Source organism: Durio zibethinus, chromosome 3 (assembly GCF_047325235.1).
Source record: "Durio zibethinus cultivar Kanyao isolate XHJ-2024 chromosome 3, ASM4732523v1, whole genome shotgun sequence".
NCBI classification, from domain to species: Eukaryota; Viridiplantae; Streptophyta; class Magnoliopsida; order Malvales; family Malvaceae; genus Durio; species Durio zibethinus.
Window position 1 is genome coordinate 31,616,549 of NC_143164.1, and position 72,089 is coordinate 31,688,637.

Consider the following 72,089-nt stretch of genomic DNA (forward strand, 5'->3'; position numbering starts at 1 on the left):
TAGTATTTGTTTGTATTTATTTGATTGCTATGTATTTAGGCTGGAAAATTTGAAGATGCTGAGATGAGGCGGACCTTTAACGTGGGCATTGGCATGGTTCTCATTGTGAGTCAGGAGGCATCTAATAAAATACTTGAAGATGCAAATGGTGCTAACACAGCTTACTGCATTGGTGAAGTTGTGAGCGGAGAAGGAGTGATCTATCACTAAAAGGGTAGCTTGTGGTTGTAACATTTTGTGATATATTTATTTCTCTCTTAATTGGGATGAGATGTGCAGTTGCGGCTTTTTGGTTGTCCCGAACAAATTTGTATAAGTGACAGTAAAAACATATAAGATCTAAATAAGTATTGCCTTGGTCATTATTCTTGTCACAACTAGCTTTGTCTTAAAAACTTTTAGATATATAAGAAGCATGACAAATGCCACCCAAAATCATATATTTTCTCCTAGGAACAAATTAATGAAGCGGAAAACGAATTAGGCGATTCAAAAATTAAGCATGACATAGCCAATTGTCCCTACTCACCAGTCACCATCTATTCTGTAAGTAGTCACATTGCTCTATTCTAAGTCTTTTAGCTTGATCTGTTTCTTCTCAAACTTCTTGCTTTCCTTCACAAACCACCCGTCTCCCTTGATCTTGCGATGAACTGTTTATCTTCCACTGCCTTGTTTTCGTTGACTTGAAAGGCTGTTCCATCCATGACCAAATCATCTTGTATGTTCCGAGGCTGCCTCGCATTAGCTGGCATCCTCTTATCTTGCATTTCACGGGGTCCAATATTTTGGTTTACCAGAGGCAAACCAAGCGAATTCCTGCCGTGAAACTTCTCGTTTCTTGTGACAGAATCTGCTTGTAGTTTGTTTCCATCAACTACAGATTCTCCCAAAATTGTGCCCTTTTGTTGTGCTTCCTTACCTTGAACTAACTCAGTTTTTGTTCATCTTCTGTTTCCACACGTTGCGGATTCGCTCTTCAAGTTGTTGAATTTTCTTCTTTCATGAAATCTGTTCTCTTTCTCGAGCTTAAAATGTTTATACACAATCTAAAGCATCCAGAGTGTTAGACACCACGGGCTTGTAGAGAAAGCCGGCAACATATTTTGGTGGATATCTTAATGGAGGAACAAACAATATAGGACTCCAAATCAGGGGAGTCAAAATAACCCGTGAAGACACTGGACTTCCCGTGAACCTCACTGGTTTTCACTTTTCAAAATAGTTGTTGTATTGGTGAGGGTTGCTTTGTTCTTCATGCCTCCAAAAATTAAAGTGTTCGACAAAATAGTAATTCAAAGGTGAAGTGTCCTAAAATCTATGACAAATCGCATCTGTTAAGGGATATGAAATAGCATACCGTGAATGAGAGCGTTGTTGTAAATGGAGATATAGTTTTGTTCAGTCAAATTCTTTCTCTTGGAGAACAACTTCTCTGGGCCTTGCAGAGCCGAAAGGATTTGGTTTCTGCTTTGGTTGCACCTAACCTAACCTTGAAAACACACAGCCCCACTTGCTTTCTCTTCCCGCCATTTCTCTCTCACTCCCTATTCCAAACGCCTATGTTGCCCTTTCGAAATTCAAAGGGTTAATATTTGACTTAGCCGAGAATTATACCATTTAAGATTAAATATTTAAATTTTGTTTTTATCAAATATTTTATCTCATACATTAATTTCATTAACATAATTTAAAGTTGTCAAAAAAAATTAATAATATCATGACACTAGATATATTTTTATTAATCAATATTTATCATATATTTTGACTAATGGATAATTTAAAATATTTGATGACGAAAAAATTAAGATACTTAATCATAACATTTTTTTTATGGATATCAAATTATTAAAAATTATATAATTCAAAAATCAAATTACGTCTTAAGCAAAATTCAAAAGTTGAGGTTTAAAAGTAAAATTATCCATTGATCAGTTTAATTAATTTTGAATAAAATTAAATAAAATCAATTTTTTCATTTTCATTAATCAAACCAAAATTATTATTTTTAAAAAGTAATCAACTGAATTTAATTTGATTAATTCAATTAATTAACCAAATTAACTGAATTTAATCAAAATGTTTTATACATACGATAATTGCTTAATGAAAACCTGAAAAACATGTATTCAAATGAAGCATAAAATTTTATAAACAAGGCCTATATACAAAGTTCCAAACTCCAAAATTGAACAATAAAACATCATCCAAGACTTAAAATGTCATCAAAAATTCCAAACTCAACATTTGAACTAACAAAAATCAAGAATGAAATGGTTTGAAAGTTGGGTTTTGTGATTTGTGAAGTAGAAACTAATGAAAAGAGATGAAATTCTCAAATAAAACCTTAGGTAAAATTAGGTTCTAGTGATGATGTGAGGTTTGAGAGCAACAAAAAGCCAAAAATTAGTTAAGGATTGATTGTTAATTGTTAGGGAGGTTGAAATTTGAAGCAAAAATGATGGCAACAAAAATAAAATCAATGTTTGATTTTGTAATTTGTGAAGCAACCAAACAGGAATGAAGGTTGAGAGATAATATGGATGTGTCAAGGGAGGCAAAAGGTGACACACAAAATTGAGGCAGAAACAAAATAGGATAGGGTTTTGTAAAGAGAAATATTTGAAACATAAAATGGTGCATTTTAGTCCCATGATTCGATTAATTATTCGATTATTTCAATTTTTGAATTGAATTAATCAAATGATACCTAAAATTATTTTTAAATTTAGTTGAAATTAATTCGATAATCGACCAATTAAACAAAATTATTTTGATTAGATCAATTAATTTGATTTAAAACAAAATTTGAACACCCTTACAAGAGGAACATAGTATATCGTATTTGAAAATTTGGCCACTAAATGAGTTTAGATTTAGGCTTGATCAAGCTAAATGTCATGAGCCAACCTTTTATGGGGTCATGATTGGGCATAGGATGTCATGAGCTATCCATGTATAGGGTCATGGTCAGGCATGGGATTATGTATAGGGTCATGACCAGGTGAAGGTGACAAGGGGGAGTGTAAATCTCATGTGCTAGAAAAAAAATGTCCCATTTTCAAATATTATAATAATTCTTGGTAGCATAACTATAACATCTCTTAAGCTCTTTAGAGGGGATGGGCAATTGGTATGTTATTAGGTTGCCTCACTAGTTAAGATTTATGCTAAACCACTCATCTAAGGCTGCCCCTTAGGCCTGGACGATGTTGGGAAGACTTGATATTACTTTTGTACTCGTTGTACTATTTTCGATATTAATAAAACATTTATTTCTTTTAGAGGTGCCAAAGGTCACTTTGGTGTGCACCTATTATGCCTTGATATACTGTTGTGCATTCTTGAGATTAACTTGTGGCTTGTTTGTTACTTATTCAGATATGGAGCTATCTTTTGCTTACTTATGTGGAAGCATCTATTTAAGTGTCATATGATCTATTGTTTCATTAGGAGAAAAGCTCAGCTCGTGACATATGGTATCAAAATACGATTGAAGTGTGCTCGAATTAAAGCAAAATGGTTACAATAGGTAGTGGATTAAAGGATTTACAAAGGATAGAATAGCTCGAGGCTGCAATGTCCACCTTGAAAGCTCACATGGCTACTCATGACCAATTGAAAGAGATCGAGATAGCCTAATGGGAGCTATTCAATACTTTGAATAGTGTGGCTGATGAAACAAGAGATGCCGTAAGCATACTTCAAAAGGAGTTTGAGAAGCTCAAGGCCCAAGTAAGTGTTATACAATTGGCAAAGGCCAGGTCCGGTTCTAATTTTTTAGAAAAAAAGAAAAAGGCCAAGGTGTCGAAACCTCGACATTATGAAAGGGTAAAGGATGCCAAAGAGTTTTAAAACTTCTTGTTTGATATAGGACAATATTTCTAAGTTTTGCACACAGACTTAGAGGAGGATAAAGTTGCCATGACCACAATGTATCATGCCGGGGATGCTAAGCTATGATGGCATTCAAAAATTGTAAATGATGAGTGCTCTATTAGAACTTGGGTGAACTTTAATCAAAAGCTAAAGAACCAATTCTTTCGTAAAAATGTAGAGTATATGGCCAGACGAAAACTTCGAAAATTAGTGCAAACATGAACGATGCATGAGTTTGTAATGAGCTTTTTACCCTAATGCTGGATATTAGGAATATGTCTAAAAAAAATAAGATGCTCTCTTTCCTTGAAGGCCTCAAGCTATGGGCTAGGATAGAGCTACAAAGATAAAAGGTGTAAGATGTAGCCATTGCTATAGTTGTCATCGAACATCTTAACGATTATAATGATGGCCCTTCAAAGTGAAAGGAACCTCTATCAGGTGGCATAACTCCAACTTTAGGAATAGAGGAAAAATGGCCAAAATGGACAAACCGTTGAGTAAGAGATCAGATAAAAGACCTTTTAGTTAAGATAACACCTAGCCCGAGATAAAAAATGCATCGAATTTCAAGTTAAGGCAACCACTAACTTGCTTTCTATGTCAATGGGAGCATCAGGTGGTCGAATGCCCACATAGATGTGCCCTTAATGCCTTGAAAACCTTTTTTTAAAAAATCTTTTAAAGTACCCAAAATTGTCAAAAAAGTTAAGAATGAGCTAGTAAGGATTCAATATAGATGTGCCCTTAATGCCTTGAAAGGCTCTTCTAAAAAATCTTCTAAAGCACTCAAAACTATAAAAAAAAATTAAGGACAAGCCAATAAAGATTCAATGTAGTTTTTTAATGCTCTCCGTACCTAATTGAACATGATAAAGAAAGAACCCAAGAAAAGCCTAATGTATAAGGAATTGGTGCTCAATGGTAAAATCATAAAGGTCATGGTAGATACGGGCATAACCGCTACCTTTATCACACTAGAAGAAGCTAAAAAGTATGGTCTCAAGGTTAATAAGGACTATGGGCAAATAAAAGTGGTTAATTTGTTGGCCTTTGCAATAAGTGGAAGCTCCAAAAATGTGATAACCAAGTTAAGGCCATGATAAGAAAATGTAGACTTCACGGTTTCCTCCATGAATGACTTTGATATTATCCTAGGGTTAAACTTTATAATGTTGGCTTAAACGATACCAATCCTTACAGCTAGTTATTTACTATTCTTAGAGGAACGCCTATGTATTATGCCAGCCATAATCCTTCTTAAAAGTGGGAAAAATTATTTCAATGTTATAATTTAAGAAAAAAGGTAAAGAAAGATGAGCATTTTTTTATAGCTATGTTAATTTTTAAAGATGGATTTGAGTTAAAACTAGTGCCCAAAGGGGTAGAAAAAGTATTGAAAAAAATTTAAAAATAAAATGCTAGAGCAATTGCCCAAGGTTCTACCCCCTAGAAGATTAATGGACCATGAAATTGAACCTCTCTTGAAAGTTAAGCTACTAACTAAAGGCCCATATCACATGACTCTACCAAAGCTAGCTGAATTGAGAAAGCAATTAGATAAGCTTTAACAAGTGGGATTATTAGACCATCAAAAGTACCATTTAGGCCACTAGTGTTATTTCAAAGAAAGCTTGATGAGAGTTTACGGTTATGTGTAGACTACAAGACCTTAAACAAAGTCACTATGAAAAATAAATATCTTATCTTTCTTATTACGAATATTTCTATTTGATCAACTAAGCTAGGCCAAGTACTTATCCAAATTAGACTTAAGATCTGGCCATCATTAGGTCAAATTTGCTAAAAGAGATGAGTAAAAAAATCACTTGTATAATGCTATGTTTTATGACTATCTTGACAAGTTTGTACTCATCTATTTATATGACATAGTAATCTATAGTTCTACCTTAGAAGAGCACCAAGAACACTTGCGTCTTGTGTTTTAAAGACTATAAGACAATTAGTTGTATGTTAAAAGGGAAAAATGTACATTTACTCAAACACAGATTCATTTTCTAAGCTATATTGTTAAACAAGGCCATATTCGAATAAACATAAAAAAAGTTAGGGCTATAAAAAAATAGGCAACACTAAAGAATGTCAGTGAACTGTGCTTATTTTTACGACTAGCTAACTATTATAGGAGATTTATGGAAAGGTACTCACATAAAATAATAACTTTTTATCGAACTATTAAAAAAAGAGCATAAATGGTGTTGGATAAGTAAATGTCAAGAGACTTTTGAGGGCTTGAAAAAAGCCATGATGAAAAACCCTATCTTGGCTCTTTCTGACATTGGAAAACCTTTTGAAGTTCAAACAGATGCATTTGATGTCGCTATTGAGGGAATGCTTTTGCAAGAATAGCACTCGATGGCATTTGAAAGTTAAAAGCTGAGCAAAGTTGAAAAAAGATATACGACCTATAAGAAAGAGCTTTTACTAGTAATTTATTACTTAAAGGCATGACGGCACTACTTGTTGGGTTCTCAATTCATGGTTAAGATAAATAATGTTGCAGTTAGTCATTTTTTCACCCAACCGAGGCTTACGGCTAAGCAACCTAGATGGCAAGAGTTTCTAGCCGAATTTGAATTTTGTGTTGAACACATAAATGGAAGAGCCAACCAAGTGGCAAATGCATTAAGTAAATAAGCGAAATTGGCTGCTCTTCGGAGAATTGCCCTGATGTTGGCTGGTAAAGTTATGATAGACAAGCTAGTTGAAGATAATTTAAAAAAAAGCCCACAGGCCAATGCCATCTTAAAGCTAGTAGAAAAAAAGAAGTCCAAGTATTTTTGACAGAAAAATGAGGTCTATTGACAAAAGGTCTTTGATTGTTTATGCCTAAAACAAAAGGTTTGAGATAAAAGCTAATGAGAGAATGCCACAACACACCATGGGCAGGTTACTTTGGTTGGGAATGTAATTTGGCTTTATTAAAATAAAGCTATTATTGGCCTCATATGTGATAAAATGTGATGCACTATACGAAGACTTGCCTTGTTTACCAACAGGCCAAAATTGAAAAGACAAAATTGGTAGGCATGCTTCAACCGCTACCTATACCCATAAGATCTTAGAAAATTATCTCTTTTAACTTTATATTAGGCTTTCCTAAGGTTAGTGATTTTGGGTCTATTTTGGTGGTAATTGACCATTTTTTGAAATATACCATGACTAGTCCAGCCCAAAAGTATTGCATCGCGGAAGATATGGCCCGTTTAATATTTAAGCATATGATCAAGTATTAGGGTCTTCTTTAAACCATTGTTAGTAATAGGGATCTAAGATTCACTAGTTCATTTTGAAGAGAACTTTTTAAGATCTTGGGATCTTAGCTCAATATTTCTTTAAGTAATCACTTAAAAACCAATAGTTAGACCAAATGATTTAATGGATTGTTAAAGGAGTACATAAAATACTTTATTCAAGCTAATCAAAAGAATTGGCTTTTATTATTACATATAGCTCAGTTTTATTTTAATTTCAATAAGTATTTTCCCATAAACAAGAGTCCTTTTGAAGTGGTTAGTGGACAACTACTAAGATTATTGCATATGTTCCTTGAGCCATTATGAGAGAAAAATCTGCGAGCTTTCAACCTTTGCAAAAAATGGAGATATAACACAGAAATTATGCAAGCATACTTAAAAGAAGGTATTAAAGCTCATGAAGAAATAGGCAAATAAGGGTCGAAGGGCACGACATTTGAAAGTTGGTGACTTTATGCTTGTCAGACTAGTGCCATAACAAATCAGGTTCCTAAGAAAGTAGGATCGTAGGTTAGTGCATAAGTATAAGGGTCTAATAAAAATCCTTTTCAAAGTGGAGAATGCTTCTTACAAAATTGACTTGTCAAAATGGATAAAGGTACATTTATTGTTTCATGTGAGCAATTTAAAGCCTTATCATGCAGACCCTACAGATGCAAGTTATAAAGAAATCAACCAAGGTTATCATTACAATGAAGTCAATATCAAAACATTGGATTGAAGAGATTATAGCTAACAAGATATCGATGTTCTTTTTATACTTGTTGTACTATTTTCGATATTAATAAAATCTTTTTTCTCTTTCGGGGGTATTATAGGTCGCCTTGGTGTGCATCCATTATGTCCTAATATATCGTTATGCATTCTTAAAATTAACTTGTGGCTTATTAGTTGCTTATTTAGATATCAAACTATCTTTGACTGACTTATGTGGAAGCGTCCATTCAAATACCGTACGGTCTATTGCTTTATCGAAGAAAGCTTAGTCTATGACATTAAACACGCCAATCCATAGATTGACATTTTTAATATTAAATAAATAACTATTTTTTAATAATAATGTAATATTTGACTTTTATTTAAAATTATCATTTATCATGATTTTTTAAAATTTTTCATACAAATAAATTTTAAAATTATGAGATATAAGATTCAATTAATTTGTTTAATGTAATATTTGATTATGGGATATAACTTAATTAAGTTATTTAATGTAATATTCGATTTTTTTTACATGAGGCCAATTAAAATATTATTTTAAAATTTTTATTTAATACATCAATTTCATTAAATTTAATTAAAAATACATTAATTATAATTTTTATAAATATCTCTTTAATCAATGTGACATAACACATTACTTTTTTTTTATTTTTATAATAAATCAATGATGTGGATAGATCTAAGCTTCCGCACTGACAAATAATAATAAGCCACATAGACTTTTAGTGCATGCTTTGATTTTTTTAAGCGAAAAAAAAAAAGTGAAGTCACATTGTTTTCATTTTCTTGGAACCTTGACACTAAGTATGAAACGTCGGAACCGTTAAACAAAGTTATTTGTCACACCAACAAAAAAAAGACAGCCATTTCCTTTTCCAAAAAGATCCTTTGATTTTGGGCAAAGACAAAGCTGAATTCTAAATTTAAGGTAGAGATTAAAAACCTTTATCTGATAGGTCACTTCCTTTACCTTTTTTTTTTCCCCTTTATATTGCTCACGTTTCTTGTCATATTTTGCCTTTATTCTTTATTCTTTACTCTTTACATCATCTTTCTTATGTCAACATTAGTGGAAACTAAAATCGCATTATATTGGTATGATATGAGTATTCTGAATAAAATCTATTTATATTGCTAATAAATTTAGTTTTAATGAAATTAAAAACAGTAATAATAATAAAATTAATTATTATAATAAAAATATTTAATATTATAATGATAAGATCAAAACTATTAATGAAATATGTTTGAAAAATAAAACAGCGATAATGATAATTTGAAGTAACATAATAAAATAAAATGATCATTAATGAAATTATATTAAAGTTTATATATATAATAAAATTTTATTCACTCAAAATATTTACAAATATTCTTTTATATTAAAAATGATTATATATTTAATGGTAATTATTAAATTATTTATTAACTTATTTATGTATTTATTTATATAATTATAAAATTTTATTTTTATATTTGTGTATTTTTATTGTTGTAACTATTTATGTATATATGAAATTAATAATATATAAAATTATTTTATATAATCAATTATATGTATAAATATATTTATTTATGTATTTATTTAATTCTTTGTTATTAACTTATTCATATAAATTCATTTACTGTTTTAAATCATAAATAATTAAAATTTTTTAAACAAAATAAAGTAATTAAAAATGAAATGGATAAAATGGTAAGGAAGTTACGGTCGGAAAGATTTTCTTTTCACTGGACCTTCAAGCACCAATCATCAACCATGACTGTGATACAATTGAAACTTAAAATGGCTTCACCGTGTTCTAGTGTTGATATCCAAATGCCCCATAAGTTTAATAAAAGCTATAACATGCATCTTCTCGGAGGCAAAACGGAGATCTAAATGAATTTTAGAACTCAATTTGAGAATTTGATTTGAGAATTTAAAAAAAATGCGTATTATAATCAAATTAGACTCTTAAATGAATTATAAAATTTATTTAAAAGGAGATGAGAATGTTGCATTGAAAATGTATTTTATGAATAAAATTTTAAAAATTTAATTATAAAATTTATTTTTTGGTGCAATAAAAATATCTATCAAGCTCGCAAATAAAATTTAATTCGGCATTAAACAAGAGGAGAATAAAAAAAAAAAAAAAGTAAGTGAATAAAGCAAGGAATAATTCAGGGACATAAGAGATCAATAATTTGGCATCAGCTTCTCAGCCAATAGGTACCATTATATTATTATTTTGTGGTTATAGAAAATTTTGGTCAAAACAAGTTATTGCCGTCGTTTTAATGTGCTGCCCCTTTTTTCCTTTTTAAAATAGGAATTTGTTTTCGTTAACAAATAAAAATAAAAGGGTTTTCTTTTTCTTATATATATATATATATATATATATATATGTTCCATGTATGTATGTATGGATATAAATACAAACATCAATCCAAAATCATGTAAAATTGATTGGCAATTAAATGTGAAATGTTAAGGGGTTTGCGGCATTGTTCAAAATCAATCCCAGATTACGCATTTTGTAATCAAATTATTAATGGTAATTTCTTCTACTTTTATCCTTTTATTTTTAAAATTTTTTTTTAAAAAATAAAGAATAAAACAAATGGTAACAAAAAAAATTAAAAGCATATGGCATCTACGTCCTTTCGTTCAAAGAAATCGGTCCATTGACTAAAATTATTTTATCATTATGCGGTTCAATTGGGTTCATTTTAGAAAAAAAAATTGAGATATCTAATTAATATTTTAATAATTCAACGGGTAAAAGGAAGCTTGGCTCAAGTATTAAAAATAATATTTTTTGTTTATATAATGAAAATGAAAATTAGTTTTTTATAAATTCTTTAAAATTAATATAAATTCAAAAGTATATAAATAATTAATTTAAAATTATTTAAATTAATTCAAAAGTAAATGTATAGAACAAAATTACAATTACTATATAAAAAAATCCCAATGGAATTGTGGAAACCCTACTTTAATACATAGAATTCAGCTCATGGTCAGGTAAAATTCACCGTTTAATGTGGTCTAAAGTAAAGCCAAGAAACGTGAAAAATTAAAAAAAAAAAAAAGTCGACAACTTTTATTTTTCTTACTTTTAGACGGTAAATTGAATCACAAATACAGAACAAAAAGAAGGATTTTACCATTTGTACAGAAGCGGTGCCCTAAAAAAAGTTTCAGATTTTCAGTTATTCTTCTGGCCAAAGCTACATCGATTTGTTTAAAAGGTTGAAAAACCTGGAAAGCGACTTCCGTTTAAAAAAAACCGAGGCTTGTCATTACGCTTTTCTTCTTCTTCTTCTTCGTCAAAGCTTTCCGCCGCTCAGAGACATTAAAACAAGGAATTTGCCTGCAATAAGAATTCACAATCACTTTAATACACTATTTTTCAGAGAAAAGAAAAATGAAGTACGTGTTGGTTACTGGAGGAGTTGTAAGTGGACTCGGCAAGGGCGTCACCGCCAGCAGCATAGGCGTCGTCCTTAAAGCCTGTGGCCTTCGTGTTACTTCCATCAAAATTGGTTTTTTCTCTAATCCTTTTTTTTTTAAATGTTTCTTTTGTTTATGCTTATCATTTTTCTTTTCTTTATATGGGTTCAGGATTCCAGGTTGGTTTCGAACCTTTGTGCTTCTCGACTAATGGCTGTTATTTTGAGTGCATATTTTGTGGAAGTTTTATATACTATGCTTTTTTTCAGTGTTTATTATTTCTATTGCTTGCTCTTTGTTTCCTAATCTTCTTGATTTTTTGGGATTTATTTCGATTTAAATTTGAGGACAATCCTGATCGTGCTTATTTTTGTTCGTTAATCTTCTTCTTTTTCTTTGTATCTTGCAGATCCTTATCTGAACACGGACGCTGGAACCATGTCTCCTTTTGAACATGGGGAGGTTTTTGTTCTTGATGACGGTGGAGAGGTTTTACTATCTTTTTTTTTTGTCTCTAGCATTAATTATTTCTGCTAACAGTATTTACCAAAAAAAAAAAAAAAAGAAAACCTCATTGCAATATGGTATTAACCAACTTGGTTTATGTTGATGTTTGCTCTTAAAAGGTCGATTTGGATTTGGGTAATTATGAGCGCTTCCTAGATGCTACTCTTACTAAAGAGAATAACATTACTACTGGAAAGATATATCAGGTATTTCAGTTTATTCAGAACAGATGCTAATGTATTTCTTCGGCAATCACCTGAGTTCTATTAGTGGTTGAAAATAATCCACTTGTATTTTCTTATCAGTCCGTCCTTGAGAAGGAACGAAGAGGTGATTATCTTGGAAAGACTGTTCAGGTGGCTTTTCTTATTATCAAATCATTTAGCTACTTTTGTCTGCATAAAGAAAGTAACATAAGTTCCTGTCTTTTCTCTTTTGAGTGGATGCCAGGTTGTTCCACATATCACAGATGCTATTAAGGATTGGATTGAGTCAGTTGCTCTCATTCCTGTGGATGGAAAAGAGGGTCCTGCAGATGTATGTGTGATAGAGTTGGGAGGCACTGTTGGTAAGAGCTATGCTAAAAAAAGGCATTTGATGTGTCAGGAATTCTCTCTATTATTTTTTTTGTCACTTTTTTTGGGTGAGAGATGATTGATCCTTTTTTTTTTTTTTGGGGTGGGGTGGGGGGGTGGTGATTCTTCAGGTGACATTGAATCAATGCCATTCATTGAGGCTTTGCGACAGTTGTCCTTTTCAGTTGGTAAGCCTGCAGTGTTTTCTGTTTTTAAGAAATGTAAATAATACTCTGAACCTTTGTTTGTTTACCAATAATTTTTTCCAACTTGATTATTAGCCTTGTTGTCATGTGGTGCCCAGTGCTTGTTTAACATATGTGGTTAACGTTCAGACCCACATGTAGTCACAGACCAGAAAGTTGTGCCTACTGGGACCCGGATTCATAAGGAATGTGTTGGCCAAGAATTTTTGTGGGTAATATAATTTGATTAAGTATGTAGCACTACAATTGTGCAACTTGTGCGTTATTCAAATGTACCATGCTATGCTGGTCCATAGGTTAAATACTTTGGACATGCATTTGCAGTGTGGTGTGTGTACGCACACACACAAGTTGATAAATGAGAAGTCACAGTTGTTCAGGTTTCTGAAGGATTGGTCGGCTTTCCCACCCTGTGGAATCCTCAATCTGTTAATAAATGATTCTGCATCTATGATGTGGCACAAAGAGATTTTATATCAGTCTATTTCGTATCTTTGTATATGAATCTTCATGTGTCGTAATAATTTCTTTTTCTTCATCAGGGCAAGATAACTTCTGCCTCGTTCATGTCAGCCTAATACCTGTGCTGGGTGTTGTTGGAGAGCAAGTAATGCACCATAATTTTCCTTTAATATAATACATAAATTGCAAAGTTCTTTTAGTTCATTGTTTTATATCTTATTTTTAAACTGGTGTCATTTAAGTCCCTTATTAAACATTGTCACCTTTTGTGGTGAAAATAATTCTCTCTCTCTCTCTCTCTCTCTCATGGATGCAGAAAACTAAGCCTACACAGCATAGTGTCCGGGAACTTAGAGCATTAGGCTTGACTCCTCATCTGCTTGCGTGTCGCTCTGCTCAGGTACACTGCCTTGCCATGCTTTCATGCCATAGATGATTTTGCCATTAGAATCGCTTGGCAAGTAGCATCATTGCATTTTATCTTTCTGGAGTATTATTGCCTGGCTCATTATAGCACTTTCATGCATTTTGTTAGTTTTTAAATAGGTTGGCATGAATCTAAGTAATCATTATCATCTTTTGGAGGTGTGGCATCTTGTTGTGGTTGTGCTCTACTTACGTAAGTTTTATTGCCAAGCAATAGTTGGCCTTGTTGTAGTTAGCTTGGTACTGCACCTGGCATTCATATCGTATAAATATTTTTTTGTAAAATTGCTATTTATCAGCTTTGGCTCTTGGGTTTACTTTTTTTTTTTTTCTCTTTTATCTTGCTCAATATCCTTTTGATTGCTTTGTTTTCTTGATCTAACCTTTGTCCCAAACTTGATGTAAATATACTCTTTTGGTTGGTGACTTGCAGCCTTTATTGGATAATACAAAGGAGAAACTTTCACAATTTTGTCACGTTGCGGTAAATTTGTTGGAAAATTTTGGTGTGTGTGTGTTTTTTTTTTATTTAGGTTTGTCTTCTTGACTGACGATTTCATCTATTGCCTTGTGGTCCCTCACAGGCTGCCAACATCCTAAATATTCATGATGTTCCCAATATTTGGCATATTCCTCTCTTACTTAGAGTATGTTCCATAGCAGTTCTTCCATTTCTCTAGAACTTAAGGATTCCTAATCTATCATACTTGTGCATTTTTTAATGCTGTTTCTTGTTAACTATTGCTTCAGAACCAAAATGCTCATCATTCAATTCTGAAACAGCTAGATTTGCTCAGGTTAGTTTTTGGTTCAACGTTTCCAACATCTACATCTTATTTATTTATTTATTTTTATCATAGAACAGCGAAGTTTGTTATAACATACTTCATCTATGGCTTAACTCTTTGATACGCAATGAGGTCTAGGCAATCAAGATTTTTTGTATGCAGCCTAACTAGTTGATTTTTATCTTTTTCTTCTATCTCTGTGATTTTAGCACTGGGCAAAGGTTATATTTGTTACTGATTTTAGCATGTCAAACAGTTGGCATTGAAATTGATCGACTGTTAACTACCAAATTCAGTATTAAATTTGGTTCAAGGTACCAATTGCAGGAAGGTTTGATCAGTTTAACTAAGTGGTTTTAAACTTCTGTTTCAGTATTGCCACACCTCCAGATTTAGAAGCTTGGACCAGGAGGGCAGGAACTTTTGATAATCTGACTGATTCTGTTAGTACTCTTAATTTAACTCTAATTGAGCAGTTTGAAATAGAAGAAATTCTTTTTCAGTTTTGAAACAAAAACATATCATTGTGCACAGGTGAGGATTGCAATGGTGGGAAAGTATGTTGGTCTGACTGACTCATATCTGTCTGTTGTGAAGGTTTGATACTAGTTTAATTTCATGACTTGTAGACATCCTTAAATTTACCCTTAGTATCTGTTTTGGAAATATATCTTCAATGGAAAAATAGTGTTATAGAAGAAGGGCTTCTGGTTCTGTATATTATTATTGTTGTAAAATTATCTGTCCTTTTTTCATAAACAATCATCCGAATGTTTCATTTGCTGGAGGGATTAGCACATGGATCAGTTCATAAGTTCATATGACTCCATATCCAGCATCTTGGTATGGTAAAAGCCATATCATAATGTGATTGAAAAGTAGGTATTCGTTATTAGTGGTGCAAAATCATATGCCTGCTAAGTGGTTATGTGTTTGCTAAATACTGAATTTTAGTGGCTTGTTGATTTAAATCTCTGGTGGTAATCTATGTCTACTTCCCCCCTACTATATATATCTTCTTTTGCTTGTAGGCACTTTTACATGCCTGCATTGAATGCTCTTTGAAGCCATCGATTGACTGGATTGCAGCTTCAGACCTTGAAGATGATACTGCCCAATCGGTATTGAACCAGCAGCACTTTTGCTATTACAATTTTTTTTTTTAAATTTTGAAAAATTTATTATCTAAACATTCTTCTATCTCACCCAGACACCAGAAGCTCATGCTGCTGCATGGAAGACTTTAAGAGTAAGCCTTTTATTGTTTCCCCCATTGTTTTTAATGGCATAACTTCCTGCAGTGCCAGATGCTTTACCTGACAACCAATCTTGGTTTATCACTTTCATGGATTAGTTTCCAGCAAGAATAGACTGGAACTAGATTATTAATGGTCATTGAGAGTTGAATGTATGTCTTAAACTGAATCTTACAAAGAGTTTACCAATTTAATATTTCTCTTTTTTGAAGGGGTGGGGCTGGGTATGTAGCTGTCGGCTCTTATCAAAATTTGTACTTATCCTTTCTATTTAGGTCACTGGACTGTTTTTGTACAGCATACTCTAAAGGGAATTGGAATGGAGAGGCTGTTGTGGCAATTGAATTTTTTTTTCGAACTATTATTTACAGAATGCTGAATGTATCCTAGTTCCTGGTGGATTTGGAGACCGTGGTGTGCATGGAATGATATTGGCTGCAAAATATGCCAGAGAGAATAATGTTCCGTATCTTGGTATTTGCTTGGGTATGCAGATCTCTGTCATTGAGTATGCCAGATCTGTAAGTGACTTTTCTTTCAAGCACATGTTTTTTATGTTCCAAATTATACATTAAACTTTTTCTAGTTATTTGTTCCAGGTTCTTGGTTTAGAAAGGGCAAACAGTACAGAGTTTGATGAGCAGACACCTGATCCTGTCGTCATTTTTTTACCGGAAGTATACATTTCATTTTCCTCATTTTTCTTTTTTATACATCTGCCACATGCATGCATGGCTTTATTATTTTCTATTTGATTTGTCAGGGCTCAAGAACACATATGGGAAGCACAATGAGACGAGGATCTCGAAGAACACTATTTCAGACCCCTGATTGTGTTACTTCTAAATTGTATGTTATTTATCTGCTTCTGCAGAAAAAAGATTGAATACTGTTAATTCTTTTGTTTCCCTTGTCAATGGGTGCTTGTGCCATGTGACCTCTGGGTGACAAGTTTTATGTTACACCAAGTAGTTTACAAGGGTACAAGACCACATCTTTTCTGATGACATTGCTTCCCATGGGGTGTTACTTTATCTCAATTATTTATCAAGATGTTGATCAGTAAAATAAGCATGTTTTTATGTACCAAAAACAAAAGCATGTTTTTATTGTCCACTAGTTATTGACAAAATTATTGCTTGGAGTTTACATGCAATAAGAATATTGTCAAAATTAAAGATAGCCATGCATGATAATTCTTTTTTGTTTTACTTGCTAGGTACTGCAATCCACAGTATGTAGACGAACGGCACCGGCATAGATATGAGGTTTGTCGAGTTGGTTCATCTGGGAAAGAGAAAATTGTATCTGCCAGCATAACTTTTTATTTTGTTATTTGATTTATTGCCCCCTTACATGACACTGCTGCAGGTAAACCCAGATGTCATTGGGGTTCTTGAAGAAGCTGGGTTGAAATTCTTTGGGAAGGATGAAACTGGGAAAAGGATGGAGGTGGGCTTATGTGTGTTTTTTTCCCCTCTTGTTGAAGTTTTTCTTCTGGTTTGTGTAGCTATCTGTTGGATTCAATGGGATTTAGATTCTCTCCTCGCTATTTTTGAGCTAAAAAAAGGACAAGTTAATTTCTTTTTTTCATGTTTTGCAGGTTCTGGAGCTTCCAGGTCATCCCTTTTATGTAGGAGTGCAGTTTCATCCAGAATTTAAATCACGGCCAGGGAAGCCCTCGGCTCCATTTTTAGGTACTTACAATTAACAAGCAAATCCAGAGCTTATGCGCATGTGTTTTATTTTGCCAACAGCTCATGTGCATGTTTAAGTGCATAATTTGTCACTAATACCTTTTAAAAATGAAAATGATGTGAAAAAGACCATTAAGTTTTATCTATGTAGAAGGTCATGGTTCCATACGGGGCAGAGCTAAAGATGCATCAATATTTGACCATATAAAATAGAGCTACTGTCATTTGTCTGAATTTCAATTAAACCATGTAAATTAATACTTCTAAAATGGAGCTTCCTCATGCTACATCGTTATGAATATGAAGGAATATAAATAAAGTTCACATGCTTGGTCATATAGTTTCCATGTTTTCTATAAGCAAATATTTCATGAATTTGGATTATTCAACTTTTTATCTTATTACATGCAAGACAAAAGTAACATTTGTGCCTTTGCAATTATAGGTCTTATATTATCTGCTAGAGGACAATTGGAAGCATATCTTACAAGGCATCAAAATGGAATTTGATTTACAAGTTATGTGATACATCTGAATCTGCTTTACAGGGTAATCTTCTTTTTGAAAATTAAATATGTTAAGACTTTCCTCAGGTAGGCTTAGTAACCTGCTTGGTTGAGGATGTGATTTGACCTTGATAGTATCTACACCGGCTACCTGTGGCAGGTTATGTCAACTGGATTTTCTAATGTTGTGTGCAAATGTTTCTTTTGACGTTATATAATTACATTATTACTTAACTCACATTGCACAAGGAATGGATTTATAGGAAACTTGTCCAATTGGTCTGGTGGCTCAACTGGTATTAGGGACAGGTATATATATACATACACACACACGCAACTTGACATGCTCAAGTACAGTGCATCCTTGTATCTGATGCACTGTTTGGCCACAGGCTTGTTCCCTTTTCTTGGTTTGTGTTGGCTAGTACAATCAAATACAAGTTTCAATTATTTTGCTTTGTTTTGTGAACTGACTCCTAGCTTCTTACTTGGATGTAGGAGGAAATTGATAGATTTGGGGTCTTATGCTATAGATAAACGCAAACAGGTTCAAGTGGATGATCCTTGTTGCAATTGAGTATGAGGTAAGGCACATATTATGGTCCTTGAGCTCTTACACAACACGCTCTTTCTTATCTGCCTATAATAGTTGCTGTATTTGAATTGATATACACAGGTCAAATTTTCCGAGTTTGTTCCAGAAAGTTGTAGCTGTGTATGAAAGTTGTAACATTCTTGACAGATTTCCTTTTTATTGTGCAAGTTTTTTATTGGATGGAACTCATGGGGTTAGGGGGGTGGAAAGACAAATGTTGGCCGATAATTTTCTTGGGTGGTTCTAAATACATCACAAAATCTTCTCTCTATACACGTCTAAAATTTTTTTAAAAAAATATTCACATAGCAAATATCAATTTTAACATTTAGTAAATGATAAAAATACTTTCAATAACTTATTTACTTCAAAACCACCGTTGTATATTTTGGAAATAGATATCCGAGATTATATTATATTTTTGATAATCCATTTTCGAGAAAGAAAAATAATTTTTGAAAATACATTTTTGAAAACGAAATATAATTTTCAGAAATTTATTTTTGAGAATTATAATGCATTCTCAAAAATGGACTTTTGTGAGTGATCATGTATTTTTAAAAATTTATTTTTAAAAATACATAAAATTTTGTTTAAATATATATTTAATTATAAACTTTAATTATTTTTTTCGAGGTTTGGTTTAATTTCGACAATAGGGACTTTTAATTTTTAGGCCACTAGTATTCAAGTGGTCGAAAGATATTGTTAGTCGAAAGATTATAAGTTTTTATTGTTGAATTTGTTAATATGTTGATGACATTGTTAAGGTAAGGTGTTCGAACTCGGATTAACATGCATGTATATAAATAAGTTATTAATGTGTTAAATTTTTACCTGATCATATGTGCGAATGGAAGAGATCATGTTTTCAAGCATTCATGGAATAAAAATATTTTTGTTCTGAGCTTTGAAAACTAGAAAATGATTTCAATTTTTTAAATGCATGTCAGAGAATATTGATTTTAATTTTATTTGCGCATATAATCAAACAGTGAGTTCATAAGTGCATGATTAAAGTTTTTTGGTAATTAAAAGTAAAATCAAGCTTATAAAAAATAGAGATTTGGGAAGTTTCAAAATTTTTTGGATATTTATTTTTGAGAAAGCTTAAGATTTTTTGAAAATGAAAATATAAAATGTTTTGCAGTTTTTTGGAAATGAATATATGGTATTATTGACCTTAATATTTTTTGAATATTTATTTTTTAGAAGTTTCAAAGGGAGTTTTAAATATTTATTTTTGAAAAATTCAATTTCAAAAAGTGAATAGAAAATAAAAGATAAAAGGTACGAATAAAAAATAAAAAATTAAAGGTGAGATGTATTTAGTATAAATAAAATAATAAATTTTGAAATTAGGGTGTATTTAAAAATATGATGTAAATAGCATTTAATGTATTGTTAATGGAAGTCCCATGGGGACTCTTCCGTATTGCGCCGTCGTTTCAAATAATTTGTGTATCAGTGATGAGATTCTTTGGGGACTGAGCATTTTGCATGCTGAAAGTGATATTTTAGTTGCCTTTCACTTCACGAGGATGAAAAAGATTACTCCCTCTTTCATCCCAAATCTTAGTCTTCCATTAACTTTCTTAGAACCTAAGAAAAACGTTTTGATTTTAGTTTATATAATATTAAATTTAATTTTTTTTCATAAATTTAAAGATTTATAATTTTAATATAAAAAATTAAAAATTAAAAATTAAAAAAAATTTAAAATACAAAAAAGACATTTAAATATTAAAAAATATATATAATTTTGTGATAACTAAAAGAAAAAAAGTGAATAATCAAAATCGGACGAAAGAAGTAAGCAATTAAACCAAATTATGACGAATGGCGATCAAAATGAAATCGTATAAATGTAATTATTACGGACGAAATATAAGTCTCTCTTTCCGTGAAACTTTTAATGCCGTTTCCTGACTTCAGGAAAATGTAGTTGGCATTCCATATTTTGTTTTTGTCAGAAGCCGCCGCATTTCTTATCATCTCTTTATAAAAAATTTTCAAAGAAAAAGGGTGTTGAATATGCAAAATATGCTTAAAAAAAAAGATGCAGATTTCTCAAGATTCAATTTGTGCCTCTCTTAAGCATTTCAGTATATTCCAAATAAGAAATCCGTGTTTGCAACTTCAATTGCTCATAAAACTTTGCTATGAACTTCTCCGCCTTTGAATCAATCCCTTCCTCCTCCAATGGATATGGACTCTTCTCATCACAACAACTCTCTTTTCCACACTCTTTCTCTTCTTCTTCTCCTTGTTCTTCCTCCTTAGAGCCTGTTGTGTAACTTTTCCTTCCATTATCATAGCCATAAACTCCATCATATTCACCCATACTAAAATCTTAATCAAAATCTACTTCCTTAGGGCTGATGCAAGTAAGAAGAAACCGCATGGAAGCAGGACGGTGCATCTTGAAATGGAAAATGGAGGTGTCGTCGAGGGAAAGCTGGCATTCTTTATTTTGGCTGATTTGGTCAAGACGAGGAGCTGTTGTGTGTCCAAGGCCTTTGAGGAACTTAGGCGTCAATCGTAGCTCCCTCATGAGCCGTCTCTTGAACACCCCACGTTTTACTGTCCATGACAATGCTAGACGCAGGAGACTTGATGCTCTTTGAGCAACATCATATTCTGCTTCGGCATTTTCATCAGCTTCATTTGCAGCAAATTAACTATGTTTCATTAGAAATTAAGTACTTGACAGAAAATTTTGGAACCAGAAAATTAACGCTGGGAAAGCAATTAGTTTGGGTACTGAAGTACTAAGATTTTGTTGAATGGTATCTAAGAACTTTTGTTTGCAGTTGAGATTTTGAGACGCTCAGGTTGACGAGGGAAGAGAAGTAAAGATATGTATATAATTTATGTTTGAGCGTTTGATACGCGGAAATAGAGAAAGAGAGAGGAAAAGAGGTTTTTTTTTTTTTTTTTTTTTTGTTTGGTTTGGTGAGAAATGTGAACAATGGGCGGTGGAACATCGTGGGCAACAAGGTTGTACTTGTACGCGACATAAATCTAGCTGTTGCCGTTTTTTTTCCAAATCTAACCCTGTCCCCTTTCGTTTATTACTCTTACTCGGAGAAGCAGGAAATGTTTTTGGGGCCTCTTTAATTTTTGACAAAATGAAGTTAGATAGATTTGCGGCTCTTTTAATTTATTTGCCACTTGCAATTAAACCATCCTATTTAAAGAGGTTATAGAGCAGAAAAGGTTTTACATCAAGGTAATGCTGAAATCAATTTTGCCATTTCATAAAATGTAAATAAATGAAAAAGAATTTTGACGTTTAATATATAAACATGACTGAAATAAATATTATTAGTAGCAATTACTACATTGTGAATAAATGAAAAAAAAAAATAGAGCTATTCAATTGTTAAGAAAGGTAAAGATTTCAATGTGCATCAATCTTACTAGTTTTAATCTAACAAATTCATTTACGATTAAAGGCTTGCATGGGGCTGTGGTAAGTGTCCATATAACCTATTGTTCTTTATTTCTCCGACACTTTGAAGCAATCCTTAATATAATGAAAATAAATGATTTTCCATCTCAGTTTCTCATTCTAACTAACAGCTTCTCTATAACTAACAAAGCTGTAAAATTTTCTTTAGTATACCCTTTAAAAAAAATCACATTCAAAGAACATGTTATTAAGAGTTAGAGCCACATAAAAAGGCTATAAGTTGGAGAGAAATTGGCTACGGCATTTCTGTTTAGGCCAACGGCAGAGCTCTAAGTTCACCAACCGAAAAGGAAAAAACAAAGGGTAACTTGTTAAACAACAGTTGCCAGCGTTCCCATTTTACAACTTGTCTAGTTCAACAAGAAAACATGTGGTAGAAATAGACTCCAAGTTATAAAGGCAGTTTCTTTTTTTTTATTATTATTATTTTAAAAGAAAAAAAGTTAACACTTTTTCTTTAACCTAAGAAAAAGAAATCCAATATCCTTTTCCCACGAAAATGAAGGGAAATTATTAAAACACGATTGCTTTGAAGAGTGAAGAGCCAAAAACAATTAAGGGCGCGTAGTATAGGGCGCTATCATTAGTTTGTTCATACTATTAGATTAACCAACAACGTGATGATAGTGTAAGTCACTGTCATTTCTTTAATGAAAATGACATTTTTGGTTTACTTATAAATTTTAATTAGATGAATTACATATAGATATCCTGTGATTATGATAAAATAAATTTATTAATGTCACTTAACTCTTATGTTTTACTCTATTAACGATATTCTTAATGTCGTTAGATCTAGCTTCCTTTCCCTTCTTCTCCTAACTTTATTCATTACACCACCAACCTACCACTTATCATCGTCCCTTCAAGCTTTCTCTCACTCCATCTTCAAATTTTATTCATCAAGCCACCACTTATTTACATTTTCTCCATAATCAGTAGCAGATCTTGACATATAGACTTGAAGGGGTCAATTGATAATATATTATATATTTTTTATTAGACATATATATATGCACACAGATAATATGTAAATAATATATTAATAAAAAATAATCAATTTATAAAATTATAACATAAAAATATTAGTATGATAGTATTAAACTTTTAATGATAACAAGAGTTTCAAATTAATGATAAAGTTACTAATTAAGCTATCTTTCAATGAATTGTTAGATTTTTTTTTATTTTTTTAGAAATTTAAAATTAAAATAAAAGAATATAAATAAATCAATTATTAAACAATATATTTTTTATCAAAAAAAATTAAAAAGAACAAAGTTGAAACTTTGAGACTAGAAGTTATGAATTTTTTTTAACTTTCTATAAAGCGCTTCCAATCTTTTTTTTCTTTTTTTTTTTTTGTTGAAAAAAGATTTTAGGATAGCATGAGATAAAGATCTAGAGTAAAATTAAAAATAAAAATTATATGTAGAGAGACATTGTAATAAGCTAAAAAGAAAAGGAAAACACATATTTGGTACATAGTTGGAGATTTGGAGTTTTGCTTAGAAAGCTAGAAAGTTAATTTGATTTTTGTTAACTTTACATGATTGTGGTTTAAAACTTATTACAAATCACTAGATTGATTTTAAGAATTTATAAATAATGATTTATGAGTACAATAAATAGACACATAACAATGTAATTTTAATTCTTTTTAAATTGCAATAAGGCATATAATTGAAATTGAAAATCACAAAATAAATTAAAAAATTTAATTTAAAGGGTCAACTTAAATTTATTTAATATTGCTATACACATGCTAAAGATTTTTAAAAACTTTAAGGGGGCAAGGTCCCCTCTGACTACAATGAGGTACTGCCCATGTCCACACTCATGAAATTTTTTTACAGATATATCAGAAAAAATGCTATCATGCCAAGCAAATTGAATAAAATCTTTTTTTTTTTTTTCCTTTTTTCACTTCCCTTCTTCATTTTGCAAATTCGGTAATGGCCAACCACTATATATCTTCAATTGAATCTCATTTTTCATAATTTATTCTTCTAATTATTTTACCTATACCTTTCTCTTGTTTTAAACTTGGAAACTCAAAATTCTTTTTTAATTGAACCTAATGCATTGATAAATTTCCAATTAAAAAAATAAAGCTAAATTAAGAGAGATGGGGTTCAATTCTATTACTATCACCAATGAAATCAAGAAGCAACAGTGGATTGCTTAATTGTGCTGTTATCTCTATTTCCACTAAACTCAATTACTTTAGTTTTCGATTGATTGTTGAATTGGGTCTTGAAATTTCTAATATGTGAGTTTTGATATTTTTTGTTTTTTAATGGGTTGCTGTATTTTGAAATTTGTGAAATGTGAGTTTTTTTATTTTTAAAAAATTTTTAGACTATAAGATATGGTTAATATGCATTTTGTTGTTGCAAAGTGAAAATATTAAAAAAAATTAAAAACAAAGAAACATATTAGAAATTAGAATTTCATGACAAATCCATATCATATGTTTTTGGATTGACCAAAATTTAAAAGAAAACAAGTTGCAAAAGGTTTAGAGGTAGAAAAGGAGTAAGAAACGTTTATGAAAATTGGAAACAATGAAGGAAAAGATGAAAAAAAGATAGAGAATTTCTTTTGTCTAGTTTTAGAGAAAGAATAAATTGATGATGAAAAAGAAGAAAAAATAAAAAATAAAAATAAAAAAGTAACAGTTGTGTATAAAAAAATAATGAAATAAATCATAAAATAATTAAATGTTACTTTTTAAATTTTAAGAGTCATTCTCAATCCATCTCAAATCACAAAATATTTATATGAAATTTACCCATATTAATATTGGGGATGATGCAACACAACAATATGTACTTAAAGAGTGTTGAGTTTTGGGCATTCATACTCCAAATAAGATTTCAATTTTATACTTGTAAGTATAATTATTTTATTTTCATAAATTATTTGTAAGTACAATTTAATTTATTGTCATAAATTTTATTTGACATGAATGTATTATAAATATATTTCCTTACACATAATTTTGTGTTTACACAAAAGAAATTTCGTCACCTATTACCATGTAATTAATTAATTCTAAATCAAGGACGCATCATAAAATTTGACAAATAATGGAATCGAAGACATTTACTATTACTTGTGAACACAGTAATGGTTTTGATTTTTCGGTCTGGAGAAAAGGAAAGTTTCTCCGTCAAGACATACAGGCTTTACTTGTAATTAATTAACAAACTGTTCTTTGATGCAAAATGTTACATTTAGTTACGCTACAAACTATTTTAATACGTTGCGTACCATTTTTGTCATTTCAAGAATATTCCGTTCCAGTGTTTTTACTATAATTTTCCTAGTAAATACATAGGCGATGCCTGGCGCAGGGGTTGCTCCCCTCTCTATGTATAAATTCATTGTTTCTTTCTCCATCTCGGCTAGCCTCATTTCGCTTTTCCCTGTGCCTGACGCAGTGGTTACTCCTCTAAAAATACGATTGCGAATTAACTCATCAGGAGCCTTTTCTTTTCTTTTTTCGATGGAAGAAATAAAGACATCAATCGGATCTATCTCCATCGCTAGTGACAAAAACAAGGCTCCTCATCAAAATGGCTTGTCGAAGAAAAGAAAGCGCTCCGCTGCAATCAAACTGCTCCAGGCGGGGCTTTTTGTGTTGCGTCTGAAATCAAGCAAATCAACATCAAAATCCAATCAGGCTAATGTCGCTTCTAAGTTCTCCTGGAAGGGGCTTGTAGGATCAATGCGCCAAATGCATTTACAAAGCAACCAATCACCACCCCCTGCTATCGAGGTTAAACCTGCACTCGTGCATGTGTCTATAGCCGTGGGCGAACAAACAGAGGAAGCTATTAAGCCGCCCTTGTCTCCAATGACGGAGAATTCGACTCGATCCCGAGCCTTCAACATTTCCTCTTACGGTTCCATGAGTGACATGAGCCAATACGAGTCACCTAATTTGAATCTTCAAGAGAATCATGTTATAAAACCTTGCGAAGAGATCACCAAAGTGGAATGGTGCGATGATGATGGTGGGGACGAGATGATTGATGCCAAGGCTGAAGAATTCATAGCCCATTTCTACGATCAAATGAGGCTTCAAAACTTGAACCGATGAATCGTTAACAATTGCGGGAAAACAGTGTCAATCACGTAGGGACGGTATTGATTTGCATGCATGCGTGGAATTTGTTTTCTGTCTACTCTTTTTTTTTTTTTGTTCTTTTTTGAAAGATTTATATTTGTGGTTCCATGGGAAAAGTCGAGGAGAGGTGGATAGAAAGTGTAGTAAATAAAGAGAGGGCTATCCTCCATTGCGTTTTAATTTTTAGTATTTGTAGATATCTCATTTAGTTTGGGATTAATTTCTGTTTTAATTTTATTTTATTTTTTGAGCAATTTAATTCTTATTAATTAAAAAAAAAAGTTTGTCTGAAGATTGAAAGAAAGAAGAGTTGAAATTCTAATTGGGATAATTTAATTGAAAGTCTAATGTATAAAGAATATATTAGGATGTATTTGAAAAAAAGGATGAGAAAGAGAATTGGATTAAAAAATCCAAGGTTGAGTTCAGTTAAGAGAAAGAATCAAGAAGAACTAGTCCTAATATGATTAGGATTAGAAGCCTCTTTAAGGATCCCATCAGTAATTAGGAAGAATCAATCAGAAAATAATAATAAGAGAAGAAACTATAGAGAGCCAAAAATAATTTTTTTTTGTGAGAGTATTACGCAAAAAAAGTTTTTGAGAAATTGTTTTGGTAGTGTTGTCTATTAACTTTCTCCCATTGTTGTAAGTTGAGCCGCTTGTTGAGCCAAGGCAAGTCACGCCTTTGCTGAGAAGCCATTCTTTTAGTAATTTTATTTTAATTTTTATGAATTTAAATCAAATTTTTATATATAAATTTCATATTAAAAAAATATTTTTTAATCTTATCAAATTATTGAAATATTTAAATTTCAAATTGAATCTTACCCTAGAGGGTTTAATTATTTATTTTTTTTAGAAAGTAAAATTTTTAAAATAATTCTAACAAATTATTGAAAAATTTAAATTTCGAATTTAATCTTGCCAAACAATTGAAAGATTTGATGATATTTTAAACATATTCATAAATAAGTTTTGAATAATAATCTTATCAAACTGTTAAAAGATTTAAATATCATAATTAACTTTTATCAAATTATTGAAAAATTTAATTATATTTTTTTAAAGAAAATTAAATTTATAATTTTTCAATTCTACTAAACTATTGAAAAATTTTATTGGTTTTAAAATGATAAATAATTTGGTAAGTTTTTAAAATATTTTAAGACTTGGATAATACAAAATCAACTGGTACTATCCTTTGATAAATGTTGTAGGTTGCTATAAACTTTCTTATATGTAATCGTATTTTCGAACCTAATTTTATTTTTGTAGACTAAAATCTACTCTTTTAAAGGTACTTAAATCAAGATTAGAATTTTTTTTTAAAAATGAGATAAATTTAGTTAGGTGATCAATCGCACTTAAACAAAAAAGATTGATGGTGATTAAAATTGTGTTTAATGATAGATTTACGGATTTATATATTATAACAATATAGAAATGAGGATGGAGGTTTTAGGTATAATTTTGTTTTAATTCCAGTAAATTTAAAAAAAAAAATCAAGTATTAATGGCATGATTTGGTTATGATGATTTATAAATGAGAGAAATTTAAAACTTTTGGCTTTATTTTTGTGGCATATTTACCTAGCTGAGCTCATATCTATAGCTATTAATAAAAGTTACCCCCAACCTCTCAATTCTCTAATTTCCTATACACTCATCTATGTCTTTAAAAAAAAATTGAGGGTTAATTTGGATAATAAAAAATTGCTTTACTTTGTTTTCTCAGCTTCTAGTTGTCTTCTCTGTTTTTTTTTTTTTTTTTTTTTTTTTTTTTTTTTTTTTCTGTCTTTTTTCATTGTGCACTGCTTTTCTTCTTCAAATTCGATCATCAGCAACACTGTGTATGGGCCATCTCTGTTGGGGTCAAAACCAAGGCTCTCATGGCCAAATGTTGAGTGGAGGTGAGCGGTTTTAGTGTCGTAGAGGTGGGTGTTGGAGCCCGAAATCGCAAGTGAAGCCAAGTTGTTGAAAGATATGATGATGGATAGCATTGTTATTAATGTTGTACTTAACGTCAGTTTCAGTTTAATGATCATGTTTTTTTTTATATCTTGGATTTGCAGCCTTTGTTTTTTAGTTACTTTGATTTGAAGTTTTGGGATAAGTTCTGCTGTGAGGGTTTTATCTGTATTTCTCAGTTTTAGTATTTTCAAAGTTAATAAAATTTTGCATGTATGATTTTTTACTCTTTTTGTCATATGTCATTGTTCAGATATAATTTATACCGTTATCCATATTTTCTTTAAATATGAGAAAAAGAATAATAAAAAAATTTAATCTTAATTTTACTTGGAAATTCATATAAATTTTGATTTTATTTTTTTTCTGGTCAGTGAGCTATTTATTGCCACCATAGCTTCGCTTACATGCAAGATGGCACGCCAGTTAGAGCTATCACTAAGGGCAAAGGGGATGCATTTCTGTACTAGTAATACTAGACAAGCTCTCAGGGAATAGTTTCTTTCTTATTGCTGCCTTTCTTTCCCTTGATGACTAGGAACAGGCGAATCAAAATTTTCAATTTGAATTTTGGACCTTAACATCCTGCTGCTCATGGTGTCTGGAAGGAAAATGGGGAGAATAAGGGATAGAGAAAGACGAAGGCTGTTCATCTGAGCTTGCTTTTCTTTTTTTTAATTTCATTTTTTTCGAAGTAACTGTTCTTTGTTTTCCCCTAGAATGTCACTTCTTTTTCTCTTGGAAAATTTGCAGAGAGACAGACTAATTCTTTTTATTTGGTGTTCCTCAAAATTTGAAAGCTTTTTCCTTTTTAAAGTCAAAATTCTAATATTTCTTCTTTTTTGGATTATTTGATTTTCTAATTAGAAACTTGAATCAACAATAGGTCAAAGGAGGAGGAAATGGAAAGGAAGTCAAGAAGAGAGAACGGGAATCTTTGAGTAACTCGGCTCATGGAAACCATCCAGAAGGGTTCCCCTTTTTCTAAATTAAGCTAACTGAACATGAACATATTATTAGAAAGTATTATCCCAAGAACAAAGGTCATCTGACATATATTGATCTAATTAGTAATTCTCCTGTGATTATTAGAGAGGTAGAACATTATGATCGCGGAAGCTTGTGTGGCACATTTGATCTGAGTGTAAATTACTATTCAATTACTGTTGAAATCGTACATATCCTTGGTTGTTTTTAAGATTTTAAAGCACAATTTCTTGTGGTCTACCTCATTGTTCTCTTTGGTTGCATCCCTTATAATTTTATATGTTTGTATGTTTTATATGATTCAGTCTATATTGGAGGAAATTTCATCTACATGGATGAATGTTTCTTTAAGAATGAAAGATGACCCAGAAACCGTAAGGCATTAGGATACGTGTTAGAAATGTGAGAAACTTTTTATTAATTTTGTCTTTATTTTATTCTTTTGCTTGATATGGCCTTTCACATAGGTGATCATTTGATTGAACTTAGGTATGCATATGTTGTGGCAACAGCACTGCATGGCGTGTGCTATTTACTTCGTAAAGACTTCATGCCCCAAGTTCTAACAATACATGATGGGTCTTCTTTTTTCCCTCAATGACTTTTAACCAGCAGTTGAAATTTAACTTCAGTTTTTTTTTTGTTATCAACCACCATAGGAGTTGGAAGTAGGGAAGAAATTTATAATGTATTATACTTATGGATGAGACTACAATTTAAAGGTACAAGGATCTTTCTTTCTAATTTGTTATATTTAAAGACTAATGTGTAAGCTGTGATTTTTTTACCTCTTTAAGATAATTTTGCCTTCCTAGCCATATTTTATACCATAAGTTCTTCACTCTACGTCGGCATTACAAGGAGAATTAATATATGGAAGGATTGGAGAATGGCGTTTTGACAAGTGATTATATCTTGGTAGGCCTCAACCAAGAAACCTCTCTTTGCTTCCTTCAAGTGTTCTTAAAAGTGTGATAAGTTCATTGATAAGTTTCATTTTCTAGGGATCCTTTGGGAAATTATAAATACAGGCCACCTAGTAAAAATAGAAGTTGATAGATTGATCATTAAGTAAAAATAATTCGAACCACACCCCAGAGTGAATTTTTATTAGTTACTGTACCCAAAAGCAAGATGCAGTTAAAGGCTGTAATTAGTGTCTCAATCATTATTGGTTCATCAAATAGCTTTGCATTTTATACTCAGTTCAAATTACGTTGCTGATGCTTTAATCTTCATTGCGTAGACTGAACATTATTTGGGAAATTCAAAATTCTAAATTACAGCTTGATTTCCTCATCATTATTAGCTTTAGTTATCAACTCAATGTGATTGGGAATTGATGACATTAAGTTGGTGATAATCAATGCCATAAATATTACTAAGTAGCAGCTTGGAACTCATATTTTGCCATTGCCTCTGGAAGCAATAGCATAATCAGTCAATCGCCCTTAGGTTTTGCTATTTGCTTTACCATTAGGACAGTGTTCCCTTTTTTGTTCACTATATTTTAGTTATTTTAATTTGTAAATTTAATAAGTTTAATATTTTATTGGCCTAGAATGCAAACTTTATTTTTTATGTAATTTTCCTTTCTTTAAAATTGAATTATATAATTCTTGACTGTAGGAAGTGAATTTATTTCGGTTGAGTTTGTTGAAACTTGCTTTGATGCATAATTTTTTTTTTGGTTATTTACTTTTTCAACTGAAATTTAAGGTTTAGTTTTGAAAAGATGAGACATTGTAGATAAGGTCTCATTGATTTGTATGAGGTTTATAAATGTGGTGATTACTTAGCTTGCAATAGCAAAAACTGTAACTCCCCCGACTTTGTGGGCATTTTTGTTGTTGTTGGAATAGGCCTCATTTTAACATTTTTTAATTACTATGGTTAAAAGGCATGGTTTGTTGAATTTGAAGTCAATGTGTTGAAGTTTTTAACAATTCCAAAATCCAAATTAAACAACTGGTACGTTTTCCTAAGTTATTAACGGAGCCTATGCTATGTAAATAGAAAAAAATAAAAGATGATAAAATGCAGCTGAAGTTTTTAGTTCAACTTTACCACTGGCCATAACAGTTGCAGTATCTTCATAATTAAGCTCCTTATTAATGAGTAGATTATTTTGGAAGGTTTTTAGTCTCTTGGTATATGTATGAGCATGTAGGTAAAGTCGTAGGAATAATAGAATTCATAAACCCAAAGGATCTAGAACTGTCAGTGCATGAGGTTAGTAACAATCATTTATAGTATCGAGGACTTTTTGTTCTCGAAAGGCGCAGGTGTAATGACCTTAATGAAAATGGTGACTGCAGAAAATCGGGGCTATGATTGATGGAGGTGTAGATTACAGCTTTGAATGTGCTGGAAACCTTGAGGTTCTTTTTTGTCTACCTATTCTGTAAGTCCTTTTCTATTACTCTTTGCCTCTGGTTTTTCAGTTTCATTTTGTTAATATAAAAAGAATAAAATTTTTAATTTTTCATAACTTTAATAAAGCCTTGCATATTAGATTACAAGAATGAATGTAAACGGATTTGAAGGGCATCATTTTGGATATACAGGGATGGGGATTGACTGTACTATTGGGAAGTCACCCATGCCCAATGTTGCTACCTCTCCATCAAATTGAGTTATTTAACGGGCGTCAAATCTTATGATCGATCTTTGGAGGCTTCTAAGGCAAAATCCGACTACCAAAGTTTGCCAAACAATGCATGTGTGGGGTAAGTTAATGATCAAGCTCTGGTACTTTCTTTGTATATAGTTGAGTTTCTTAAGTCCAATGCCATTAAATTTACATTGTTGTCATGGTTAAAAAATTACTAATATATGTTTGCAGTTGTTTCTGTAAGTTAGGAAAGATGATCATATATGTTGGTTCTCAGTTGTGGCTGCAATCATATCTTCTACCTATTTTTGCGTTGCTCTTGGTTTTGAAATTGTTAAAGTTGCACACACGCACACATATACATTTATTAGTTTTTGGACAACTAATTTTTTAAGCATGGAGATTAAAATTTTGATCTTAAGCTGAAGTTTGGTGTTCATTTTGGTCAGTTATTAAAACTCTTGATCTGATGCTTATTGGAATAAGCATAAGAAGAGTAACATAAGCCAAAAAAAATGGAGCTTCCAAATTCAAACTAATCCTACTTTAGTTAGCTAGATTATTTTAGTTAAGTTTCTTATAAAAATATGATATGTATAGTTTACAAATTGTGATTGATTCAATAAAATTTATTATATCTTACTTTTCTTTGATGCATAAATTCTTAGATTGACTTTGTTTTAATTATTTTTGCTTAGTATACTTTTTTTTCAATAAAATAAAAATATTATGTATTTCAAATTTTTAATTATGCTAAATAAAAACACTTATGGTGAAGCACGGGCATCATACTATTGTTAATAAAAGTCTTTACCTTAATTCGTACACAATATTTCTAATATCTTTGAAAACAATTTTATGATATTATTTTGATACAAGTTTGCCATTTCTAGATCAAATTAAACATAATTTTTTTATTTTGTATTTGTTTGAATACGAACTAAGTTAAATGGAATCAAACTAATTAATACATTGACATAAACATTATCTAATTTTTAATATGAGTTGAATTAGAATTTTATTTCTCATATAATTTCACATAAGTACTATAGGAAGCATATTACTAAAAAGATTGAGATATGTGATATATAAATAAACACATATTGGTAAAAATTAATAACAAGTATTATTCTCAATTACTCTAATAGTAACTTTCTAAAACTCTCTCTTACTTAATTTTTGACTATTTACATTACTAGAAAAAACTTACATGAAGTTTTTTTTTGGTGAATTTATGTGAAGTTTGTAAAGTTCTTTCTTAAAAATGATTTAGTAAAAACTTTAATAAAAAATTCAAATTGATAAACTGATAGAGTTCAATGTAAAAAATTAATAATATATAAAAAAATTATTAAAAAATTATTTATAATTTAAATTTGTCGATACTTATTCAATAGTAAAAATTCTATCAATATTTTTACTAAAAATGTTAAAAATTCTATCAACATTTTTACTAAAATTGTCTATATAAAAAATATATCAAAATTTATTAATTTTTTTTTCAAAATTTGCACACTTAATCTATGTAACAAGAATTTTTAATCTATCAGTTTATATTATAGATTTTAGTTTTTATAAAATTGTTTTTAATATAAAACTTAGCATAAAAACTTTCCTCTAAATCTTTCTCCTATATTAGTACATAGAATCATACGAAAATAGAATAAGAAATAGATCCTTAAGGTTTGTAAAAAAGTATAAATAAATTGATTTTGGAAATCCAAATTATCATGAAAGCATATAATCTTAAGTCTAATATTACTAGATTATTCACATTGTAGAAGTCTTTGGAGTTAAAGTAATGCTAACTAGCAGCAAAAAAAGGTTTTTTTAATGTATTTATGTCAAACCCAAATCTTTGACAATATTAAACTATCAGCCTATTCCTAATTATTAGCTTGAAGCCTTGAACCATTGAACCTTGACAAGGTTAAGAATGATTGTAAAGTAAATTTGTGTTACTATTTCAAAGATGATTTTCACTTTTAGCCACTGCATTACCAAACATTTCCCATAAATTCCCCCCTTTCATAAGTCCTAACTACTAAGTAGTAACTTTTCACCATCAAGTTGTCAGGGTTGGACTACAACCTACTAGGGTGTAATTGGATTGAATCAAATTGATATAGTAAAAAAGTTGAACTCAAACTTGATTTGAAATTCATTGTTTGAAATTTGTTGCTCAAAATTTAATTTAAGTTCAATCAAATTTTGATTTTCAAACTTGAGTTCAACTCGAAATAAATATCAAGTTACTTAAGTTCTCTCTCGATTAGACTCGTTTACTAAATAAAAAAGAGCTCAATTGCAAATCTTGATTTTAAGCTTGATTATTTATGTTTGAACTTAAGTTTGTATTAGAATTGATATACATATATAACGATAAAAAATAATTTTCTAATTAAAATAACAAATATATGTTAAAATATAAAAGTTTGAATAGGATCACAAACTATTTGAGTCAAACATTAAAATATCAAACTCGGCTCGCTCAATAAGTTGAGCTACTCGACTTTGGCTCAATAATAATTGAACAAAATTTGAGTTTTATTCAAATCAAACTTAAAGAGTTTATGAATATTAATATATCATTTGCACTCTTAAAACCTACCACATTCAGGTCATTGCTGGGCCAAGCACCAATTCAAAATGTCTATGTTGGGCTAAACCAAGACCTTTGTATAGCTAAAGTTAATTTCCACAAATTTCATACTAATTCAGCAACAACATCCAAAACACAAGGTTGCAGCTCCCAAATTTAACATTTTGCTCAGAAGAGTTGGCTTAACTCAAAGCCCTCAAATCATGTACCAACTTTTCCTTTTTGTTTTACTATCATTTTTTTTTCATTTGAGAAAACATCTATATTCTTCTTATTTTGGTTCATCTCGTGCAACTTTACTGATGCACTACTAGCTTCACCAATCACCACTTTTACATATTGTTGTTGGTGAACCATAAAAAAAATGTTCACACAAACAAAAATTGTCAATCTTTAAGTAATGCAAAGTGTCAATGGGGCCTTAAACCAATGATAGACCCCTATAGCCACTAAGTAAAAAGGCTTAGCACTAATGACAATATTCGTCAACTATGGACTGCTTATATTTGGTATCTTTTTAAAGAAGGCACCTGATTCTCATTGAATGGTATTAGAGCGAGGGGACAGTACCTCGTTGAACTATCTTCCCTCATTGAATGGTATCAAAGTTTCAACCTTATTTAGTTTGTTAGTTTTTTGATGTCATCTTCTTGTTGTTGTCATCTCTTTGTCGAATGGTATTAGAGTTTTCTTGAGGTATATAGAATAAAAAAACTAGTATATTATTAGATTGGTGAAATTGGATAGCCAAAACTTCTTTCTCATGAATATGTTAAACACTATTGATTCACAACCTTCAACCTCTAGATCTTCTTTTTCTTTACCTTATCCTGTATTTAAAGAATCTTTTTTTTTCTAAATTAAATGTCCTTTATGAAATTAATTATATCCCAAAAAATAAAAAAAATCCCAAGAAACATAACTTCCTCTTGTAAATCCTTATAATGCTTTTTCTATATCTCTTGCTTCCTTAGTTAGATCCATAAAAACCCTTCTTAAACAAAAATCTCAAGCTCTAAAAGAATAAGTTCAAGCTTCCAAGTTTGATTAGTACATTCTTCTAGTAGGATCTTATGAGCACTTTGTTACTCTTAAGATTCTTTTAGAATTTCTAGAATAATGATAGAACAAATATACACCTATATCCACTTTGGTGCTATTAGAATAGCATTAAGTTTTTATAGGCGAAATGGTAATCTTATTTGGACCAGGATGGCTTTACTGTATACAAGATTTAAAGACAATAAGCATGCAATATTTGGCATAATTGAGATGACTCTAAATGTGAGAGTTATTTTCTTCACAGTATTTCCTAACTATAACATGTCTTTACAATATCATATTCTTTAAATGCTCTAAAAGTTCAAGTTTAGTTTGTTGGAACCCAGATGAAAGAATTTCAGGCAACTTTTCACTATTAGATGGCTTACTGAATCCAAGATCATGCCATAAACCTCAATTTGCTTGACATTGGTAGTGTATTTTTTGTACAGTTAAAAGTTGTAAACAAGAGCCCCAGATGCATTCACATTCTAAAATAGATTTCAAATGAAGATTTTGCTATCCTGCTTCCTCAGTTATGGACAACAAGTTACCAAAAGCTTTAGAATCAAAATGTACCTATCTAACACTTTGATCTTTGCTACACCATAAACCTAGATGGTACTATCACAATCTAATTTGATCATAATAAGCAAAAAGAAACACATACTCCAGCCTTTGTTTTCCCAACACAGTTCATGATGCAACCATGTCAACTAGAGCCAAATGTAGTAGTTACACACTTTAAGCCTAATGGATTACTTGTATATACATATAGATCTCTAGAAAAACATTACTATTGAGACATTGATTGTAGTTGCAAAAGATGCTAGATGAAAAAACATAAAAGTTTATTTGATGATGGCTATAATAATTAAAAAAAACCAAGACGCAAATCTTTTCAGCAAAAGTTGAAAGAAAGAGTTGAAAATAAAGACCTTGAAGTAAATATCCTTGGCAAACCTTTGAGAAAATTTGATTATTATGTCATTTATCCCAAACACAAGAAGCTAGACATCCCTTAGTCAAATTGTTCAAACCAAAAACCTAAAAAGCCAAAACCTTGACCAAAAATACCCTTACCTTGTTATGCTGCTAGTTTTGCTTAAATTGCTAAAAAAGATTCAAAAAAAGCCAAGCTCTAAAAAAGCTGTAAATAATAAGTCAACAATGTTGTTCTAGATGTTTCTCCTAAACCTTTTTCTCAAATTTGTATAATGCAGCCAATAGGATCTTCTGATTCTTATGATGCAAAAAATTTTTTTTCTAAGAATTCACAAAAGATCAATACAAGCACATCTCAAAAATCTCAAATAGCTAATTAAATGCAACAATGGTTACATTTATGCCTTTGTTGAAAGAAAAAGAGAAATGAAAAGCCTCAAGCTTCAACTTGCAGATTTCAAAAATCAAATTCGTCAGAAACAACAATAACAAGCCTCAAGTTCAAATATCTTTGCCTAAGTAAACACTGGAATGCATGATATTCCTTACCAAGCATACACTCCACATTCACCTCTAAAACCTTTCTTCACCCCATTCTAATACCAACCTAAACTAAGCACATTAGTGTTCACACCTTCAATCTACAACCATTATCTTATACCCTTAAATAATAACATTTTTTACGCCCATTTCAGAACAACCATTCTTTACTCCGCCCTTCAAATAATGAATAAATATATTCAGATAAAAAATAGTCAATTGAACAGAAACCTAAAAATGCAAAACAACCATTTCTTTAACTCTCAAAACCAAAAACAATTGCAACCACAATTGCAACTTTGTTTACCCTCACTTCTGAAAACTCAACTGGTGATTCTTTTAAACCTTCATCCTAGGTTATGATTTCTTCTACACTAAACATCTTTCCCAAAATTTTCTAGCAAATGGCACAAGAAAATCTTCTTCAGTTTTTAATTGAAGGCATCTTTTCTACCAGAGATGTATCAGATACTTCTATGATGGACTTTGATGAAGTATTTTTTGATGATGACACTAAGAGTGTCCTTCAATAGATCTTCATAATAGAACTAATAGTTGAAATCTTAGATGACAATCTAGTAGTTCATAACCTAGAACAAATGGATAGTGATCAACAACTTCTTCCTCCTCATTTTCTTCTTTAAGCTCATAATTTTTTATCCTTATCCAGATTCTTGGTGTTCACAATTAATGACTTTCTTTCATCCAAATGGCATTCAAGATTCCAAGAATTTTTTCCATAGGGGTAGTTGAATTGAATTCCAATCTTAACATCAAAATGCAGATAGTTTTAATATGTTTTGTTTTAACACTGGTTGAAACCTTCAATAACTTTTAGGATAATATTAGTGAATATAGATTGTTACAGTTTCTTCAATGTCATACAATTACAAAAGCTGTATCTTAGTTTTTAGCAATATTTTGTGGCTAAGAAACTTATCGAATGGATAAGATTAAAGAGTAATTTTTCAAGTTAAAATGCTATTCACTCAATCCAAAAGATCTTGACAAACACTACCAACAATTTTTTTAGTATTTTTATCTGCTTGGTGGATTGGATGATGTTAATCTGAAACAAGCTTTCTTCAACTCAGTTTCAGAAGATCTTGCTTAATAGATAAGAACTCAACTCAATCTTAGATCTCTTGATTTGAAAAGCATGAACCTTAGTGACATTTACAAGGTTATAATGAAAGCTTTTGACAAGATTTATGAAGAGCACAAGTACATTATAGACTTTGTGAACAATTACAGAAAAATAGATAGACTATGTTCTTATTCTTCAATTGGTTACAGATCAAATTTTTTGAAAAAAGCTCATCATATTTTTGTTATTAGAAGAAGAAAAAACAATTCAAAAAGTTCAATGTGTTTAGACGCCTCAAAAGCTATAATTTTTCAAACACAAGAAACTTTCCAAAAAGCTTAAAAGATTTCAAAGATTCAAGTTAGGTAGAAAGAAAAGAGACTAAAAGAAAAAAAAGGTAACAAATTTTTTTTTATGGAAAATCAAGTTATTTTGCAAAGAACAATCCAAAATCTGATGAGAAATCCATTAAGATGATACAGGATATTGCAAATATCAAACTTCCTTAATGGCCTTAAAAATAGACACAATCAGTAAAGATGCTCAAGGTCAAGTCAAAGTTTATTTTAGCCTTAAAGATTCCTTCAGATATCAAAAAAATCTTATAGACTGATGAAAGTGATAAAGTTTAATCCATGATTCTCTTTAAAGAAAAAGATAAAAAATGATAGATATGTGGATACAAAAGTAGCAAATTCAAATATTCAAAAATCCATTATCACTTTATGCTAAAAAAGATTTTAGCAGTAAAGTATGAATCCAAAGATTTAAATTTTGCCTTATTGGTTATCATTTCCTTGTGGACCAAACATGTTAGTCTTTGATTAGATGATGAACTTAAAAAAAAAAAAAAGCAAATGTGCAATACACAATTGCTAAGATTCTTTCAAGGTTTTTAAAATCTATCTTTAATACAAAACATATAAAAGGAAAAGATAATATTTTCCTAGATATGTTATCCAAACCTTCAAACCCTTTGAAGATCATTCCTATTATTGCAATGATGAATCTCTCACCATCCTTCCAGCTTTCATCCTTACAAAATCCCTCAACATCTCCCATAAAAAAGCCCTACTTGATGATGAATTTGATGTTCTAGATGAATTAATACAATTCCCAATAAAATAAATTTTTTCAGAGTTTTCAAGACTAATTACAACCAAATCCCTTGATGACAAAGCCTCAGACATCTTATTCAAGTACCAATCCAAGATGTTTTAAATATTTGGAGACACCTTCATTCAACCTTTAGGTATATATCCAGACAACCCTTTGATCATCTATTCAATTTTCTTAACCCACTTTGGTTCCTAAAAGAAATAGTTTATTTCATGTTGTAGCTTTGTCACCTCTACCACACTGTTGAAGAATTCTTTCTCCAACGCTTGAAAAGTTACTCCATATTTTTCATGAAGCAATCATTAACCCAAATAAAGACTTGCTAAACCTCAGCCACCAACACTTAAAGTTTTTCTTCCAATGTTTCAAACTCATTTCTATATGGATACACTAGATACAAACCTATAAGAGATATAACAAAGTTTCCCATGTTCCTTATATTATCCTCATCTTTTATAGGCATTATAGTTACTTGGCAAATGAACCTCAATACTTTCCATATATGGTAATTTATAGCTCATATGATTATTCATTGTTAGATCCCATGTTTGATCACCTTCAAGAGTACACAGAGTTTCAAAGAAGAATTTGTGAGATGAACCAAAAAATTCCTCTGCAGATTTGGCCAAAACTCTAAGATAATGTTTTATAGAATAACTACCCTTCGAATTATAATTATTAGCTCAAAATTAATAGAAAGATTTATGAAACTAGATTTAACGATGCATGGTAAGAACATTTTCTTAAAGCTACAAAGTTTGAACTCGATCATGTTGGTCTAGTTGAATATAACCTATATTGGAAACCTTCTAAAGTCATTAAAAAAATAGATTTGCAAAACTCTCAAAGTCCATTTGATTTAGATGATGATTTTGATCTAAACCGATTTTTAAAAACTTTTGGTTATAATTTAACTATAGTTGTAGATAACACCTATCTCAACCTTGTTCTAGAGCATTACTCCTAGAGCTCCATCTTTAAATGATGTTCAGAATGAAAGAATCTTCTATGATCCAATTCAAGATATGTATAATTATGTGTGCAATTTTGTTCAGTTTATTCAATGTGCAAGTATAAAGCTCTTCTACATCAGCTCCAAGACAAATCGGGTCACCTTAAGTCAACTTTGTGTCACTCAAACATCATGTCAACATGTCAAGATATCAGTTTTGTGTCAAGTTTACTTTATGTCAAAATCATGTCAACTTTATTAAAGGCACTTTGATAAAAAAAAAAAACCACCTATTTACTAAAACTACTTTTTTAAAGTTACTTTAGTTAGTTAGTTTGTATTTTTTTATATCATAGTCATGGACCTTTAGGTCATATCAGGTCCTATTCATTTGCTTTTCCTCTTTATTTAAGCTTGTAACTCTTTTGTTGAGAAAGCAGAAAGTCTAGAATCATAAGATCAGTTGTAAGAAGCGTTTGTGAAATATAAAAGTATATGTTTCTAAACTCCCTTTCATTTGGCTATTCCTTTCCATCCAAGTCATAGTCTTAGAGTTATATCTTGATCTCTATATCATGGTTTATAGTGTTGCAAGTTAGTATACTTTGCAGTTGCCAAAGTATTGTTGACCTTTTGCATTAGAATTTTTGTAGAGTTGTAAACTAACCTTTGATCCACTTAACAAAAAAAAGTTATTGTATCAAGAAATACTAAAGTAAACTACTTTAGTGAAATGCATAGTTTCATAAAAGTAAAGCGACTAGCTTGATGTCATGCTAGGAAGGCGCTTAGGCTTGAGCACTAGCTAGAATACCTTGGATTTATGGTTGAACTATGGACTCTAATGTTTCATATCTTTTTTAAAAAGGCAACTGATCTTCATTGAATGGTATTAGGGCCTAAAACCTCAATGTTTTTTTATAGCTTTGAAGTCGTTGAATGGTATAAGAACTTCAACCTCATTTAGTTTGTTAGTTCTTTAGTGTCATCTACTTGTTAAATGTTATTAGAGTTTTAACCTCTTGTAGTTTGTTTGTTCTTTGGTGTCATCTCCTCATTGAATGGTTCTCATCATTAATTGAAATAATGAAATTACGAAAATATAATATTTCAAACATACAAAAATAAAAGTCATTTAACATTTAATTAAAGTTTTTTAAATAGCTACCCCCCTCATAAATTAAACCATATTTTCCAATGTTTTAGTAAAAATAATGCACAGTTTTTCATAGCCTAAAAATGTCAAAAAAATAAATTCCATCAAGTTCTTGCCACCTTAGCACCAGTCCTACCTTTTATCTGATGTGTACATAATCTCAACCACAAATGTTTTCTAGTATCTATGGGCAACTTACGAGCACTTGTTCTTAATCCAACAGAGCCTTTTTCTAAAAAAAGCCTTTACTTTTCCTTCCACAATTTAAACCTTGAGTTTTGTTATCCTCTTCTTCCTTTTCATTACAAGATCTGTTAAACCCCATGGTTTCAATGCCTTTTAACTTGATTGAGAGTTTAATGGGTGGTAAATCGGGTAAGCAAGGTCGATTAGAGGATTTGATTAGATCCAATGCTTGAACTTTTTTTGCTACTATCTCCAACCGATGATCAATCCCGCATGGCCTATGACTCGACCTGTAACCCTCTATCAAGATAACAAGAGAAAGGAAAATTTTTAGGGTTCTTATTTAAGGAAATGAAAAATGAACGGGGTTGGGAATAAGGGAACTAGAGCTATACAATGAAAAAAAAAAGGAAAATACTTTTAACTTTTTTTATTTTCCTTTTTTTCTATTTGGAAAAAGAATTTTTATGCTTAATTATAACGTGGTTTTTGTAGAGGATAATTTCATTTTTTCTGATTAAAGACAAAGGAATTTATGGTTTAAGTTGTAAATCAAAGAAATGTGTATAGTTGTGATGCAACCTCAGTTTTGCTAATCTTTGGTTGGATGGAAACCTTTTTTATCCTCCTCTGATTACGTTACTTTGAATATGTTCAAATTTACTATTTACTAAAAAACAATTACTATAATTTTTTTTTGAAATTAATAATTAATATAATTAAATTTCTTTTTCCAAAAAAGTCAAGTTTAAGACAATATTTTTATTAGTTGTAAATAAGGGTGAGAAAAAATTAAAAAATTATAAATTTATTTGAAATTGTACTGTTCAATTTTATTTTGTTTGGATTGATTTTTTCTTATTCAATTCGAATTAAATTTAGATATTAAATATATATTAAATTTGGATTGAATTTTAAATTGAAAAGTGACGCATAAAAAAATAAGTCAAATAAAATTATATATGTTTATTATTTTTATATATATTTTAAATTTTTATTAAATAAAATAATTATTTTATATTTAAATTTATTTAAAAATATTAAAAATTATATTAAAATAATATACAAAAAAATTTAAATTTCGAAAATTGATGAACTGAAGTTGAACTAGTAGAATTCAAATGGAATAGATATAAAAAAAGGTATATTCAAAATTTTAAAATTCATATTATTATGTATTATAGAAAAAAGGTAAATCGAATCCGATTCAATTTAGACCATTATTCCCCCTAATTGTAAAAAATGGATAAAAAAAGTAGTTCAAAGAGACCAAAAGTAGTCGTGATGATACCTTGCTTACTGTTTATGGTAAGGCAATTAATCTTTCCAACTTTAAATGTAAGAGACACGAGCCACTACCCATATTTATATTTCAGTTGTTAAAGCTTTAAGAGTAATGTCCAAATTAATAAGCCTATCATACACATTGATCATGACCTTTATAATTAGAAAGTTATTGTATCTATAATTTGTGGCATATTGGTTTAACATTTAAGATTGTGTTAGAAGTTTGTTACACTCATTTATTTGGCCAACCCTTAGTTCATACAATCAACTCTTTGGATCATCTAGGTAGCACACGTCAAGTTATCATGTCATCTTTATCCAAAGAATTGGCTTACCCTTATCAAAGAATGGGCTTGCCCAACATTCCATTAATGTTCCATCAAGGCATCACTTCAAAACTAAATACTTAGCCTCCAACTTGTATGAAACGATTAAATGTAGCCCATGCCTGCCTAGTATCATTAAATACGGCTAGTAGCCACCCACACAAACCTTTCTTGGGCTTCATAAATACTTCCCATCAACTATCAACTATCTCAATCAAATCATCACCCACTATCTCAAATATAAGGTAACGAAAAACCTCTAGTACATAAGACACCACCCTCATATTTCATACTTAAGCTATGTTCCCTCTAGTTTCCTACAAACTTCTTTTTTTCCCTCATTTTACCTCATTTACTTCATTGACTTGAGCATTGGTCGACAGTCTCTGATCAAGTTTTATGACTGTCAGTTCTTGCCATCCACCTCTAGCAATTTTTTACTAGCTTCTTTCAACTAAGACATCAAAAATACTATAAAAAATTGGTGTCATCTATGGAAAAGACAGCCATGTCTCACCGTTCCCATTCCTTTGAAACACTAACACTCACCATTAATGCAATAACCCACCTACAACTATATCAAATGCAACAACCATACTATGAACCCATTGAAAATTCCATCACTAAATCTTCCTTCATGGAATCCTAAGTATGACCCTACCTCCTCATTTCTTAATAATCCATTTTCATTAAATGCCTGAATTGCACAACCCTTGTGATATTACAAGAACCTAACAAGAGTTATCTCCAAACATGATTGCACAAGTTTAATTTTCACAACCTATTAATGCTACCTAGTGGCAAAACATTCCCATTGCAACATCCACTTTCTATGTCTCACTTTTTATCTCATAGATCCCAATGTACCAACTAAATATGCAATAATATTCTTTAGATTTTTACTAGTTATTGATGACCCACATATAGCTTCTGAATGCCTAAGTGGTCATATAGCAAAAGTGACTTTAACAATACCAATAAGCCACCTAACAACCCTTACAAGAAAGACCACACCCTAGAGAAATCTCCACTTTATCCTTTATAGAGCCACTATAAAACCCTACCCACCTACCAGCTTATTGGAGACAGTGTTTACCCTAATGAACCTACTGCATAAAACCAACTCCACACAAATCCTAACACTGACAATGAACTTGTCGTGCACGTGACTGCCTTACGCAAAAAGCTTGTTGACCTGAAAAAAGAAAAGAATAAAAGTCTCTAATGGCTTAAAGATGACTACAACCCCTTTACCCTATCATCAAATAAGTGAATGTCCCCACCTCTCTAAAGCTTTTCAAAGACATATACATTGGGGCCATAGATCCAAAGAACCACCAAGATCATTTCAAAATTTTCATGGATCTATACATCTCTAACGTGGTATGTTAGCCTTGAATTGATCCTTATTTTGAAATGACAAAACATTAAGATAAATAAGATTGATCAAGATTTTGAAAAAGATTTATTTAGTACATGTTTTTAAGTTTTATATTTTGTACTAAATAAATAACATGATTTTCAAAGTTTAAATAAATCTTTCTTTATATTTTCTTATTTCTAAAATCAAAACTATCTTTAAACATTATTTATGTGAGCTTAAATGAAAGTCCAATTGTTGTTTTTAAAATGCAGTTATTCATTTTGGACTCAATACAATTTTGATAATATTGATATTGAGAAATAGATTAACTTAAGAAAGTTGTTTTATAAGAACAAAGTTTTCCAATATTAAACTTGTTTTTTTCTTTGTATTAATTCATAAAGCTTTAATATTTGAATTTTTTATGGTTGAAAGCTCCTTGAGTCTATTTTTTAATGGATTAAACAACATCAAAATCCAAATTTTTTAAAAAAAGATTTTAAATTTTTACTAGACACTTTGCAGTTATCTAAAAACTGCATAAGGAGTAGTTTTAAAAATTTACTATAATTCGTACACAATGAATAAAGTGATAAATTTTATAGGGATAAAAAGTCCTTTAAGTTTAGTTTCTAAATCTTTAAACGGTTTTTGATTTGTATAAACTAGGATATGATCAAATTAGTGAGTAAAGTGCAAAATATGGTATAACCACCCTGCTAGACAGGTTCAATCCCCTCAAAAAAAGATCTATTGGTTTTTTATCTAGAATGAAAATTTTGCTCTAGGATTTGAAAAGGGATCAATCAACCAGACTAGGGAATCAATCACCTAAAAAAGGGATCGATTGGTACCAAAAAGGGATCATTCCCATATGCCCAGAAACACTCAAATGACTAATTTTTTCAAGCTTCCAACGAGCATTTCTTCTTCCTAACCATCCCTAATGGCTAGTTCTTCAATTTCTCTATAAATTGAGCACTCTAACACACAAAAAAAATTGATAAATCAAGAGAGCAAGAATTAACAAGATATATTTTCATTCTTTCAAAGAATCAAGAGTTGTTAGGCTTAAAATTCATATATTTTGTATTTGTTGTATCCAAGCTATATTGTGTTATTTTATTCATCAAAATTTTTTATACTTTTTAGGCAAACAATTAGCCTTTAAGGTGTTTTAAGTTTACATTTCTATTAAGTGATTTTGTAATCAAGAGTTTATGTATCCTTTTGAATTTGTAAGATTAAGAGGTTGTTACATAGCCTAAAAAGTAAAGAGTGTAAGGTTTCTATCTTAAGCTTTAGAGAGAAAAAGATAGGATTGTATTGTTAATTCAAGAATAGTGGATTGAAGCTTTGGTATGGATAACCAAAAGAGAGGACGTAAGTGCCTTGTGAAGAATGACCGAACCTCTATAAATCCTTATGTTTGATTTCTCTATACCAATTTTTTTTTATTTTGATTATAGTTTATATTTGCTTATAGTTTATCAATTTATTGTTATTTACATCATATGTTGATATTAATTTTAATTTTTTATTCAATTATTTTAAAATAATTTTTTAGGAAAATTTTGGAGTAATTTAATTCACTATCTCTTAGATCACCATCTCAGCAAAAAAGCTAACAATTGGTATTAGAACTTTGGTCTCATTTTATAGGTTTAACCACCTTGAGTAAAGATCCAATGGCTTAATTTAGGTTTTAGTATGGTGAAAAAAATCCTCAAAGCTCCTATGTTTGATAAATTTGAATTTTGTGAACGGAGTAGGAGGATGAAGATGTTCATAATGACCTAAGATTTTAAAGTTTGGAATGTGATAGAGAAAAGGTTTAAAATTCCTTCAAATGATACAAACTATATAAGGCAAGTGATTAATGATGCCAAGGTAAAGTGTTTTTTTTATGGAGCTCTTAACTCTCACAATTTCAACTTGATTGTAAATTGTTCCACTTCAAATAAGATATGGAGGTAGTTGGATGAGCTACATTAAAGATAAATTTTTAACCAAAATCCATCATGTCTCATGGCTCTTGAAGAGCTTAAAGTAACCTCTAACTTAATTTATTCAAATTCATATACTTTTGATTAATTGAAAGATGCTTTTGATGGGTTAGTTATGGAATTTGAGTCAATGAGATTGAAATATAACAAAATGATTTCAAAGTTGAATGTAAAGAATAAGTTTTTGATGAATGCAAAAATTGTTTTAGAAAAAGAAAATGAAAGGGCGAAAATAAATTTAAAAACCTCTTAAAATAGTATGAAATTTTAGAAAAAAATTTTGCTTCAGAAAAGAAATTTGATGTTTTGATGAATGAAAAACAAGAGTTTTTATATAAGAGTTTAAATGCCAAAATGATTAAATGTAATTTTTGTAATTTTTATGGTCATACTATATATACTGATCCTATAAAGAGAAAATTTTCATTTAGAATTACACAAGTGTGGGTTTCAAAAGGAACTAAAAACTTAGTCACTAACTCTCAAGGACCCAAAGCAATTTGGGTACCAAAAATCAAATGAAAAATGTCTTTTATGGGTGTGTTAGAAGAAGGAGTTACATTGTGATTTTGAAGATTGAATACTCTAGACACACAATAGAGATGTGTAATCTCTAAACTTTTATTTTAAGTGAATATGAAATTGGTTGCCTATTCTTATTGGACATTAAGTGCTTAATGGGTATTGGTATATGCTTTGTTGATATATCTTGAATATACCAATTTTATTTTATATATGTGAGCTTGAATTGAGTAGGCATTTTTTTTTCTTAAATGTATGATTTTAATATATTCCTTATGCTTGTTGATATTGTGTTTACTATTTATTTGCTTGAAATACATTTTTAGGAGAATTTCTATATGCTTTAATGAATTTATGGGATTGCATGTGAATACTCTTGATATTGGGATTGCATGACTGATCTTGATATTTTGATATTATTTGTGAAATTGACATTTTTGAAAACTTGTGCATATGCATGATTGTGTATATGAATGTTAGATATTGATGATATCATGCATGTTTTGTGAAATTGTTATTGGTGCTTGATGTGATTAATTGTGTGCTAAATTGTTTATATTTATGCACAAACTTAGGGAGAGTACTCAAAACTTAATGATTTTGAAATTTTATGTTTTACTTTAAAAATGATTTTTGCTAGAGTTAAGCTTTAAAATATGAAATATTGTTTTAGCAAGTTTTTAAATGGAAATGAATTTGAATATCTTGAATTCAATGATTTAAACTTGTTCAAACAAAGATAACTTGATAACTTGCAATGGTTTAAAATTTTTATAGGTGTCACATGCAAGTTTCAAAGGATTGTGGAGCTTAAAATATCAAATCTTGTTTTTGAACATTTATAGGCATAAAAAACATTTGTACTTTTTCAAAATATGATATAACACTTTTCTAAATGGTTTGAAGAGCTTAAATGTGTGTTTAAACATATTTGCCTATCTTAATAGTCTTTTTCAATGAAATATATGATTAAGAGTTGACTTTTTTATTTCCTTATTTCTAATGTCAAATGATCACTTGAACAATTTTGTTTTGTCATTTGAAATTTGTTGGAATGGTTCAAGTTGGTTAAAAATGAGCTTGGCTAGTTATGAGATTTATTAAGTTCTTTTCAAGCAAAAATGAGCTTCAAAATATCAAAAATCAAAATCTTGAAAATATTAAGCTTTAAATGATTTATCTTATTATGTTTTACATAAATACATTTGATCGAATAAGTTTGGCATAATATATTTGATTTTATGCATTTTGTATGACATATATGATTTGTTTTTGTTGAAAATGATTATATGACCATGTTGATTAAAATTACTCAATTTGTTTTTAATGCTTGGATAGTGTGAAAGATTTTTTAAAACTTGATTGTTTTATTCTTAACTCTCTTAACTCTTGATTTGTGATTGATGAATTGATGAATTTTATGTACTTAAAAGATATATATTGATTATTTGTTCATCTATGTTTTTGGTCAAGATATGTGCTCATATGATGATTGGTTCAACTTGACCTTAATACTTGTGATTTGAAAGTGATTAAATTGTTTATTTCTTAATTTGTGAAATACATTTGTGACATGCTTATTTTTGTGCTTACGTATTTTATTAATTTTATGAAATTTTTGGATCTTTAATCTCAATTGATACATCTCTTGATTTGTGATTTTGAATATGATGAACTACTTGCTTGTAAATGGTATATGTTATTGGTTCATCTATTGTTCTTATCAAGTATGTGTGCTTATGTAACAAATGTTATTTAGCTTGACTTGATGTGGTTGCAACATGATTAAGTAAATGATTTTTTTATGATGCTTATTTTTAACTTAAGTCATTGTTGATTATGACCTATAATTTATGTAGACATATTTATGCTTTTGTGTTAAAATTTTCTTGAATATGTTTTTGACGATAAATATTTTTCTTGAGTTTTTAGTTTTCATATGGCCTAAATTTTATTTTGACATATTTTTTGATGATTTCTTGAATATATATGATTATTGAATATGTTCTCTTTGTGTTCATAAATGACTTATAAAGATTGATGTTTTGTAGATTGCTTAAAAACTTTTGCTTTGGTGCCACCATTGTGCTCTATGATGTTTATTATAATGAATGGTCTATAGTTTTAGTTAATATTGAATGATTTGCTAGCAAATTGGCAACTTGTGCTTAATGAACAAAATTTTCTTTTGCTTATAATGACTTAGGATATGAAATTCATTTTTTAACAATTAGTATAATTTTTATCAATTGATATTCTTGGTGCTATTAATGAACATTTCTTGGTCAAGAATGTTTTCTAAGTCTATGCTAGGAGAACTTGAAATGAGCATGAATGAGCCTACATTTTTGGAATTTCAAGTATAGTAAGCAAAGCATGTCATCCTCATCAATCAAGCCTAGTTTTGCTCAAATGAAGTGGATTGGAGAATTCAATGCCAAATAAGCACAATAACAAAGCTTGACATGGATAGAGGTAAATGCATCGACTTTATGATTTAATGTATGAGTTTGAATACATATACTTGCTTGCTTTGATATGTGCAAAAGTGAGATATTATGTTTGAGTTTGTGAACACTTTACACAAATTAATCACCAAGTTACTTGATAGAATTTGTCTTAACTTTGTTAAATGCTTGAATTGATTAATATTCATGCCTAGTTCTTGATTACTTTGATTAATAGTTTTTATTGCATGAATATTTGTTTGAATATTTGGACATGGATATGAGTTGAATATATTGATTTTTTGATCTTTCAATTGCCTTGACTCATGGATTATGACCTTACAATTTTGAAATTTTATATACATGTTCATTGATTGAGTCAATTGAGATAGCATGTACCATATTGTGTCTAAATATTTACATTTTTTTTAGTATATTGCTATAAGTGATTTGAAATGTTTTTACATATGCTTATATGATTTTGATGAAAATATAAATTTACATACTTGTATATGTTTAGATTAAGTTCATTGCTATGCATTGGAATAAATAAGAATATATTTGAATAGTTATACTATTATTATTTCCTTGCTATAGCTTATGTATTCATCATGTTTGAAAAATGCTTGAATAATTGTTATGATATGATGATAATTGAACCTTATTGCTCATTAGTATTCATGCTTTATTAAATACATATGAGCTTTTGATACCAATTGTTATCATTTATGCATGTATTGAATGAATGTTAGTATGTGTACTCTATGAAAGTTGTTGAATAAAATTGCTAAAGATTTTTTGAACTTTCATAGATGCCTATTTATGTACTTATCCTTGATATAGCTTATACCTTTCATGCAAAATTATGTATGCCTTATTGATTAATCCTTATTTTGAAAGAAAGAGAAATCTTATAATACAATTTTGCTTGATTTGTTTTGTGATAACAATTGATATCCTTAACAATTGGTATGAGGTTGTATGCATGTTCTTGAATTTATGCTTAATTGCTATTGATATTTTAGGTTCTAAGTACATCTTATGACAACATGATTTATGAGTAGGTTGCATATCATTTATTATCATTTTGCTCATAAATTTCATGTGGTTGGGTTGAATGAATTATTTTGTGCTATTACATCTCAATTATATACAGTTATACTTTTGTACTTGAATACATATATGTGAACTTCATTGTGCATATTACACTTGATTACATACATTCAAAATACTTTTGATATTATTGGTATCAAGCATTTTATCCCATTCCTTGAATTGTTCTTTCTTTCTTTTGAAATGACAAAGAGGGGGAGAGTTTAGATATATTTCTTCTTGTATACTTATAGTAATTGATATAAGAGCTTAAACATTTGGTATAAAGAGCATAAACAAAAAGAAGGAGAAATTTTTCATGAATATATTTGTTAATGATGCCTCTTTCTATTTATTTGCTCATTAATATACTCATGCCTTTTTGCAATGACAAAAAAGGGAGAAATATCATATGGACAAATTTGCTTGTGCTTGACATGCATATGTTTAATTGTACTTATTTTATATATTTGACTAACATATATTTGTCAAGTTGTGTTGGATTAGGATGCATTAATTAAAGGGGAGTTTTGTTATGCATTGTTTAAGGGAGAGTTTTTTAAAATATATATTTTTTAAATCTTACATGTTTTAAAGAAAGTTTTTTTTTTATCAAGCAAATTTATCTTTATGTTTTGTCATATCAAAAAGGGGGAGATTGTTAACATTGAATTGATCTTTATTTTAAAATGACAAAATATTAAGCTAAATAAACTTGATCAAGATTTTGAAAAAGATTTATTTAATACATGTTTTTAAGTTTTATATTTTGATACTAAATAAATAATATGATTTTTAAAGTTTAAACAAACCTTTTTTTATGTTTTCTTATTTCTCAAATCAAAACTATCTTTAAACATTATTTATTTAAGCTTAAATGAAAGTTCAATTGTTGTTTTTAAAGTGCACTTATTTATTTTGGACTCAATACAAATTTGATAATATTGGTTTTGAGAAATAGATTAACTTAAGAAAGTTGTTTTACAAGAATAAAATTTTTCAATATTGAATTTGTTTTATTTTTTTGTCGTAATTCACAAAGCTTTAATACTTGAATTTTATATGGTTGGAAAACTCTTTGAGTCTATATTCTAATGGATTAAACAAAATCAAAATCCAAATTTTTAAAGAAAAGATTTTAAATTTTTTATTATACACTTTGCAGTTATTTAAAAAATGCATACGGGATAGATTTGAAAATTCACTATAATTTATACACAATGAATTAGGTGATGAATTTTATATGTATAAAAAAAATCTTTAAGTCTAGTTTCTAAATATTTAAATGATTTTTTATTTAGATTTGTGTAACTCAAGATACGATCAAATTAGTAAGTAGAGTGCAAAATAAGAGACAATCACCTTGTTAGATAGGATCGATTGATTTTTTTATTCAAAATAAAAATTTTACTCTAGGATTTGAAAAGGGGTCCACTTAGACTAGAAGATCGATCACCTGAAAAAGGGATCGATTGGTACCAAAAAAGAATCCATCCCTTATGCCCAAAAACACTCTAATAGCTAGTTTTTTCAAGTTTCCAACCGGCATTTCTTCTTCTAAACCATCCCCAACGGCTAGTTCTTCAATTCTTCTATAAATTGGGTACTCCAACATACCAAGAAAGTTGATAAATCAAGAGAGCAAGAACCAACAAGCTACATTTTCATTTTTTTAAAGAATCAAGAGTTGTTAGAGCTTAAAATTCATATATTTTGTATTTATTGTATCTAAGCTATATTGTGTTGTTTCATTCATCAAATTTCTTTATACTTCATTAGGCAAACACTTAGCCTTTGAGAGGTGTTTTAAGTTTCTATTTCTATTAAGTGATTTTGTAATCAAGAGGTGAGGTATCCTCTTAAATTTGTAAGATTAAGAGGTTATTACTTAGCTTAGAAAGTAGAGAGTGTAAGGTTTCTATCTTAAGACTTAGAGAGAAAAAGCTAGGGTTGTATTTTCAATTCAAGAATAGTGGATTGAAGCCTTGGTATGGACAACTAAAAGAGATGACGTTGGTGACTTATGGAGAAAGACTGAACCTCTAAAAATCTTTATGTTTGATTTCTCTATTCCTATCTCTTTATTTTGATTATAGTTTATCAATTTATTGTTATTTGCATCATATTTTGATATTGATTTTAATTTTTCATTCAATTTTTTTAAAATCATTGTTTGGGAAGAATATGAAGAAATTCAATTCATCCCCTCTTGGATCACCATTTCACCTAAAAAGCTAACGTGGTAAAGTGTAAAGTTTTTCCCATAACTTTGTGAGGAAGAGCCAGGACCTAGTTCTACTCCATGGTGTCGACCACCATAGACAGCTTCGATACCTTCAGTAGGTAGTTTTTGGCCCATTTCCTAAGTAACAAAGTTGCAGTGCGCTCCTTTACGAGCCTACTTTTCATAAAATAGAAACCAAATAAGACTTTGTGATAATATTTAAAGAGGTTTAATGGTGCCACATTAGAGATCAAAGACCTCAATACTAAATGGGTTTTCCAAGCTTTCACCTTCGGGGTTAGGCATTATCATCTTAGCTATTCTTTAACTAAGAACAACCTAGAACAATAATACTAGCTCTATGAAAGGGTCTAAAAGTTTGTTGAGGTTGAGAAAATCAAGATAGCATATGGAGTTGAGAGGCGTGAACAATGCCATGGTCATCCACAAGGTGACAGTAGGTGAGACTGATTCCTCAAGCCAACAAATCCATGACAACCGCTAACCCCACAACCAGCACTAAAAAAAAAAGAAAAGAGATTGGCAAAGCAGCAATAGCCATACCTCCCACTCACAGTCCAACCATTATAAAAACCCCAACAAAACTCTCAATGCCATAACCCAATTCCTTACCCAAAGACCTAGTTAAAGATCTAACCAGGTGAGGCCTCCACTTAAAAAACCTAACAACGAACCCCAGTAAAAATGACATTACAACTACCATTCAACTGGGGGGCACTCCACTTATGAGTGCATTGCCCTCCAAAAGGAGATTGAGAGATTGGACGGCCTAATAAACAAACAACTCACCCACCACAATAGTAACCATAATAAACCCCACCTTGCCTAACACGAGATACACCCACTTGTTTGTAAGCTGATTGTTCATTTTGCCAAAATGAGGAAGCTCGACAAGAAAAAGTGACTGGCAAACTCCCAATCCAAAAAATAATTCATGTAATCATAGGAGTAATAGAGGATTGGGCCAACAGTAAGTCAAAGTCAAATCCCACTTGTGTTGTGTTATGGCCATTGATGTGGCTCTCAAGAAGCAAAGAATGGAAGACTGGCTGGTTCAATTTTTAGAATAAGACACTGACATGCTATTAGATAATAGAAATGATCAAATAATGGTCTTAGTAACGATTGCCAACTACCAAGTATAAAAGATTTTGGTAGATAGTGGGAGTGCGGTGGATTTGATACAATACTAGGCCTTTAAACAAATGAAATTTTCTAATAGAGATTTGAAGCTGTCAAGGCTTATCTTTAGTTTCGCCAACCCGTCCATCGTAGTGAAAAGATCTATCACCCTGCCAATCCCTCTGGGAAATTGTGAGCACAAGTTCATCATGTTGGTAGATTTTTTTAAGGTAGACCGACCTTAAGCCTAGAATATTATTTTTGGTAAGCCATTAATGAAGATGACCAAAATGGTGACAACTATTTACTGTTTGAAAGTTAAATTTCTCACACCTACAGGGGTGAGATAGATGAAAACAAACCAAGTTACAACTCACTAGTGCCTCCTATTAAGCCTTTAGTTAACGCAGAAAAAAGACCAAATAGCAAACCCATCACCCCCATCTATAGAAGAACCTAAACATAATTCAACCCTTCACTCTTAATACACATAATAAACACAACCATAGCTCAGATAGTCAGTATAAATAGTTTGGATGTTTGCAATTAAATAAGAAAGTCTAAGACTCGTCATGTCAAGCAAACTATACTAGTCCAACTGTACCTACCAAACCCAGAGCTGGTCACCCAAACATGTTATCTGTTAGATGCTAAGGTAAGAGACATGTTATATAGGTTCCTATAATGTAACGCAGATGCATTTTCTTGGTCTGCCATAAACATAATAGGCATAGACGTGCATGTCATTGCTCACCATTTGAATGTGGACCTAACTGCCAAGCTAGTAAAGCAAAAGAAGAGATGTTTCATCCCTGAACGAAAACAGGCAGTTAGAGAAGAAGTTGACAAATCGCTGGTGGTTAAATATATCAAGGAAGTGAAATATCTAAAATGGCTCACCAATGTTGTTATGGTAAAAAAGGCAAACGAAAAATGGTGAATCTGCATAGATTTTATAGATTTAAACAAGACTTGCCCTGACGATAGCTTCCCCTTACCTTCAATTGATAGGTTGGTTGACTCCTTTGCGGGTTATAAATATTTGAACTTCATGGATGCATTCTTAGGATATAATAGATCAAGTTGGTAAAGGTGGACTAGGAGAAAATGTCCTTCGTCAATGAGGATGACTATACAAACATGCCATTTACTATACGGTCATGGCATTTGGTCTGAAGAATACAAGGGCCACCTACCAGAGGTTGGTTAACAAGATTTTTAAAGAGTAAACTGACCAATTTTTAGAGGTGTATGTGGATGACATAATGGTCAATAGCCGCTCATTGGAACATCATGTAAAAGACTTGGCAGAGGCCTTCGCTATCTTCAGAAAGGATAACATGAAGCTGAATCCAACCAACTGTATTTTCAATGAGGAGGTAGGCAAATTTTTGGGTTTTATGGTTCTAAACAAAGGAAGTAGGCAAAGCCTGAGAAGGTGATAGCCATTTTGAATCCCATAAACTACCAAGGAGATTTAGAGATTAACGAGGTGAACGGCAACCCTCAAACAATTCGTATCCAAGCTGGCTGACAAGTGCTTACCATTATTCAAAACTCTTCAAAGTGCAACTAAGTTCAAGTGGGATAAGTAACGCTAGAAAGCCTTCAATGAGCTAAAGCAATATTTGCAATCACCCCCTTTGCTCGCCAGCCTTGTTTTTGGTGAGCCTCTGTATGTGTATTTAGTAGTGTCTAATGAAATGTTGGCAGCAGTACTAGTTAAGGAATGAAGCAAATGGGAACCAATCCTAATATATTATGTTAGTAAAGCCTTGTAGAACAAGAAAGTCAATTACACACGATTAAAAGAAATATTTTTTGCATTAGTCACGGCTGCTGGTTGACTAAGACAATATTTCCAGGCGCATACCATCATTGTGTTAACAGACCAGCAACTTAAGAAGTCTTTTACAAAATCGATACTTTAAGAGGAATGATGAAATGGAGTATCAAACTCAGTAAATTCCATATTGAGTATAGGCCTAGGAAGGTTATCTAAGCACAAGCTTTGGTTGACTTCCTTGCCGAGTGCTCCTTTGCCCTTGAAGCAGAAGCCCTACAGCAACATTCTGAAATTTTTTAACTCCATCCTTGACCCCAACAAGCAGAACCAGTTAAAACAAAAGAGACGGATAAATCAACCGAGCCCTTTACACCACCCTCTTAGATTAACCAATGTCTCCCAATATCAGGCCCCTTGTCAGAGCAAACATGGATGTTATATGTTGATGGTTTCTTAGGGAAAGATGGCTTTGGCATGTGTCTTGTGTATTGAAGAAGAATAAGAGGACACATGGATGATCCCCATTAAGGCCTACCTCAAAAGAGAACCACCTATCTAACCTTATAGAATGCAAAAATGTCCAAAAGAGGGCAGCTCAATTTGCATTAGTGGGGGACACTTTGTATGAGAAAGGTTTCTTAACTCCTTTCCTTAAGTGTTACCCCCCATCTAAGGAAGAGTACGTCCTAAAGGAAATATATGAATGGGTGTGCAGTCACCATGTAGGTGAGGGAGCACTTGCGTGAAAAACATTGAGATGAGGCTGCTATTGGCCCACATTAAAGAAAGATGTAGTTGAGTTGGTTAAGAAGTGTGTAAGTGTTAGAAGTTTGCCAAAGTCCCTCAACAGCCAGCAAAAGCTCTTAACCAAATTTTCAATTCGTTATCATTTGCTTAGTGTGGCATTAATAACTTCGGACCATTTCTCGTGGTGATCATCCAATAAAAGTTCTTGATTGTTGTCTACGATTATTTCACCATGTGGGTAGAGGCAGAACTCATGGCTGCCATTATTGTCAAGACAATGGAAGATTTTGTATGAAAATATATTGTGTGTAGGTTTGGTCTTCCTCACACAATTGCATGGATAATGGGACATAATTCTAAACAGATAAGTTAAAATGGTTCTGCCAGAATTTCAAGATAGCTCTAGTTCATGGTTTAATGGCCCACCCCAGACCAATGGTCAAGTAGAGTCTATGAACCAAAAAATCTAAACTGCATAAAAAAAGAAGCTTAATGAAGCCAAAGGGGCTTAAGTAGAAAAAGCTCCCAATATACTTTGGGCGATCTGAACCCCGGATCACTAAACAATAAGAGAGATGCCATTCACACTGGCTTATGGCACTAAAGTAGTGATATTACCAAGATGGACATCAATACACTCAAAACAGCACACGTTAATCCCAACTAGAATTAAAAAGTTTTGAGCACCAACTTGGATTTGTTGCAAGAAACTAGAGACATGGCTGAGGTCAAAATGGCTGCCAGGGCTTAACAGGTTGCCAAATACTACAACCCTCGTGTCAAACATAGACATCTCAAAGTGGTGACCTAGTACTTAAAAATTGTGAAGCTAGCAAACTAGCGGGAGAAAGGAAAAAGTTATCACCTAATTAGAAAGGACCATACAGAGCTCAACTGTTATTGGTTTTAGAGCATACAGATTGGAGCACATGGGGGCAACCCTAGACCAAGGACTTGGAATGCCATTCACTTGAAGAAGTACTACATTCGATCCTTGTTCATCACTAGGTCTTTTAAATTTATAAAGTACTCTATGTATTTGTATTTCTCTTATGTTGTACATTTAGGCTTCACCAGCCTCTTCTTTTTCTTTTAAGAAATCTTGTATAGGAAAATTTTAATGAAGAAAGATGACATCCTACCACCTTGCTCTAGTTATGCTCCCTTACGCACATCTATATTGTGTCAAGTCTCTCACGTCTACATGCCTTACGTGCACAGCACACCATCTATATTGCATTAAGGCTCCCACAAAAACACACTTAACGTGCCCTAATGCAATCTATATTGTGTTAAGTTTCCTATGCCAACATGCCTAACACGCCTTACGCGCCATCATCTTTGCATTAAGGCTCCCACGCTAACACACTTAACACGCCCTATATGCCAACTATAGTGCATTAAGGCCCTATGACAACATGCTCAACGTGCCGTATACCATTTTACATTAAGGCTATTCTGCCAACATGACTAATACATCCTGCGCACCATTCCTATCTCAACAATGCAACTCCTAAGCCAACACGACAAAGCAAAGAGCAATACACTAATATGAAATTACAACAAAAGAATTACATCACAAAAAGTTAAACACACTTGTTTTTTTTTTTTATAAGTCATTTTGTTTCTACGAGAAAACAAAAATGCTTAGGTATGAAGGCATTGCATGATTCTCAAGCAAGATCCCCTTTTAGACTCACCAACATCATACCATCACCTCACAAATCTAACGAGTAAATCATTATGCGTTAAGTACATTCACTCAGATTATGGGAAATTTAAATAAAAGCTAACTACATCTTTATTAAACTTAGTTCAAGACTGAACAAACCTTCGTGTCTACCAGTAATTTCAAAAACTTTGTTTTTACATAATGCTTTACTTCAAGGTATAAACACTGGTCAAGACCAAACTTACTGGTATGATGGTAACATGATGAATATCATAAGTCAGTTAACATGTTCATGCAAAAAGATCAAGTTGTGTTGTTGGATATTCTTAACTTAGACATTTTTATACAAGTAAGCATAAGGCTAAGTACAATTGATAATCATACCAAATTCAATAAAAAGCAATTAAATAAAACAACAAGTAAATTGTTGGGATAATTCTTTTCTTTATTCATAATATTAAGTTTGTACATACTTGAAAGATACAAAAATAAAAAATAGAAATAATAATACAAAGAAGAATTACAAAAATCGTAAGGAGCAGGAGCAACAGAAAAGCCATCATTAGCAAAAGGGCAGGAGTAATAGCCTTTTCAATTAGTGTTACTACAGGCTTGTAAGGGGTAAGGGCAACTGACATCAATATCAGCTTCACCACTAATAGGGGTAAGCTCTGCACCAGAGCTGTTGGCCTCAAGGTTGCCAATTGGTGCAAGTAGAGCATTCAGGTTGAGGCCCATCGAGGCCCTACCTATTCTATTAGAAGCTTTAATCTGTTCCAATAGGGCCATGTTCTCAGGGAATTCCATGTTAAACCCTTCAAAAGGCAACCTCATTTCAAAGAAGTTTACCTCCCTCAAGTCCATGTTTTCCACATGCAGCTATACTTGATATAAAACTAAGAGCCTGTACAACTCACCAGTAGTGAGGCAAACCTTAGTCCATTCTTCATTTTGTTATTCTAATCTTTTGGAGGACTTAGTTCTTTCCTCTTCTAAGTTTGCCTTCAGTTTCGCCAACTCTTTCTTCAGCTGAAGGGTGTATGCTAAGGCCTGATCCCTCTCCACTAAGGCCTAGTCCCTTTCCCCTTGCATCGTACTTACTCAAGTAGTCACCTATGCCTGTTTACCCTATAGCTCATCTCTCACCCCTTCTACCTCCTTGATATGAGCATTGGTCCTATTTAAAAGCTATTACAGCACCATATTTCTGCCCGTGATCTCTTTTTGTTATGCCTTCATTTCCTTAACTTACTTTATGTGAGAGGCATTGAGGGTTTTTAGCCTTTTAATGAAAGCATCCCTCTCCTTCACTAATGGCTTTAGGCAAATCATTTTCTTGATGTCCTTTTGTAAGTGTTCTATCTTGCCACGTAAATCCTCCATCAACAGCCTTACCTACTCATACAAGCCCACTTTATTTGCCAAGGATTGTAACACAAGCACAATTACAATTAAGTAAGACATGGCAGTAACCAACCCCACACATGCAAAACACAAGATATATTGCCTACCTCTATAGGCAAGCACAATTCAACTTGCATGTTGCTGAACAAGAAAAACTATGCACCCTCTCGTTGGCAAACTTGGGAAGACAAGTTGTAGCCCACAAACATGCAAACTTTGTAGGGAACAACGTGAATAGCCTTTGATTTATTAATGTGAAGTTTGTGGAGGACATGCGATCTAGACGAACACTTGAGTATCTTGTTGCCAAAATAGAGGCCTTTAGACTGGCCTCCATTTGCTCGTTAGTGAGACGATCAGTGCACTAGTACTAACCCTCCTTGCTGGCGTGCTAGTTGAAGGTGGAGAAAGTAATGTAGTAGCAGCACTTGTCGCCGTTACGGCTTTAGAGGTGGTAGTAGGATTGGCATAACAATGGCAGTGGCAGTGGCAACCTTTGTTATTATAGGTTTAGGCGTAGTTAATGGAACCTTAGTTGGTTAAGGAATAGCAAGAGCAGTGGATGGTGTTTTCATGGTAGCTGAGATAGGCACTGTGGCAGCAGGGGCAGGTGTTGGTGCAAGCACCACAACGGTAGAAATTGGCACACCGAAACTCACCACCTCTTATCGTTTGGTAGGTGAGGGACTGGCATATGTAGGCCACTTCCCTATCTACCTTTCTTTATTCATCACCCTTTTGAGCTTGGTAGCATGATCCATTTTTGCAAAATAAAGGCACAACAATTAGGATAAGCCAACAAGCATAACTAGTTAGTAATATAAGAAAAAATTAGCCTCCACAGGTGCCTGCTATCTAGCATGCCTATACTTTCAACCTCCATACTACCCTTTATAGGCTCAACACTTGGCCACCCTCTACCTTCTTCACCTTTGCATAAAGGCTGGCACAAGAATTGCCTCAAGCATCAGCTACATGCCCTTAGTAGGAGGACCCTCTTGGTGGGTATCATAACCCCATCTTCACTATAACAACATCAATAAATCACACACAAACAACATTAGTCAACAACCACCACAGTATAGACAATGCAATTCAATGGTAAACAGTTAACTCAATATACATCAACATCAATAAACTATATAGTAATTCAACAACTAACTTATATTTTCTTTGTTTTGAAGAGCCTTTGCTTTCTTACCCTTTCTGTTTTTTTCTTCCTAACTTTCTCCTTGTCTAAAACCCCCTAGATAGTAGCAACCAAAGCTTGGTTTTCACCAGGGACAAGGTAATAATCGCGAATGTTTTCCTTTATGATTAGCTCATTATTAGAAATCTTGGCATCATTCAAGGCATGAACTTGCTTCACCTTATCTTCCTCAAGTTCAATGACCCCTTAGTTAATGGGCTTGCATACGACCACCTAACTTTGAAGGAAAACCTCATGCCAAGCATTTTGGTACTTGTTTCCATATACCGATTATAGTTGGAGTGACTATTTGAAGGAAACTCCATTATACAAGACTTACCCATGCCTGAAGATAGTAGAGCCACCCACCTAGTTGTTCATCTTGTAATATATGAGATACGTTACTAGATCGCCCAAGTAATTGGAGTAAGCTAATTGGCCATGACGTTGAATATGGCCTGCAGCAGGTGAAAGAATGGGTTTAGGGAGAGGTGGAACTCGTGCCTGAAATTGTGTAGGTAGAACCTTGCCATTCCCTTAAACACCCCCACTTGGTTGATGGTGAAGCTTAGAGGAGGTAGTGCAATCTTGTACATTGGGTTGCTTAGATTTAAGGCCACATGATCCAATGTTGGCTCCACCATGGACTGAGTTGTGTGGCAAGGGAACCTGTCTGGCGACCATGACCCTAGAGCCAAGTCCTTGGGCTCCTTTATCATTATTCCCTTCCTCTTGTCATTATTTCCCTTCCTCTTTACAGTGGTAGAGGCAATCATGTCGGCTAAAAAGGCCTTAACCTCTCTAATTACAATGCCATGTTCAAGGCCTTCATTACCCTAACCAGTTTGGTCTCTATGACCCATCCCTTAGGCCTATTCTTCTCTACCATACACCTTTTAAGATTCCCCTTTCCTACCTTGGCCACTAACGTTAGTGGCTGGGGCTTTAGTTCCTTTCTCATCACTAGAACTATCAACAATGGTTATTTTATTTAGTGCCATCCCTTACCCTAAACCCAAAGAAACAACAAAGAAATAGAAACAAAGGTGCTTACCAAAAAAAAAAAAAGGTTTTGCAAACAAACTCGAAAAACACAGAAAGCACAAATAAGACACGAATAACATCTCTCGAAAGCTAATAGCAAAAGTGAAGTATGAAAATCCTAAGTCCCTTTTGTATACCCAGCCAAATAACAAGAATGAAATGTTACCAATTAAAACCATTTCAGGCACTAAACACACTTTTGAAGTGGTACCTTTTTGAACTGTTTCATTTGATTCATGAATGGCCCAAATTAATCCCCCTTAAAACCCAAGCCTTCAGTTACCCTATTTCACAAATAAACACATTCATTCCCTCTAAAAAAATCGATTCATTTTCAAAGGTCACAACCATTAATTACACTTGACTACCTTCCAATCCCAGCATAACACATACCCTAAACAAATGCAACATTAAAAAACACAAGCAGTGCAATGCACTGTCTCAGTTGACGCACTCCACTCACATGGATTCCATAGCAAGTCTCAGTATTTCATACAAAATATTCTTAAGTCTTCATCTACTGTTCTTGTTCCTCGGCTAACTCTACGGCTCGCCAAGCCATATTCCCTTTGCTCCAGATTGACACATCATCAACTTGGTTCATTGAAGGAACACATCTCATCTCAAAGGGAAGCCTCACTGACACCATTCACCAATTATGCTTCTTTCACCTTGAAGGGACACGTCACTGAAATCACCAAGCTAAGGTTGCCTCCCCACCAGAAGACGTCTTTTTGTAGACTTTAGGAAACGGTCTAAGGGTGGTCATTTTATAACCCACCTCAAACCTGGTGGGAAATTGTTGCACCCATTTACTCAGCCAACCCTTAGTCAACACAATCAACTCCCTAGATCGCATAAGTAGTGCACACCAAGTTGCCACGTTATCTTTACCCAAGGAACTAGCTTGCCTCCGCCAAGGAAATGGCTTACCCAACATTCCACTGATGTCCGATCAAGGCATTGCTTCCGAACTGAACATTTGGTTATCGCCCACTGACTTGAGTGTTGGAGCACGTCCCAGAGAAATAACTCTAATGCCCCTTAAGTGTGTTTTCTAGCTGTAAGTTCCGGCTATCTAACCTTTAGCAACCTTTTACCAGCTCCTTTCAGCTAAGAGACCAAAAAAACCATAAACAAAGTTAAATCCCTTCAAAAGTTTACACTAAATTCTGATTAAATAATAATAATAATAATAATAATAATAATAATGATGATGATGATGATGATGAGCTAGAAATGAGCCAATGATGGGAGTAACTGAATTGAACTAAACCATTGCACTAAAAAGCTAGTTTTTGACTTTAAACTTGAGGCTAGAAACTTAGCTCAAGTTTGATCAAGTTCAATTTTTTCAATTCAAGGTTGACTCGAGATAAAAATTAAGTTACTCAAACTTGTTCGATTAGATTTGTTTGCTAAGCAAAAAAATGAGATCTATTTTTATAGTCAACTTCAAATTTAATTATTTGAGCTTGAATTCGAATTTATATTTTTACAAATTTTAAAAATAAAATCATAAATTATGAATTAAAATAATAAAAATATTTTATAATTAATGTTCAATTAGACTCACGAGCTAACTACTTGAATTGAGAATTCTAATATTCAAACTTGACCCATTCAATAATTCAAGCTAATCGAACTCAGCTCAATAATAATAGAATCTAATTTTTTTTTTTTGAGTTGAGCTTGATTAGCTAATGAGCAAAAGTGTCTCACTTATAGCTAATCCAATGACTATCATAGAAAAAAAATGGGAGTTGATTATTTAAGCAAATAAAAATTAAAATATGCAATATCTAAAATATGCACCCTTTTCTAATTAGCAAAAAGGTTAGTGCAGTAACTCCTTTCTCATCAATAATAATAGCTATTATGCATCATAAATAAAACCCCTTATATATATTTAATATTTACATACAATATATATTTATAAATTATGGAATTTCATCTGCATATATATAATAATATTTTATCCTCTGTCTTTTTCATCTTTGATTAGTTTTTCCAATAACCCTAACAAAACTAGGAATACTGTTTAGAGTTTCAAACCACATTTTTCGGTAGAGTAGTTCAAACATCAATTTCTTGCTTGCCTATTAAAAAGATATTGATTTGAATTTTATCAAAATATGGTTCAATCATACTATATGCATCTTTAAGTGGCAACATTTTAAGATTTTTTTTGTCTTTTAATTTGATTGAATGTAAAATTTTTACTAATAAAAAGGCCACAAAATTAATGCAAGCCATATATATATATATATATTCGATTATTTGTTAAGTATGGTTCTTTTCAACATAGTTCAAATGATAATTTATCAATTTAGCTTTCTTTGAATTGAGAAAATATATTACTATTTTGTTATTGTAGATGTCTAATTTTATCCAGACTAATGATTTCATGTTCAAAATTAATTTAGTTTTTGAACTTATATTAAAATTTTTACCAAGTTGATTTACTATTTATTTTTAAGCTATGAATTATCTATAAAGATTCTAAAATTAACTTTGAAATACAATCCATTTAGAAAAAGGTCTGAAATTAAGTCTAAACTATTGAGCCAAGGTCTAATCCATTTCAATTTGCGTAAGTTGTTTGGACCCGAAAAACTAGAAGTCCAAATTAATTGGGATTGAAATCCCCAATTCCATATAAGGCCTATATTCATTAGAATTAGTTATTCTGTTTAATTAAAAAGTTAAAAAGATAATTAAAAAAAGAATTAAGCAAAAAATGAAATAAACAAGTTGATCAAAAATTAGAGGTGCCTTGCATGGCACCCTCGTCTAGTCGGCCACTCCTTCTATTGTTGCCCCACCTAGACTAGCTTATAACCACCATGGTAGCTAAATTTCAGCTACTAGTTACCCTATTCCTGGCAACACCCTTTTCTTTAGTCCATCACCTAACATCTTAAAATTTTTTAGTATCCCAAAATCCTTTTTAAGGCTAAACAAAATCCAATAAAAAAAATTTAGCCAAGAACACTCAACCAATACTCTGTATCACTTGCTTCAAATACCATTGAGCCACAATCTTGACCATCATCGTGAGTCTAGCTCACTACCACCACCACCAAATAAAAAAATAACCCACTAATAAGCAATAATCCTAATCGCTACACACCACCCCCTAAAACCTATCGTTGGACCACCCAGTAAGCAACAAAAACCCTCTAAGCCCATTGCCTCCTAAATATCTCTTTGCCCTGCATTATAAATTTTCACATTGGCATCTATAATTCTTTCCTTTTTTATCTTATCCTTAATTATACCCATAACAAATAGCAAATTTGTAAATTCTAAGGATGTATTACTAATTAACTTATTATAATAGGAAAAAGGAAGAGTATCCATAGATAGGAAATTTAGCTCTCTATTAGTTATGGATGGTCAGACTTGTGATGCTGCCTCTTTCCATTTAGTGACATATTCTTTGTAGCTCTCATTGGGGCTTTTTCCTATGTTTTGAAGGACTAATAAGTCTAGTGCTCTCTCCAACATGTGCTGGTATCATTTCAAAAATGCCTAAGATAAATTCCTCTAAGTATGAATTTGGTTGCTTTTGAAACTATAATACCAATTAGCTATTGCTTTTGTCAAACTTTCTTGAAAAATACGAATAAGCAGCTTTTTGTCACAAGTAGACTCAACCATTTTGGGATAGTATTGAGCCAAATGTGTCTTAAGATATCCAGTCTATCATACTTTTCCAATGTCAGAACTTTGAACTTAGGTGGAATAACCACATTTAGAACTAGCTGGGATTCCTTTGCATCACAAGATTTATTTATACTTACAATTACTTGAATCTTTTTTTCTAAGAGACTATACCTTCTCTATGCATCTAGTTTCCATGATTTCTCCCTTAAGGGTCCTAAGCTAGGTTCTTTACATTGATCATTTCTTCAAGCAAAAAGTCCCTCAATAACCTCATTTATCCACTCTATACTAAATCAATATTCTTCTAATCATTTGAAGAAAACACGTAAATTATTCTCGAAGAAATTCTTTCTCTTTAGAGCGCACATGATTTGTATTTTATTAAGCGGATATATAAATAAATAAATGAATGCACAAATGACAAAGCTCTATGGTGAAAAGTGTAGAAAATGGAATAGGGGCAAGAATTAAAGACAAGCCATAATTCATATATCCAAGTTTGGAAAGACAACAACATATTAAAATAAAAACAAATAAAGAAACATTTTACAAATTGAAGAAGTTCATAAAGCATTTCATTTTCCCAACAACCTATCACTTAAAGTCCCTTTTTAATAAAAAAATCACATCAATGTTCATCATTATGCCATCCCCTTCTCATTGTTCATAGATTTTTAATCCACTATTGTCGTTAGATCGAACCATTTTATATCTATGAATGTCTACTCCTAATTTTGGCTGAAGCATTTTATCTTTTTTATTTGGGTTTGTTTTTGTAATTGGGCCTTAATTATCAATTTTTTGAGCCTATTACATGGTTCACTCGTAAATGCTCTAAATGAGGCCCTTATAGTGAGGCTCATTGCATTAGCTTAAATGAATGGTTAAATGGCCCAATAAAAAGCTCGATAAAAGACCTATCCTTAAAGCCCATTAATGGCCATTAAACAAAAAAAAAATCAAATATAACAATAAAAAATAAAAAAATATAATAGTTAATAAAATTAAAAAATAGTAATAAAAATACTAAAAATAATAAGAAAAAGAGCTTGGCCATAAAAAAAAAAAAAAGAATGAAAAATGATGAAAAAAATAAAAAATAAGCTTAAAGCTAAAAATGGCCTAAATGGCTAAAGCTTACAACCAAAATAAAGCTTTATATATATATATAAAGAGAGAAAGCCCACTTGGCTTACAACTTAGTATGCATGAAAATTGTATAAAAAAAGCTAATGAAAAGCCATGCATAGGGCATGTAAAAGCAGCTAAAAAAATTGAAAAGTAGTTGGAAGTGGCCGGTTACTAAAAAAGAGAGAGCTTTTATATAAGAAGAAGGAGAACTAAAAAAAAATTAAAAGGCAGCAAACAAAAAAACAAAAGCAGCATAATGTAAGAAACAACAACAGAAGAAAAAGATATAAGGAAAAAATTGGTAGCAAAATACAAGAAGAAAATGGCACCAATTGAAAAAAAAAAAGCAAAAAAAAAAATAATCAGTAGCAAAAAGAAAAAAAAATAGAGAAAGAGAAGTATCAAGAAAAACTGAAACAAGGCAGAAAATAAGAACATCAGGAAAAAAAGAAACAGAACACAAAACCAAAAGAACCAATAGCAAAAAAATTAAAGTAACCAGAAAAAGAAAGATGCAAAAAAAAAAAAATAAAGGTGAGCAAGAAAAAGAACAAGGAATGATGGTAACAGGAACGAAAGAAAAAAATATGAGCAGTAAAAAAGGTGACATTCATGAGAAGTAAGAGGCAGCAGTGAAAAATTAAAACTAGCAGAAAAAAAAGAAACCAACAAAAAAGAAATAAAGGGTGAAAGGCAGGAGGAAAATAGCAAAATTTACAACAAATGTGAGATAAAGACCCTCTTCCTTTTTTGGTTGGAAACTATTCTTTTTTCTTATCATGTGTGCTTGTTTTTATGAAAAGATTGTTAAAAAAAAAAGAAAAACAAAAAATAAAAATCTTTAAAATCATAGCCTTTGTATGTTTTGGTTTTCTTCATTGGTTGCTTGCTTTGTTAGTAGGAGTTTCATGTTTTACGCTAGACTTGCATTGTTTTATTTTTCCTTCTCTTTTCTTTTTGCATTTGCTTAATATATCAAGCTTGCATGGAATCAGTGAGGTTTGTGTTTGTTAATAGCATATGCAATAGCATTTAAAGCTAGAATTTTCTATGATGTTCAAGCACTGGTTTTAGAGTTTTTGTTCTAGTTCTTGCCAAAATGGCTTTTAGATTTAGATATAGATTAATGTTATTTTTGCATGGAAGTTTAGGGCTCATATGGTGAAACTTGATTATATTGCAAACCATGAAAAAATGAATGAAAAATGAAGTAATGTTAAAAAAAAAAATGTTTTTAAAAATATATATAATAAAAAACTTTAGTTTCTATGAATGTTTATATTATTATTATTATTATTATTATTATTATTATTATTATTATTATTATTATTATTATTTTAATTGTTTAATACATTGATCTATGCATTAGCTTTTTGTCATCTCTATTCTTAGTTGGTATTTTTGAAATTCTAAAACAAAAACACAAAAAAGAAAAGAAAAAACAAATAATTCAAAAAGAAATAATTTTTTAAAATCTTTGTTTAGATGTTGGAGAGAATAAAAAACATATTAAAAAATAATAATAATTTTGTCTAGATATTGAAGAATTATTAAATAACAAAAATAAAATAATAAAAGATAAATAGATAATAATAAATTTTCATGATAAGGAAAAATATAAAATATATAAATTAATTTTTAGAAATAATAAAAAGTGAGCTTGCTCTGAAAGTCTATCTAGATGTTAGAAATTTTTAAAAAGCTCAATATATTTGTGAAACGCTAAGTAAAACCCTTAAACAAAAGCCTAAAGTAAAACTCTAAAACGAAACCTTAAAGTGAAACCCTAAGTAAAACCCTAAAATGAAAGCCCTAGGTAAAACCTGAAAGTTCTAAGTAAAATCCTAAACTTGAAATCCTAAACCCTATGTGAAACCCCAAAGCCTTAGTTGAAACCCTAAATAAGATCTTAAAACTCTAAATCTATCCAAAACTCTAAAACCATCCTAAATTTTAAAGGATTTATATGAAAACCTTTTGTGATGTTATCTATTTTTGGATACCACCTAGATGATGGGGCATTTAGAAAATTTTATTTCATTAAGTTTTTTCATATAATTTTTTAATCTAAAAATAATAAAATTAAATAAAAAATTAAAAATTAAAATAGGATCTTAAATATAAATAGTCGCAGATAAACTCTGTCTAAAAGTTAAAAAGTTTATATGGTCTCTATATATTTAAGAACTTGATTCTAAATTTGCATTTCATCATTGCAGGAAACACATTTGCATATATCCATTCTTAGGTCATTGTTTGCACTCATCTTGCATATATATATTATTAATTATTGATGTTTATTGTTAATTATAGCATTCTTCATTTTTACTGCATAAAAAGTTCTTTGAAAAATTGCTTTAAAAAAATAAAATAAAAATAACATTCCAAGGAAGATAATTTTTAGTACTCTACTTAGATGTTGTAAAGTTACAAATAGTTATCATTTGCAAAGAATGTTGTTTTAACTTCTAAAGGAATTTTGTGGTGAATCTCAATAGAAATGATTATTTTTGGATTTTGCTTAGATGTTGAAGAATTATAAGATATTTCTTTAATCCAAAAACTTTCATAATATTTATAAATAATTTTTTTATTTAATTTTCTTTCTTTTGAAAAAAGAGAATTATTATTAAATCTAAAATAAAAACAAAATTTGTCCAAAACTATAGATAATGTATGATTAATTGGTACTAATTTTATGGCACTGTGGGGGTGCTAATCATTCCTTATGTTTAATCGACTCCTGAACCCAATCCTATTTTCCTAACCAAAATTGTCTTTTTAATAAATTTTAAATATGTTTTATTGTTTTATTAAAATGATAAAATTTTTGGGTGGCTACTCACATCCTAAAAAATATTGGTGGCAACTCCCCATAGTTTCACAATTTAAAATTTTTATGTTTAGTGATTAAGTCTCCAAGCCGATATGTTATAATAGTTTGATGACTCTGTTGAGAAAAATTTGAGAGTTAGGCCAAAAATTTTAATCATGCGCTATAAAAAATTTTGAATTCATTTGGTTTTATTTGATATTTAATTTAATTTCCTTTATTTTAAGTTTTTCAAAAATAAATAAATAAATTGCATATTACATATTATATTGTTTTGATTTTGTTATTTATAATTTATTTATTTATTATTAATAAACTGTTTTGCATACTTTTGCATATTCACTTACATGCATGAGCTTTAGACCCAAGTTTTGTCTTTATTAGAAGGAAATGAAGTAGCTACGCTCTTATGAGGTGATAACCTTCACATTTGCTAGCGAAACATTTCCTTTCAAATCGAATCCTTTCTATTTATAGCCTATAATAGATGAAGATTGGTGTGCCTTATTGGTTTGTTGTGGATGATGATGTAAGGTTTGATTTGGGAGCCTTTAGATAAGTAAATCCCAACCAAGCATATAATGAGCCATAAGAAGTTTGCCAAAGGTAGAACTATACCACATTTTTTAGAAAATCACCAAAAGTTAGGACATTGTATATATTCTATTATATTATGTGGTTGCTATGTTATTTCTTTTGTTTTGGTTTAATGATTCATTTTGTTTTGTTTCTTTAATTTTGTTGCATACATCATATAGACATCACATTTGGATTACATTACATTCATTTCATGGATACAAGTTAATAAAAAGTAAAATAATAATAACAATAATGATTGTACCATGTGTTCTAGTTCATGATTAATAAATAGAGTTTCAAGGATAGCAAAGCCAAAAAAGTTAGGTCAAGTAATTCTGCATAAGTATAATACTCGTTTCAATTCTCAAATCATGGAAGAAGAGAATATAGCTAGGTTTGAAAAGGTCAAGAAGTCACAAAAAAGGATAAGGGAAAGAGTGATGGAAATACAGTTGAACATCGAGGCACAAATGTCTAAGTTGAGACAATTGTTAGTTGAAAGGCATAGAAGTTACTGGTACACAAGGATTAGGGGATGGGATTAATATGGAGGAACCATCATATCTTTTAGGGTTCACTCCACCTCGAGTTCGTACTTCTCGAGGAATCCATTTGTAGTCATCGACCAAACAACCTTACATTTATGCTAGTCTTTCTACTAGTCAACCCCAGGTGCAAATAAAGGTCAATCAAGGATCGGGTCTTTTCGATCCTATCATAATGCCAAATTTAGATTGTTGGCATAAAGACTTGAATTAAACTAAGAGGAGAGGTAAATTGGTTGATTATAAATTTTTTCAAATTTAATATCTAATAAACATAAAATTCATAAACCAATTTTTTAAGCAAATGAACACAACAAATATAAGTATACTAATAATCTTAAAAACAAAAAGATAAAAATAGAGAATCAAACACTAAAATTTATAAAGGTTCAACCCTTCTTTTAAGCACCTACATCTTTTCCTTTAGCTTCTCTTGCCAAAAAGTCTAATCCACTATGTGTTGAATGATATAACCTATCTCTTCAAAGCTCTATATAATCAACAACACAATCTTTTAAGGGTTATCCTCCTTCTTAAGCTCACAACCTCACAATACTAATTTTGAAGTATTTTGCAAACTCTAAGAACTTCTATAAGGTTGGGTGTTTACAAATTTGAAGTACAAGTCAAGATTAAGAAAAATATCAAAAAAGATATAAATACAAGATGAATTTCTGCACTTTGCACACAATAAATGCTCTTTAATGCTTGCTGAAGGTAGTAGATCGAAGCAATAAGTTTTTCTTAGCTCTTGATCACTTGAAATGTAGTGGGGAGACCTGTTTTTATGTGTAGAGAGTGGAAGATAGCCGTTGCTTACATTAAATGTTTGGAGCCTACAAAATTTCAAGCAAAAAAAAGCTATTATGGGCTTTTTGGGCACGAAGGGATTGATTCCCTGATATAGGGGATCAATTAGGTTAGTAAAAAATAAAGCTATTTTACTCATGAAAGCCATACCTAATCGATCAAGTAAAAGACCTGATTGATCCCCTGTCCCAGGTAATCAATCATCTATGTAGGGTGATCGATCTCTTCTGTAAGCTTTGAAATCATTTTTACTTCTAGATAAAAAATGGATTGATCCCTTTAGTGTGGGATCGACCAGGTCATGTTGAAAACCTAACCAATCAATCCCTACAACGAGGGGATCAATTGATTTTCTAAGTTTTTGCATGGGTGAGCTTTTTGGCCAAAAAATTGATTGATCCTTTTGCCTAAGGATCAATCAGGTCCAGTAAAGAATCGATGCCTTCCCTTGGGTGATTGATCCCTTTTGTCCCATTTTACCCAAAATCATTTTTGTTTCATTTGTTTAGTTTTCTTTTGGTTCAAAGGCAATTTTAGCAAGATGAAAAGTTGAAAATATGTTCAATTTCATATTAAAACAACTTAGATCATGTGAAGCAAATTTTTGTTTTAAACAAAATACATTGATCAATTTAAGGCTAACATAGATGATCCTATTGAATAAGAAGCTACGTGGCATGTCTTTGCCAGTAGTGAATGTTGAGATGCATAATAAGTATGGTCTACTTTAAGAAAGACATTTTTGGGAAGAAATGACATTTTGGGGAGAATGGATGCAAATGAACTCAGTTTGGTGCCCGATTTGTTATCCCATCAAAATCAAAGTTTCTAATATTGAGAAGTTAGATGGAACTAAATGTCCTGTTGATCATATTACAATGTTCTATTGTAAAATGGCAAGTTATACCTAAAATGACAAACTTCTAATACATTAGTTGTAAGGTGGTATGTCCAATTGGATCATAGTCGAATCCATTCATAGAGAGACTTAGCTAAAGCTTTCATGGCTTAATATAAGCATTTCATTGACATGGCTTCAAACATGATATCTTTTATAGAACATGAAAAAAAAGTCAAAGAAATTTTTAAGGAGTATGTGCATCAATGAAAAGATGTAACGACTC

At 31.2% G+C, this 72,089-nt stretch overlaps 2 protein-coding genes and 3 pseudogenes across 5 annotated transcripts in view; 4 read left to right on the forward strand and 1 right to left on the reverse strand.

The window, feature by feature from the left end:
* LOC111283783 (phosphoribosylformylglycinamidine cyclo-ligase, chloroplastic/mitochondrial-like) overlaps window positions 1-1,171 on the forward strand; it is a 3,381-nt pseudogene extending 2,210 nt beyond the window's left edge. The window contains exon 8 of the transcript XR_016339156.1: window positions 40-1,171. The product of XR_016339156.1 is annotated as a phosphoribosylformylglycinamidine cyclo-ligase, chloroplastic/mitochondrial-like (transcript). The remainder of the gene's footprint in view (window positions 1-39) is intronic.
* A 9,840-nt stretch (window positions 1,172-11,011) lies between these two features.
* LOC111283444 (uncharacterized) lies at window positions 11,012-18,607 on the forward strand. 3 transcript variants are annotated; one of them, XM_089758502.1, is made up of 25 exons: window positions 11,049-11,411; window positions 11,729-11,808; window positions 11,946-12,032; window positions 12,132-12,182; window positions 12,277-12,394; window positions 12,533-12,589; window positions 13,150-13,214; window positions 13,386-13,469; window positions 13,929-13,979; window positions 14,080-14,142; window positions 14,246-14,292; window positions 14,657-14,726; window positions 14,818-14,880; window positions 15,315-15,404; window positions 15,494-15,532; window positions 15,911-16,060; window positions 16,139-16,216; window positions 16,303-16,388; window positions 16,759-16,807; window positions 16,911-17,001; window positions 17,143-17,236; window positions 17,682-17,785; window positions 18,006-18,051; window positions 18,241-18,326; window positions 18,419-18,557. In XM_089758502.1, exons 1-21 carry the CDS (start codon window positions 11,294-11,296, stop codon window positions 17,199-17,201), a joined length of 1,596 nt encoding a protein of 531 aa, XP_089614628.1. In that variant the 5' UTR covers window positions 11,049-11,293; the 3' UTR covers window positions 17,202-17,236; window positions 17,682-17,785; window positions 18,006-18,051; window positions 18,241-18,326; window positions 18,419-18,557. The 3 variants fall into 3 exon arrangements, with proteins under 3 accessions (XP_089614626.1, XP_089614627.1, XP_089614628.1); XM_089758501.1 differs by lacking the exon at window positions 18,006-18,051 and having other exon boundaries at window positions 11,047-11,411; window positions 16,911-16,991; window positions 18,419-18,607; XM_089758500.1 differs by having other exon boundaries at window positions 11,012-11,411; window positions 16,911-16,991; window positions 17,682-18,326; window positions 18,419-18,607.
* A 1,664-nt stretch (window positions 18,608-20,271) lies between these two features.
* LOC149519751 (uncharacterized) lies at window positions 20,272-21,150 on the reverse strand (annotated as a pseudogene).
* Window positions 21,151-25,204: 4,054 nt separating this feature from the next.
* Window positions 25,205-26,350, forward strand: LOC149519752 (uncharacterized). The gene has a single exon (XM_089757962.1). It carries the CDS (start codon window positions 25,324-25,326, stop codon window positions 25,918-25,920), a length of 597 nt encoding a protein of 198 aa, XP_089614088.1. The 5' UTR covers window positions 25,205-25,323; the 3' UTR covers window positions 25,921-26,350.
* Window positions 26,351-27,392: 1,042 nt separating this feature from the next.
* On the forward strand, window positions 27,393-31,539 carry LOC111312299 (hydroxyproline O-arabinosyltransferase PLENTY-like; annotated as a pseudogene).
* Window positions 31,540-72,089: the final 40,550 nt, after the last annotated feature.

What these genes read in the sequence shown, in the direction of transcription:
- LOC111283444 (XM_089758500.1), top strand. Translation starts at nt 11,294, where the DNA reads ATGAAGTACGTGTTGGTTACTGGAGGAGTTGTAAGTGGACTCGGCAAG. An exon ending in AAGATGATACTGCCCAATCG is followed by an intron (nt 15,405 to 15,493) that starts GTATTGAACCAG and finishes TATCTCACCCAG; the next exon opens with ACACCAGAAGCTCATGCTGC. An exon ending in GGCACCGGCATAGATATGAG is followed by an intron (nt 16,808 to 16,910) that starts GTTTGTCGAGTT and finishes ACACTGCTGCAG; the next exon opens with GTAAACCCAGATGTCATTGG.
- LOC149519752 (XM_089757962.1), top strand. Translation starts at nt 25,324, where the DNA reads ATGGAAGAAATAAAGACATCAATCGGATCTATCTCCATCGCTAGTGAC.